The 72,089-nt window shown below is 30.8% G+C and overlaps 5 protein-coding genes across 5 annotated transcripts; 4 read left to right on the forward strand and 1 right to left on the reverse strand.

The window, feature by feature from the left end:
* Positions 1 to 5,987: 5,987 nt before the first annotated feature.
* On the forward strand, positions 5,988 to 18,305 carry LOC137918773 (uncharacterized). The gene is made up of 4 exons (XM_068761671.1): positions 5,988 to 6,095; positions 15,060 to 15,139; positions 16,046 to 16,163; positions 16,939 to 18,305. Exons 1-4 carry the CDS (start codon positions 6,035 to 6,037, stop codon positions 17,166 to 17,168), a joined length of 489 nt encoding a protein of 162 aa, XP_068617772.1. The 5' UTR covers positions 5,988 to 6,034; the 3' UTR covers positions 17,169 to 18,305.
* A 4,465-nt stretch (positions 18,306 to 22,770) lies between these two features.
* On the forward strand, positions 22,771 to 24,294 carry LOC137918706 (uncharacterized). The gene is made up of 3 exons (XM_068761584.1): positions 22,771 to 22,887; positions 23,492 to 23,791; positions 23,892 to 24,294. The coding sequence occupies exons 1-3, from the start codon at positions 22,815 to 22,817 to the stop codon at positions 24,119 to 24,121; spliced, it is 603 nt and encodes a 200-aa protein (XP_068617685.1). The 5' UTR covers positions 22,771 to 22,814; the 3' UTR covers positions 24,122 to 24,294.
* Positions 24,295 to 28,149: 3,855 nt separating this feature from the next.
* Positions 28,150 to 50,822, forward strand: LOC137918619 (UPAR/Ly6 domain-containing protein crok-like). The gene is made up of 3 exons (XM_068761447.1): positions 28,150 to 28,380; positions 47,015 to 47,197; positions 49,491 to 50,822. The coding sequence occupies exons 1-3, from the start codon at positions 28,323 to 28,325 to the stop codon at positions 49,697 to 49,699; spliced, it is 450 nt and encodes a 149-aa protein (XP_068617548.1). The 5' UTR covers positions 28,150 to 28,322; the 3' UTR covers positions 49,700 to 50,822.
* Positions 50,823 to 53,522: 2,700 nt separating this feature from the next.
* On the reverse strand, positions 53,523 to 55,020 carry crok (crooked). The gene is made up of 3 exons (XM_068761794.1): positions 54,889 to 55,020; positions 54,651 to 54,812; positions 53,523 to 54,291 (listed from the first exon to the last, which is right to left on the reverse strand). Exons 1-3 carry the CDS (start codon positions 54,947 to 54,949, stop codon positions 54,062 to 54,064), a joined length of 453 nt encoding a protein of 150 aa, XP_068617895.1. The 5' UTR covers positions 54,950 to 55,020; the 3' UTR covers positions 53,523 to 54,061.
* A 268-nt stretch (positions 55,021 to 55,288) lies between these two features.
* Positions 55,289 to 58,034, forward strand: LOC137918620 (uncharacterized). Its single transcript, XM_068761448.1, has 3 exons — positions 55,289 to 55,388; positions 55,460 to 55,636; positions 56,012 to 58,034. Exons 1-3 carry the CDS (start codon positions 55,343 to 55,345, stop codon positions 56,230 to 56,232), a joined length of 444 nt encoding a protein of 147 aa, XP_068617549.1. The 5' UTR covers positions 55,289 to 55,342; the 3' UTR covers positions 56,233 to 58,034.
* The last annotated feature ends 14,055 nt before the right edge of the window (positions 58,035 to 72,089 follow it).

Genomic DNA, 72,089 nt, shown 5'->3' on the forward strand with positions numbered 1-72,089 from the left:
GGTAGATGTTCAATGCAGGCCGCTTCTAATCAAACTTTTTGTAAAACTATGGATACCTCTGTCCAGCTGTGGACATCCTACGGCCGAAATCAGATCATCAACTGTCATCGTAAAAAGTGATTCCCGTCTTTTTGAGATCCTCTACCTCTCACCATAACTTGATCACATACAGTAAAGCTAAAAAAAGGCTACTTTTTACATGGCTGGCTCCAGACATAAGACTAGCGCGATGCAGCCGCTTCTTGAGTTCTAATAAAGCCATTGAGCCTGAAAAGAACAAGTGAACTGAGGATCAGGCATAAGCGTGCATTACAGTCCTACCTTCGGTGAAGTGGCAGTGAAACTATAGGCTTCTAGCACAAGTCCCATGATATAACTATGTTTATTTAGTAAAGCCAAGGATCAGATTTACTGTGAGGAGCAGAGAAGGCCACATGCTTGAGTCGCGGAAGGGAAAGTATGCGAAGGAATTTCCTCCATGGAGCAAGCGCAGTGTAGAATGTGCACCTATAAGGTGGACAGACAATGGGCCGATATTATTTAAAATCTATAAGGGAGGCCTACGACGCGAGTGTACTTTCTACGGTTGGAACGATGATGTCGATCATTTGGCCATTATATAAATAAAAACAAGATTTTGGAGACTATGTCTAAGTTTTAGGTAGATAAAAAAATAAAAGTTTTGGTAAATTAGCTTTAATATTGTATGTTTTGTAAGAAATCTACTTTATACTTTTAATATTGACACAGATGCAATTTTAATCTGACTCCAACTTGTATTATAAAATCCAATACAATCTGTTCTACAAAGTACGAAGCTGATCCGTTACACACGAAGTCTCGGAACTGACTCGAATCTAATTAACTGGCAACAGGACGCCGACCTAGATTCGACGTCGTTACAAATATACCGACCTCCTACGCTACGAAAAGTTGGATGAAAACAACCCTCTAACATAGCAGTGAAACTCGGTGATCTAAGAGTACTTATACTATTTATTACTTAATTATAACACGATACATATTGAATTTTTTTTAACCGTTTTATTTTTAACTTATACGAAGTTAAGTCATGTCCGTAATCAGCGGTAAAAAAGTAATAAGGCAGTAGTCGTCAGAAAAATCTGCGTGCCTGCTTCACTAGAACCCTGCCTGCTTTACATACAAAATACAATAACATAGTTACGTTTGAACTAGTTATTATGTAGCATCAGATGACATGTACCATGAACTAAATAATGACACTGGCTATTTACCTGAAGACTAAAACTTATAATAATTAGTAATATTTTATGATTTGGGGACAAATTTTTCTAAATATAGAGTGATTGGTTATTGGTATAAAAGTTTTCAAAACGTGAATTTAAGGAATTTATATTCTTATAAAGATCATTGCATTTTTTCTCTTTTAATTACTCTGATGTTTATTTTGTGTACATATTAAGGATATTTATTAATTGAAAACTGTCTTTTACATATTGCGATACTTACACAGGTGATTTATAGAGTAAGTATAGTTCATTTGTCAGCAAAAAGCTTTAAAAGTTCTTTAGTTATTTTCAGTCACACTGTATAAAGTGATAACTGTGAAATACAAATTAATTTATTTTTCTATTTGAATGCGTAAGAACAATAACTTCTGGCAATACAAAGTCTACAAGGATAGGTAGTAAACAATGATTAATATTAATGTTTACTTTTTAAAAAAAAATTAACGAAAGAATTATTTTAAATATGAATTTTGAAAAAAAAAAGATTACTATATTATCATTACATTATCTATTATTACTGAAACCATCGATTTTTAATTAGGGTAGACCATACATTAGTTGACGGCAAATGAGCTATACATTCACCTATTTAAAGGTTTTACACCTATAACAAATCAATCTATGTAAGATATTTAATTTTATACATAGGTGAGAACCACGTAGAGAGGCGTTGTCTGTACTTGTAAATACCTTCTCACTCATTTAAGACAAACTGAAAATCTTCGATACACGAAGATATATTTGTTTCTCGTCAATGTCCTATTTATTAATTCACACAAACGTAAAGTAGCGACTTAAAAGTACAACCGGTATTGGTTAACAAATGTTCTAAGTAACTGATGTCATAAAGGTTACGTCACTTAGATATGTTGATTATGATGGAAGGACTTATTACCGCGCTATGTAAAATCGGCATTTAATACCGATGTATTATGTATTATCATATGAACTAGCAGTAATAACTACTAGTTCTCGTTTATAATGTATAAGACAATATGTCAGTTTATATACCTTCTTTATAATAATGCAAAACGTTGCACGATGCGATTTCTAATTACGTACTGTAGTCAGCAAATATTGTTTATTAGAAATAATTAAATAAGTATAGTATGTATGTATCAATGTGATCAGCATCTATTGTTGTTAATTTAGTTCAAATTCAATAAATCTTTATACAAGTAGGCATTTACACGCACTTTAGAGCCGTCAGTTATTTTTAACATTATGAAAAGGTCAGTATAGCCAGTCCGCGAGTTAGCTACCACGGGCTCGTAATGCTGATTTGCAGAGAAGAACTGGCCAGAAACTTAATAGTTTCTAGTTTGAAATTAAATTAAATAATGTTATTGACATACATTATAATATCAATTTACATTTACACAAGTTATTACAGGTTCAATAGTAAACAAGTACTAACTCGGAGACTTTTTTATTACATGTTTTGAATAGGTATGTTGTAATATATTAGGGCAACCGGAAAGTAATGTCGCTTTCTTAGGTTAAATTTACACAACTAAATTATTAACAAGTTTTTATTTGAAATCAACAATATATACACCTCCTTTATCTACAACCTCTTGTTATCTAGTAAACACATTTTCAATGTCAGAGCGGTAAAAATCAGTCGGTTTTTCTCTAAAATATATCTACAGAAACGACATTACCTCCTTTTAAGCGTGTACAATAAATAATATTAACTAACCGATAAGTGCTTTACTAACACAAAATTTTTAATAAACAATTCAAAATTAAAAACGAAACGTTAATCTCTAAATGCTTTCTTAGTGAATACGAAAAATGTTGTTATTTGTTTTTTATTAATTAATATCTGTCGAAAATAGATAAAAGCAAGATATAACCAAAGAACCTGGACTTGCATACCAACATGCATGTTACGATATGGGATGCACGAAACGATTCTCGAGAGGGACGGGGAAATAACCTCTATATTGCAGAATGGAATGTAATTCTTTGTTGGAACTGTTGTTCCTTTGACTTTGTAAGGTTTCTGATTTTCACAGATAATATAAATAATGTTATTTGTAAGAGTTTGTATTTTAATAAACAAGTGAAACTCAAAAAATCGAATTATAATTTTTGAATTCTAATGACGCACCAATAATATAAACTCGAAATAAAAAAATTATCGAAAGTAAAAAAAAACTAACACAAATGATGTTTTTTATTTGTATTACATAAATAAGACATAAATTCCTAATAACAAGTATTTTAAAGAACTATGAGTATGTCCTCCTATAAAAAAATATTTTTATTTTACAAGATATTAAATAAAGGACACCTATTGTGTGTGCTATCGTTGTGAGCAATTTCCTCAAACAACACATTTGTAATCTAAGTGATTGACCTCTAAAAAGACTAATATCGTTTACCATTAGAGCTACTTTACTAAATGAAATACATCCTTTCAAGTACTGCCGGAAAAATAACAAGTTCGTTATTATTTGACATCCTGTGAGACGCACGATGTCATTCACAATTGGTAAATAAAGTAAAACAACTTTTGTGTACGTTTTTAACGACTAATTGGAATATACTTGTATAGATTTTTTTATTGTACCATCCAGATTTCTAGGTTGTTGATAGATGTCTATACCGCGACAGTCGTCGCTTATGCCAGCAGAATTTTTTAGAATTATTTTTATGGTTTTCAGCTAATAGACGCCATCTGCAAGGTTTAGATCTTACTCAAAGATAGCTACGATGACAATTAGTTGCGGGCTTAACCACGCCGCGTCTACCTACCTACTCGTAGTCAACACTCAATAACTTTTCAGCTCCAATGGCTATCGATTGAAAGAACGACCTCCGCTTTGTTTTTCTACGGATCTCCTGATTTATAATTCGATATCACAGCGAAAATCGGAGCGCAGATCTCTCCATTGCTCTATGGGAGACCTGGAGCGTTCTAATAAAGCCAACAGTAAGCGACTACGTCTTAGACCCGTAGGTCATTACCGGCAACATTGCGGTATTTTGGATGAGGTGAAGTTTCTGTGCATCTCAAACGCTGTCGAATTTCACTAACTAAATTAGTCTATTTGTCGCCTTCTATTTTAGTACAGAATTTTATCTTCAGTTTTCATTTGTGCTTTTTATTTGTAATTGTGTTTATGGTATTGCGGCGTGCAATGTTTATCATATATATACATATATATCAAGAAGATTAACAAAAGTGTTAATAAGCCTAAGAATGAATTGTTATATCAATATGTTCAAAAATATTAAATCAGTTCATTCAATTCTATACGATCTATTCTTTTCAGTGCTACCACTGGTCATACTAAGTTACATTTGAAACTTATTTATTTTTTTCTCTTTCATATTTCCTTTAGAAACTTTACTGCTTCAAACCAAAGATCCAGTGAGAAATATTAATTTAATATTTAAAGAGATAAACAAGGTCCCTGAATAAATGTTTTAAATTTCCATACTTTCGTCAAAGAGAGTCGAAATAAGTGAAAAGTAAACGAAATATTTTTCGCGAAAAAACGAGAAATGAGTGAAAAATATCTTAGCCCGTTCTTTTAAAGTAAAAAAAAACCTCGTGCGTCCGATTACGTAGGATATTTTATGCGCATGTTTTTCGGGATATAAAAGGGACATTAGTTTTACGACTCTAGACGGAAATATTTATTTTGTTGTAAACAAATTTATTAGGATATACTGGCGAATAGTAAATATATATTAAAACTGTCTAATAAGTAACATTTGTTGCGAATCGAAGGTAATGGAAGACTTCGTGTAGTTGAAGGTAACCGAATAACTAAAATCAAATAGACAAAGTTAAATGTAACTCTGCACGGACTCAAACTCAATTTGTTTTTATTGGTCTTGGTTGTCAAGATTACATCTATACGTACGTAATATCATTTGAAATTAGGTTACCGTTCTGACGTAAATTATTTTTCCAATATCTTTGTCAAATTAAAGCCATAATTCTGTTTGATCTTCCTACCTACGTCATAATTTCCTTCGCGTACAATTTCTATTTCCTTATACAAATAAAATATTTCTTTTTGTATATTAGAAAAAGATGCGTCACATGTACTGATAGACTATGAACATTTATAAATTAATCGTAAACAAACAAATTAAACTAATCTGAATATACATTAGTATAGCAATTTATTGATATTCTTTCATTAATACCTTATTACGTACATGAATTAGGAGATGCATATAAATATTTAAATAATTTTAATCAAAGATGTAGTTTTTTATGTTTTAGAGAACAATATTTCTTACTACCAGGCAGTGATAAGTTCGTTGGTTTAAACTCCTCATTTTCAATCAATCAGTGATGTGTCTGTTTATTTTGTAATGTATTTTCAATAATTATTTTCAGTTATTTCCCGTATGACCTTTATCAGAGAACTTAAAAATAAAAAAAGCTAATTTTAATTATAACGTGGTTTTGATGATTGCTTTGACAATTAATTTTTCGTGTGCTATTTAATGTTTTATTCTCTGAGTTCATTGTACTAATTTTTCTTTTAGGTTACTATACTTCTCTTATATTCTTTTCATGTTGGATAGACACAAGCAAAAACAGTTATTTAAAAAGATTCTTATGCAACAATATTAATTTGTTTGTCCACAAAATGTTTGGAGTGAATGACACCCTATTCAGCGTGTAAATGCGTTGGCCGGCGTCGCTGTGGCGGCGGGCGCGGCGTTTTCTCAGTCTAGCTTACCCATTGCGAGAGTTCGCTCGTTCACAACAATTCCTTTCAACCATTAACATGGCCCGTAGTGGACTTGCTGTTTTGAGTATTGCCGTCTTACTGACGGCATTTGAATTTGGTACGTTCCTTTTTACTTTGTTTCTTATTATTTTATGTCATTAACATTATTAAATATTATTGTTTTTTTTTTTATTCAGCTATGCCTATACGCATCATACACATAATTAAAAAGATTCTGGCAGTTTAGAAAGTTTGCGAGATTGCCCCTAACTTTCACTTATAATGTGTCCCTTTAAGTTTGTACAGTAGATTAAAAATTATGTAAAGGTTTGTCAAATTTACATTAGACGGTATAATATTTATTTTAATTATTTTTACAATGAAATAAGATCGATTATAGCAATAGTAAAAAAAATTACACCTGCACTGCCACTCACTACTTTTTTTCTGATTCTTTTATCATTGTTATAGAAAATAATACCATTTAAATGTACCGAAATATAAAAAAATTACTTTATAAAAAACATTTTTTTTATTTTATTCAAAATGAAAAAAAAATATTTAGGAGTAGTTAAATCTGAATGCAATTATCAGTGACATCACTCATCCAAAACGTTTGCGTTTGGTTTGGCAATTAGGGCAATTAAATTTGCCAACTTTGGTTTTCAATAGTGTCACTATTGTCCACTATATCATAGCGGTAGTGGTTATTAAAATATAAAATGGCGAGAACTTTAAAGAAATCTTTAATAATTTATTATTATTCTTACTATGGCGAATGAAAATTCGTTTAGATTAAAAATAATATAATTATTCGATAGTACACAACCTTAAGAGTAACTTTTTTTAAAGCTGTCACTTGTACAACGGGTTTCTTAGAACCATTCTCAACGATATATTTTCTAAATCTGAATCATGGAACTTTTCTCTGATCTGAACTTACGAGGAACAATATGTTTTCACGAGTTCATATGTTTAGCCTATAGTTTAAAATAATTAAATATTCTTAGAATAAAGACATCACGTGGTTAATTTTTTGCTAATATTTTTACGTAAGGATTTTTTGTCAAAGAACTCTATCATAAGAAGCCTGTTATATAACGTACAATCCCTATTCAAAAAATAAGGCAGACGTTACAGATTTACATGAAAAATTTCCCAGACCATCAGACGTGGTTTTCTTTCTAACCAATTCTTAGGTTTAAAAGGAGTACAATATTTCATTAAACATAAGCTTCTGTTACACATCATATAAATCTTTTATTCACTTATTTCACGAAGACAATTTTTTCCACAATTTGTAATAAAAGAAAAAAAGTTAACAATCATCTATTAAATTGTGGTTGTCCTACTAACATGTTTATATTTTGTTTAGACCGGTCGTTTGTTGGACACGATCCAGATTTTTACGACTGCGCATTACACAAAATCTGTGCGTAAGGAATATTCTGTGGACATCGACTAATACCAACTCTCGTCTATTCATTTTATGTTCTATAAGAAAGTGGGGTGTTTAAAGTGACTTCGGTACAAAGCGGTTTTTATTTCCTATTTAATAATTTATACTTTTGTAAGCCTTTTGAATTTGATACTAAAGTTTTTGAAGCTTTTTTTATATATTTGTAGACATCATTTTGTTTTAATATATGTTTAGTAATGTTCCGTATTAACCTTCACTGATTTTATAAACCCAGGTTTTCAAGATTCGAAATATAAGCGTTCAAATTAAACCCGTTTGATAATTTAATCGACTTACGGTTCATTTGGTATTTTACGTGGAGATGGATAAAAATGCCATTTATTAATCTAAGTTTAGGAATTAAAACTCTTATATTAAGATCTTAACAGGAAGACAATTTTTCAAAATCGCACCCTTAATCAAGTAAAAATTTTCTGAATCAGTAAATGAGTCATTGTACAAAAGTAATTGAGCTACAAAGAGAGCAATTGAATTAATATCAGTCACAAGTAGTATGATTCGCTTCTAAACGAATATGAATGACTTTAGATATTGGATTCGTCATAAAAGTAGCTAATTGAAAATGTTATCATGTCAATTGAAATCTTGAGCGCTAATTAAAATTTTGTCTGACGTAACAATAGTTTAAAATCTATTATTTGGAAGATAAGTAATTAATTTCGTTACGACTAAACCTGCAATTTAAAACATTGAGTTGCACATAATATTGTAAATGAATTGCTGTTTGATAAAATTATTTTTTAAACTAAATATGAAACACTGTAAATAAATCTTTAGCGTGCAAGCAAAAAGTCGTCACATAACGTAATATGTACCTTTAAATTGTTTACAACCTTAAAGAACAACTTTGTTTGGAGTCATGAGATTTTTTCTGATTTCGCTTAAAATAAAAACTAGGAATTTACCTAAAAAGATGCAGACTCTTTTACTTAATAGAAAGCTGCAAAGAGTGCAATATATGCAAATAGAATTCTCTTGTTCGGTTAGGCTATGTACTAATACTAATACTTTTGAAAGAAAATAGTTTCATTTCAAAATACTGTTTATTATAAATGCAAGCTAAGTCGCTTGGAGAGACACATAGTCACACAATCGTGAACCAAAGGCTACCAAATCTAAACTATACGTGCCGCCCGGCTAATGAAAATATACCGGAAAATTCCATTTCAATTTATCAGCTAAATTTAGAGAGTCGTGCCTATTTTAATTGAATAGGGGTATAAGATAAACGTACCATTAAAATTCGATAAAACTTAATCTTAATTTCTTGCATAATGCGAAGGTCAATACTGTTGTAACTACGCATTTTGTATCGATGACAACATTGTGAGATCATGCTTATATTTAATTGTATATATTTACCGGTGTTCGTTAAATGAAAAAGCTATTTTATTTATCAAATGTCAGAAGTTTAAAGGATTTATCAACATCGCATATTTAGTACAGTAAGATTTAATCTACTATGGTTGGTTATTTTTCCCCTGTTTTGTAGTCATGCAACAATTTGAATAAAAATGAGATTAATAATCTCATTTTTATTCAACTGTATAAGAAAAGAATTTACCGAAAATAATTTTTGGTTTTATCGATTATCATTGATAAAGTTTGAACAAACGTGGAATTTTAAATCATCGTAAAACAAAGATCTATAACTGGTGGACCTATATCCAGGCTTATGCCTTTCCACAGATTTCCAACAAAACTCGTTGGGAATTCACAAATTCGGAACAACAATTAATCCGTATTATTAAAAAAGCAAGTAATTTAAAATATTTCGTTGGGTTAGAGTCACGACTTGATAAGCAGCTAAGAACTTTCTTGTGAGAATGACGTCTTTAATAAAATTATTTAAAGAAAAACAAGGGAAATCTCAATGTTCAGCGCTAGAACAATCAATTTTTAATAGGATTTTAAATTACTTTACAGTGTTTGCGATTAGATGTAATCGTTTTAATGCCACAATGTGACCTTCAACTGCAGCAGTAATTTTAGTTCGTAGAGTACAATATAATAACTTCGCTACGTTTTTAATCCAAAGCTCTGATAACCATCGCCCGCTATCAACTGCGAAGTAAAAGTTTAAGTATTTGTTAAATATTTTAATCAAATGGATATTGTAAACTGGGCGTCCTTTAACTGGAACTTTAATCTTTTAATCAAAATCAAAACGCTTTACATGAAAAACATTCAACTTTTCAATATATTTTTAAGAGAACAGATATTAAAAACGATTCGCATGGTTTTCTTAAATCACGTGAAGGATTTTAAGTCAAAGCTACGATTGATTTCATAGTCTTTTTATTTATTTGATTGGTATAAACTACTAACACAAAAATAACCCAATTGTTTTAAATCGGATAGCGAGATTTCGTGAAATGGTACGATCAAGTAATTTAGTTTCTTATAAATCAATTGTTTAAAACCCCCTAGTTTGTTTCACCTGTGGCTTTCTGTTCCTGTTGGCATATGTAGTAACCAAAAGCCTAAATCTTAAATTATTTTTATTTTAAATAATGTTTATGTCACATAAATATTTAATTAAAATGCGGTAAGGTTAATATATTAAGGTTTTATAATGAAAAAAACGAATAAAAATTAAAACGAATAAAGATTTATAGACAACGGCAATTATATGAAGGTAAACAAAACAATCGTAGCGAGCACGAAGGCTATATGATTCATGGACACAGGAAAATAAAATTAACGCTGTCCACACAACTAACAATGGCTGTAACGACATAACTGACCTTCGATCGGTCAGTGCAAGGTACGTTAATGATTGACATCACTGGGATCACTTCTATGGAAAATTTTACTACTTAGCTTAGCGTCTATTATTTTAATGTATAGCTTTCCAAGAAGTAATGGAATGTATTTATAATTTTAATGTTAGAAGTGTTAGTTTATAATGAATTACATGTGTGTAGATATGTCAAAAAATCTAAAGCATGTACTTGAATATCTCTCAGAATAGGTGTTCCTTTATTCGAAAAAGTAAAAATGTTAAATTTCGGTTATTGATTATTTTACTGCCATCTATTCTCGTCATCATCATTTCCGCCACTGCTGTAGGGCGTTCCATTCTGAACATCGGCCTCCCCTACAGATTTTGAAGCAATAGTAGCTCAGCGGTAAGGAACTGTGACTAGTAACCGTAAGACGTGGGCTTGATTCCAGGGATGTAATCTCATATAATTCACACTTATGCATTAATTATATAGGATTGCCACTGTTCACAGTCAAGTTTTCATAGAATGGGCAGCAGCGTCTTCTGCGTATCATGATACCACACTATAATTGCCATCCCTCCTGCCAAGCGTGGTCATTATGGTATATCTCCCATAGATATCTTGGGCGTCCATGGGCTGAAACGACAACCGATTTCCAATTAGAACTATTGGAAGCATTTATTCTTATAATATTGATTATTTTAAAAAAACTGTGATATATATATATATATATAGATATATATTTACATATATAAACAAATACGCCGTACATAAAACAATTACGCTGGTTTTTACACTTGATTTGTAACGGATTTGCAATACCTACGCAGTAAATACCAGACCAGAGAGAATTTAAAGAATGCTGTATTTAAATACATAAGTACAGATATAAGAGCTATTCTATTTATATAAACATAAAATGTTTTTATTCTGTTATATCTCTAATATTCTCTTATATATTTTGTTTCTTAAACAAAACAATTAAATTTTTGTAAGTGACACGACAGAGCTTGAAATGCAATCTTACATTACGAAATCCCTAAAAAATGTATACAATTTTGATAATGATTCATTCAAAAAAATTCTATCTTTAATTATAATTTAGTTACGTATTTTATTAGAAATGAAGCTTCAAGGACTACAATATATTTCGTAGGTAATGTATTTCTGGAAGGATGCCAGGAAGCACGGAAAAAATAATACTCAGTAAATTGTTACCTCGTAATTTAAGCTTAATGGTGCTTTATGAGATTAAGCAAGGACGACAGCATAAATTCCATAACCGAAAATGTCGTTCACGAATGGTTTTGGTAAACATTTTTTTTTGTGGTAATAACGTATCTTTGTTTTTTTCTTGCGCGAGTTAATCATTCAGCCAGCTACTTAAATCAAACTCAATTTTTTTCTTTTTACACAATACTTATTGACTAAATCTAGGTGAAAAGGCTTTAAAAAGTTAAATGTATAGCTCATTTGTTACAAAAAATCTTTAAAGCTTTTACACCTCATTCCAATTACCCTGTATAAATTTTTTTTCTATTGGAATGCGACAAGTCTATAACTTCTGGCAGTAAAAACTCTTTAAGGACAGATTATAAACATTTATTTCAAAATAGAGTGTACTATACATTATTTGACAGCAAATGAGCTATACATTCAATCATTTAAAACCTTTACACGTAAAACCAATCAACCTGTACAGATAGATCAGTAGTATTTGAACGTAATGATATCAACAATAAATAAAAATATTGTTCGTTCTCTGTTTACTAATTATTCTACACCGTTAAATTTTACATTCTTATCCAAGTTTTGTTTGATTTTATTTTCTTATACGCATTTTAAATAATATAAAAATAAACTATAAATACAAAATGAAACATTGATGGAATTATTAAATTATTTTAGTTACTAATCACAATTCAACTTCTAAAAACGTCTATTTTGCAAGGTCAAGCCGGTTCAAACTGCTCTCTTCCCGTACGAACTTTGTTTAGTTAACCCGATATATTTGCGCTCAGCCGAAGTTCAGCAATTTGGTTCGCTCACCGTCTAAATATATAAGAGCTCGATGACATCATCGATCAACCAATTTCAGAGGTACCCAAACGTTAGCACTTGCCTGAGAATATCACTTGCGCTTCGTATGATACAATTTTGTGGGTAGAATATTGTTCAAGTTTTGTAGTATTTCAGATATATCTAAAATGTGTCAGAATTAAAATCTATCTAAACGGTTTAACGATTGCATTATACTGGGACTTGGAATCTTATTTCAGGGTTCAATTCCCGGGATAATGTTATAAAATTCACACTTTGTGCATCAATTATTTGAAATTGCTACAGCTCACAAAAGAGTTTCAAGAGGACGGACAGCATTGTCCTCTGCATACCATAATACCAAACTGCGATCGCCAACCCGCCTGCCAAGCATAAATGTCTTTGTGGGAAGCCTATGCCAATTGTCTAAAATTGACAATCATCTTTAAAAAAAGGAGTATATAAGAAGATTAGCAAAATGAATCATTTAAAAACCTAATCTTAAATATCATAAATACGGCACCGTATTGGCACAAATTACAATATTAAACAGGAAATATCTATTTCTATCTCCGCAGTATATTGTTAAAACATGTGAATAATTTTTTAAAGGACAGAATAAGACCAAAAACGCTAGGTGAACGAAATCGAACTATCCAAGAGAGTCCTCTAACCTCTAGACTGGATTTAACAAAACTTTATTACCAATGACTTGAATAAACGCACAGAAAGAAAGTTTCATTCATAGCAATAAAGCAAAAAGTAGAGGAAAATTATTGTAGTTAACCTATAATTTATAGATTACAAAGGTAGTGACAAAAGCTTGAAAACGATGTCAGTAGAACCAGGGCATCTTAAAACAATCCTAGAGATCTAGTCCGTGCGTAACGCAATACTCTTGTGACTACAATAAAGGTTAACTGGCACAAACCACATACCGCACTCACGAGTTCAGACGATGGGTGACATTACGTTAAGCTCTGATACCTTTATGATACTTAATTACATTCATTTATTCTAATTTACATTTAATTTAAATATAAAGTCAGAGTTCATATATCGATGCTATTCTTAAAATTTGTTAACTCATTGAAATACTATTTTGAACATTGAACTTCAAATATCCATTTTTAGGTGAGCATTAATTGTAGGGTTGTACTCTGCAATCCTTACCTCTTTTTTTATCGTAGTTCTAGCTAGATCATTTCCTTAGACGAATAAATTGTATCCACCGCATTTGCTCGTGGAAATTTTTACCTCGTCTCCACATAAAGTCTGAAAGTTTTGGATCCAGCAACAGGTTTACACGCAGTAGTGAGTTAAAATTATCTTAAATTGTATTAATAATCGTCAATTATTTCTAGATAAATAAAAATATTTATAGTAACGCAGATACCCGAATAGCTGTTGACGTCATGTAAAAGAAAATTTTATACGCTAATTCAAGGTAGTGAAACTGGTAGTTACTGTAAAATACGTGTTCAACATACAAAGCGAGGTATAATATAAGGTAACATATACATATATAGATGTATGAGTAATGAACTTCTTATAGCGCTGTAGAGGTTATATTATAATCTTGACATCGTTATAGTGGACGTGTCCACCTTGCGTAACGCGCATGACGTAATGTTTTGAAGCATTTTTGGTGTTTATATCAAACATTTGTTGTTTTTAAGCATCACGTGGCAAAATAGTGCTAATGATTTGAAATATTCGAGTAAATATTAACAAATTATGCTAGAAAACCTTTTTGACAACAAATATACAAAATCTATTTTAGAAATTTATATTTAGAAATCTGTAATAAACTGTAAAAGTCATATTAGAAACTTTAAGTTTTCCGTTACAAAATCACAATCTAAAATATTAATTATTTCCCAAAATTCCATACATCGTCCTTCCATACCTTGCTATAGATCACCAATATATACATTTGCTAAAAAGTCCGCAAAGGTTCTAAAAAAAATTAACATTGAGTTAACAAAAAAATCGGGATACAATAAAATACTCTATGTATTTGTGTTATGCTCTCTAGAGTTATAATTAACGAATAAAATAAATAAATATAACGTAAAAAAACTATGAAAGAAAAATGTCTCTGGGCCAAGAAACCTAGCTAAAAATTCAATGTCTGGTACCACGTGTTTGTTATTTTTGATTATTCTGTCAAAATGTTTTTATTGTAAATATGGAACGGCATTTTTATTTCCACTGAAAAAAAAATATTTATTATTGTAAATCGGGTGAATGAAAAGACAAAACTTCTCAGAAATACTTAATATTCTTCGATGCGATTAATGAATCTAGGAGTTCATATTCAAACAGGTGATCCACATCTATCGTATATTTAACAAGCGGATTATAGGTCTTTCAAAAGATTTATCAACGAATTAACAGATTCGTTGTTTGCATAGAGGATAAAAACCGGAGAAAAGGTTTTTGTTCCAAACGCAGAAACGCTTTAGTTACATCACACCAGAAATTGTACACAAATAATTTATCTTTTATATAGCTGCCTACTTTCTACGAACGATGTATCTAAAAGGTATATAAATTGGTTTAATTAGTGCTTAAAACGTTACTGTGTCTGATGGTGACTAATCCTTGTACTCTTACAATTAAATTCTAAGCAGCAATTTAGAAGCCGGCAACGAGAATTAGGCCGCTAATTGAAGAAATTTACTTCTGACCACTATGACACCAAGAAAATTATTTAATCATGCAATATACTCTTCCGCCACCATTAATTTTAAACACCAAATACGTCCTTAAGTATGAAACGTGATACAAAATTCTCGTGTTACTAATTTTATTTCTAATTTTGTTTCAGGATCATGTTTACGGTGTTACCAGTGTAACTCTCAATCTGATCCTACTTGCAAGGATCCCTTTGCGGGAAAAACTAAAGTTGTAAGTAATTTATTAAATATTCATGAAGATGAAATTTTTGATTGCTAAAAAAATGTTTCGACATTTTATTTAATTTATTTACGGTTACGTAAACATAATGTGCTAGTTGAACAGCTACAATACTGGACTATTTATTTATATTACGGGGACCGAAAAGTAAAGTTGTTTCTATGCTTGTCGATATTTAATTGTCATTTAGTAGCTCATTACGTACTTAGATGACGTTGTATACTAGATGGTAAAAGGTTATTGATACGAAAACATGTTTTTGATTATAAATAAAAACTTGTAAAAAATGTAGTCGTGTTAAATTAAGAAAGCGATATTACTTTCTGGTCACCCTAATATATTATGTTTTTATTCCAATGGTTCACTCTCTTAAAAGTATGTATGATGTAACTATTGATGGTTACTAATCGAAATACGTTATTGTATACGTAATACTAATATGATAACAACACTCGAAAGATCTGAGATTGAGCTTTGGCAAGCCCCTTCGAATTGGAATGCAAAACCTCAAGAATGACTGCTCGAGCTCTGTTCCTCTCTTCATAGCTCGTCACTCCCAGAAGCGTCCGCCTAAGTGGTTATAAAGCTTAGCATAAACTATGCGGTGAAATAAACAATGTAACGTACCGTTAACGAGTACTCTGGCTCTACAATCGGTGAAAAAATTGTACAACCTTTTTTGTCGGAATATTAAATATTTTACTGTATTGTGGTTCTTTGTCTAATCCATTGTTCTTTTCTCTTTCCTTCCGGATGAGGAATACTTATGAACTTATATTTTAGCATATGATAGTTGTTATATATATATATATATATATATATATATATAATTACTACGTTTTATTAAAAATAACATTACTTAATTTTATGGCTTAACAGTACAACTTTGTTTTCCAGGAATGTTCTACTCAGGACTCCGTGAACTACAATCGTGCTTATCTTCGCGGTGTCCTGCCAAATGAACTGGTTGACGCGATCGCTGGGGCACCAAGATATTGCCACAAGATTGTTATGCGTTAGTATTTATAGTATAGTCAATAGCATGAATAGGTTCAAAACATTGTGTAGTATAATTCAAGTATTGGTTTGAATTCTTTTACCAGGTATTGCTCACGTTTACTAACTTAAGAATTACCCTGATTTAGCGCAACTAGGAATATACATACATGGAAAATTTATTTAGTTAAAAAAACATGAATAGAATACTTACTGTATTCAATTTGAGAGGTCAGATTTGATACATTAATTACACGTGTTTATTATATTTCAAATATTATAAGAAAAACATGTATTTTATATTTATGATTTTTGTATCATATTATAAGCCGCTCCTTGCAGTTCAATAGATTTAAATAAATAAAAAAATTAAATTTTATTTAAGATAAGATAATACATAATAAGTTTTATATTTCCTACACTGCAACTAATAGTAATGCGATTGACCAAAGACAATCCTGATTTATCTTTTTTTTGCACGAGGTCAAATGTTTGAAAACTTCTAGCAGATGTTTTGATTTACTCTGACTTCTAAGATAAAAGTGTTGTTTTTATTGGATGTCTCTCTTTCTTCTCTCAGTTATTTATTAATTTCTGGAGTTCGTGCCCGTCGAGGAACGAGCTCTTTCTTATTTCTTCTCTTCATTTTTCTAAAACCAACCCTTGTCAAAAATTAAAAAAAAAATCTCAACTTCGTCCCGAGTTTTACAACCAGCAACCCTTTTAGCTATTTATTTGTATATATATAACAGCTTTGACATTAATATAAGATTCGCTTAACTGTCTTATTACAGAGAACGGCGCTACTATCAGGACCTGTCTTGATGCTAATCCCACCGACCTGAATCAGACTTGCCGCCTTTTGGACAACACAGCGAAATTGTTCCCTCTTGACCCCGCCAAGCAAATCAAGCACTGCAGCGTGTGCGACAAAGAGGATTGTAACGGAGCCGGTTCTATCGTCGCCTCTTTACCTCTAGCCGTTTTGGCACTCGCTGCTTCGTACCTCTTCTATAAACATTAATACTAAACAAAGAACAAAGCAACAATGTCATTGGTAAGCTTCAAGCACAAAGCATACGCTTCCAGTATCGCCTCAGTCTGCTATAAGTCTTTGGAGTGCCAAAATCGATTAACGAACGCAGCTGTTTTAATGAATTAGTAAAACCGTCCAATACCTTTGTTATTTTTGCTTTGTCTTGTTAGCAGATAATGTATATTTAAGATATTTAATAGTCACAAGAGAACACAAATTTATTCTCTAAATTTATTCGTCTTTAATACAGACATCCTTACCAAAAGATATTAAATGTTGATATTAATTTAAGGTACCTTTTTACTTACACTGAGAAAATGCCCCGCATGCCAGTTCACACAAAAGGCTTTATTGCAAACTTGGGTGAATAATAGTACGATGTTTCAACTTCGATCGTTAACAGTGGGACTGTGAGAAAACTATTCCCCCTAAGGAGATGAAAATAAACTCTCACGTCAGTAGCTTCGATGAACCCGGGTAATGGCCGACGATGACAGGCAACCGACTTTACATCTGCGGTACTATTCCGTTTATCCGCCTAAAGCAAGACACTCTTCTAATCTCGACTCCATGACTGAGAAGAGAGGAAGCGATTTTCATAGTACCACTGTACTCTGCAACTCTTCCGTACGAAATAGAAGCAACGAAGAGGAACCTATATGACTGGCCATAAAGTTACCTCCATTCTTTATCGGACCCACACTGCGCAACTGTGTCAGGGAAAAACTAAGGTACCTTTCTTAAAGTTAAGTTCTGTTACATATATACATCTCTTATTTGTTTGTTATACTTGTACGTTGAATGAAATAATTACTTATACGTGTTAATAAAATGTCAGGAAAATAAATTATAAAACTAAGAACTCATTTGAGTGAGTAATTATTGGAAATTATGTAACGGTATTTGCTTTGCTTTCAGAAATTATGTCTTGATTTTTAGGCATTATAAATGTTGGATATGAAAAATTATAAAAAAATCTATAAAGCATTTATGTATATAAGTAGTAATGACCGTCCTTTTAAGATGAACGTATTTTTAATAAAAATGTTTAATAACGGGCTTGTTACGTTTTATTTTTACAAGAACAGTTTTTATCTTCGTTGTATACGCTTACAGCCACTACCTTATTTACTTTCCAATTCATTTAAATTTAAAGTAATAATACAAAAGTTGTTGTAATTTATAATTTTTAATCTTTATAATCAATAATCAATGTTTCAAAAAATATTACAAAATAAATACATAAAATTATTGAAAAACATTATTTGACCTATTTCCTTTATAATGAAATAACTTTTAAGTTTTTAACAGTAACAGGCAGAAACAGGGAGTAACAGGTGCCTGTCTTTTCCTTAAATATAAACGGAAAGATTAAGAGAACCTTTGTTGGCAAGTAATACGTTCTGACGATAAGAAAATATATATACCGGCGGCGCAAGAACGGAAATTGAGTTGATCTTTGGAGCAGGCTTGGCTTATGCTTTGCAGTAGGCATCTATCGGTGGAGATAATGATATAATATCCAACTGTTTGAAATGCACGTTCCGTCGCAGCCTTACATTTCTGCGTCGCATAAAATTGTATCTGTCTTATAATCTTATTACCTAAGACACACCTTTGTACAAAACACCATGGTGCTAACGTATTAATGTTTAGTGATAATATGTAAAATGGTGGTTATTAAAACGTGTGTTTTCGAATATATCCTTTAAAATGTTGTTAGATAAAATAGACTATGATCTTGCACAAAGTGAATAGATGACCTTTATAAAGTCGTCGAAAGATGCTGGATACAAGCCGCTTCCACCCGGTTCAATTGTCAATTTATAAAGGAAATCTATGTACAACAGCCTTTCATTTATAGTGATGATATAGTAGACATGTTTATTTATCTGTTACATCTATTTATAATACATTTAGTTGTACTAATATTGAATAAGTTTATATGACGACTTTACACTTTCATTGCATCTTCAATTGTGGATGACACATGACCAAACTATATCTTAAATAGAGCTTAAATTAATAATCATGAATAAAAATTTGTGCATAAGTGTTAAAACCTGTAATAAGTCTGAAAAATATGTAAGTTCAGTCGAGCCAGCAAGTAATAGTAATAATTGAAGACCAAAGATACATCTTAAATGAAACTTTTATCTTGTAGTGAAAATAACAAAAGTGAACAAGTTTTACCGGACGAATACTAAGAATTAGGGGAGACAAAAGTATCTAAAACCCAGACGATTGGCAAGTTGATATATCAATAGGTAGGCCGTATAGCTCTTGGAACAGATGACCCTTGGGACCTCAAATTTCTGGACCTGGCCAAGGACTGGTAAGGTGTGACAAGCGAACAGACATAACAGTTAACCTAACGAAAGTTTCACTTGAGCTTTGCACTTTATGTGATAGATTTACACTTGATGAATAGTTTTTATTACTAATAATTTTAATTTTGACTTGGTCCCTTAAAATAAAAGCCTACAAAAGAACGAAAGTCCAATGTGTCACTGGTGATGATTTACGGCTCCAAGACCAAGTCTCTCACTCAGCGCCTCTTTAGTTCACAATAGTTAAATGAGTCGCTGAGAGGGTTATGCTCTGGATTTTTCTATGAGACGATATCAAGAAGTAGAAGATTCGTATATGAATGAAAGTAGGCGGTATAGAACAGGTTAGCAAGTTGACGTGGTAGTAAGTAGGTCATATAGTAAGCAGAACTGATGGCCACTTGAGCCTTAAAGGTTCTAGAAAGGAAACCACGACCGACAAACGCATCGTAAGCTTGAAGTCAAGAAAAGAAAAGTCTATTCCATTTTCATTTCATTTCAAAAGTCTATTCTTTTAAAAGAAAAGTCTGTTATAGAAGAAAAGTCTATTCCAATAAATGAGTTATAATCCGACAAAAGTAAATGATCATCAAGATTGAATTATCTCGACTACCCACGAAACAGTCCAACGACTGATTTAGACTTAGTACCCTTGCAGGGGTCTTTGAGCCCTGTCAATCCATGGAACATCGACCTAATCAACCTTAAATCGTGACGGCCTCCTAAGATGGTTAAATTAATAAAGTAACAGCTCAATTAATTACCGCAGAGGTATAATTTAAACATTTTCGACACTAATATTTATAACGATTAAAAGAGATAAATGGCAACGGAGAAGCAGTATGACAAAATAACTTTCGAGTGTCTACCTCTTACATAAAGTATTTAATAAGAAATAGAAAATATCAATTCAATGAAAGCCAGTGCTTTTCTTAATTCTATAACGATACAGTTTCGTAACCTAAGGTACGCATGATAATCTACCACACAATCTGTACTAGATCACACTTAACTATTGAATTATTTGTCATGAGATAAGCTTATTTTTTTAAAAAATTTTCCTTTAACGGCACCGTTGTTTATCATTATATTATTTATCTATAAATCACACATCGCTCGTGCAACCGTTGGCCATTTTTTAGGGGCCCTCGTTCTCGGTAACCTCTCGGACTCACTATCTCGTTGTAGGACATGGTTAGTTATTTTTAAATCATTTTCTCACTTTCTTTTCCTTTAATTTCTGAACTCTTCTGTTATTCTTCGTATGGTCGTTCTTTCTTCTTCTTTCATTCTACGATTTTCTGTTATTCTTGTTCATACTTTTTCCCGTTCATTCATCGTTTCACTTTCTTCGCCTCGTTCTTCAAATATCACAGATGATATTACTCGGTAATATCACATTTCTTTACCTTAATTTATATCTATTTTGACCTGTATCAGTATTATTTCTTTTTATTCAATCCTCCACTATCTTCCTGCAGCATTTCAGGAACGCTGTCCTGTCATTGTCATCTATCATCAGTGAACCGTTGGGCTAAAACATTCTCGAATGGCGACTTGAAACCTCGACTTTTGGACCTCGCGTAGGTGGACGCGGCGCGGTTGGGCCCCACACTTGGTGAATCAACGAAATAGTTAAGTCGCTGTATGCGGGCAGCGCTAGACTGGTTATCGCGGCGTTCTCCGGGGGAGGCCCAGGCCTTGCAGTGGGCGTCCATAGGCTGAGAAAAAGAAAATTAGAATAAATTAACTCTTTTTATATCCAGCCTTGTATTTTCTAGCAGTTAAATTGGAGCATAGGTAAAAAGTAAGCAGGTGTGTAAATGTGATAAAAAGGAAATACAAGACAAAGTCTTATATAATTAGTACACTACTTCTTCTACTTGTAAGCTACTTTTACTAATGAACACATTAAAAAAGGAGGATATAATAATATATATATAAAAAACGTATACCAAATATTAGTCGATTCTTCCGTTAATAGGTCTCGAACCTTGTTTTAAATATATAACAGTTTGCTGACTTTCTAATATCGTATAGGAATTTATTCCAACCTTGTGGATAGAAAAAGAAATATTATTATATAATTCATTAAGTGTCTAGTTTCATAAGTCTATAACCAAAACCGCGCTGTTTGACCATAAGCACAAATCCTTAACCACAAGTTATTAAAAATGACACCACTGTATCATTTACAAAACCGATGTATTCTAAAATCGTTTCACTAATCATTAATTTTGTAAATGTATAAGTATACGATTATCAAATTTCAAAAATTGAGATCTAGATTCGACATCAAAAGTTAAACTCTAGTCAGAGTGGAAGGGAAGACAACTATCTTACACACACAAAATGTTAATTTCATCTTACTTTAATTGATTTATTGTATATACGGCACTTGCAATAAATATTTTTTATGTATAGAACGCAGTCCAGTTACAATTTACTACGAAAATTCGGTTACTAATAAATGAAAAGGTTATAGTTCCAAATTTAAAAATGTTACAAAAATTATCGGGAACTTCAAGTCCTGCTTGAAACCTAGATGATGAGTCGTTTAATTAACTTAAATAAGTTTTTAATAGGCCGAACTTTGACAGTAAAAAGTCCGCAGTAGCAATTAGTAAACAATAATTAATTTAAATATGTAGTATTCTGAATTTTGATTATGAATTTTCATATTATATTACCATAAGGTGATTTATGTAACCATCAATTTTAGGATACTGTGTACTATACGTTAATTGACAGCAAATGACCTATACATTCACCAGTTTTTGCACCTATAAACAATCACTTTGTGTAATATAAAGACCTCAATAATATTTCAGAATTAAAACATAATTCTGAATTGTGTATATTAATATGAAAACATCAAATATGTAGCGTTCTTCCTGTTTTTACACTTCTAACCAATAAAGAAATACTATAAAGAATGTTAAAAACTTTCTCCGAAGTAACAGTTACGACCCGGTGATAAATGTAGATGTAAAAAAATATTACACTTACAATATTTGTGTGATAAATCTATATAAGGATGTATAGCATAAACAAATATATAGAACATGCATAAAAAGGGCACCTAATTAAACCATAATTCATTATCTTCCGCTCATATCATTTAGACCACTTGCTAGACGTTTACGGACCACAGAAATCGTTGATTTGCTCTGACGAGTGCGTGCATTTAGGGTTGTCCAAGCGTGCAGTATTTATTGATTGTAAAGATAGCCGGCTCATATAAAGTATTCGTGCTAAGGTTAAACTGGCGTAGATAGTAATGACTTTTGTATAGACTGGTACTATGAGTAAGCTTACGTTAATTATTTTCGCTGTGATCACCTCGGTGGCGTTTTTTAGAAACGCCGGAACCTCAGGTAAATATTTATTTCATTATTCTTTATTTGAGTATTGAATGTTTATTTCTTTATTTAAAAATAACTTCAATATTTTAATACGATTAATAAATAAATTATAGGTAATAATTTTTTTCTTTTATGTTTTATTTTTGGACACAAAATCTTAGTGAGATATAATATATAGCTTTGGGCGTCCCAAACTTTTTATTTTCTATAAACTACAATAAATAAAGTAGGTGATGTTAGTATACTGAATATAATTTTAAATCGGAATTCTTGATTTTTTGTTCTTTTTGTCAGATTTATTAACGGTAAATTTTAATTTCCATGTTAGTATCAAAAATAAAAAAATACCCCAAAAGTTGTAATAATAAATAAAATGTGAGAGTTTTTTTTTCCATTATTAAGGTAATTGTAATACATAATTGATGATTATTAAAAAGATCATTTTTTTTTCACATATATACTGTTTTATAAATATAATCTCAAATTTGTTCCTTTCTATTCTTTAAAAGTAATGGTTATTCCCCGAATTAACAGAACGAAAAAGTCTAAGAATTTATTAATAATTATCATTTGTAATATAAAACGAGAATTGTTAACAACGCGTATTTTACTGCAGACCCAACACAACACAAAGTCGGAATACCCGATGACACTGAAGAGGAAGGCGTGGCCGTGGATAAGACAAGTGTGGTCGTACAAGGAGACGTGCTAGTTTATGACACTAACAGACCAAAGCCCCAACTTCAAGCTCCAAATCCACCGACGCAAAGGCCTGGTCCTTTAGTAGATGTAGTCGAATGCATCGTTTGTGTCGATTGTCCTAAAGTGGATGAAAATACTACTTCTAAACTATGTCCGCATACATTAGATGTTACGAGACAAAACAGATGTGTTGCGTATGCTGAGCAGTATAAACGTAAGTTCAAATTTTTTTTTTACGTCAAGTAGAGTATGCAATGGAAATTTATAGTTTTATTGTTGTCTAAAACTGATGTCGTGTAATCTAATGATTTTAGATATGAAGAGATCTTGGCACATACGTGGCTGCGCTTCAGAACGAGGTTCATGTGAAGACATAAGGAAAGCTCATTCGGCTCATTCTGATATCGTCGAATTAATGTACTGTTACGAATGCGATGGGGACAAATGCAACACAAGTAGTGGTTTCCGTTCCCTCTCAGACATGACTCTAGCCTTAGTTGCTATGATTGTTGCTCCGGTCGTTACAAAATATACTCTCTCTTAATATGATATGAAAATAACATACGTCACCGGACAAGGAAAATTTAAGCCAAAGAAATCGACGGATAAAAATAACGGATTGCAAAGCTATTTGAATATAATTCACTCAGCAAGTCTCATTAGTTAATAGTTTACTTTAGAATGTTATTTTATATTAAAGCGATTTGTACAATGAAATGGTTATGTTTGTTTTAAAAGAAATCATATCCCCGAAATGTAACTACTGTTTATTTTATTACGCAAATTATTTAAAAAAACGACAGACATATCTTTAATTATTTCGCAATAGAATCATTGCTCTAGAATTTCCGATAATCTTTTTCTTATGCTACGTATAATATAATGTCTAATATGTATCAAAATATCATAAGCTAATAAATATAGGATGTTTGGTTACAGGTGATTACAGGTATTAAAGCTTTTATACTTATTTCCATCCACCCTCTACTAAATCAATTAGAATATGATAGGCCAATTACTTCAGTCTGTAAAAAGTCTGCTGGGACAAATGGTAAACAATAATTAATTTTAATGTGTAATAATCCGAATTTTAAAAATTCTTTTTCTTATTATGATATCATGACGATATTTATTAATTCTGAAATCATTGATTTCGGATAAAATGTACAATACATTAATTACAGCAAATGAAATATACATTGGCCCATATAACGATGTTACACCTGTAGCCATCACTCTATATAAAAGATATCAGTTATAACGATCTTAAAATTTAGATTTCTAAGAACTGAGTATTAATTCTAACAAAATTTGTAATAAATTTTGAAATAATTCCAATTTATTCGAAAGCAGATGTTTTAGAACAGCAAATCGGTTTATCGCATACATTTCTAAACGCGTGCCAACTCACGCCACCTGGTTTTATTCACCGACAAACTAAGTGATATAATATAACATTAAAATACTTTTAAAATATTTATTTATTTAAATTATTGAGGCCATTTATTACTTTACTCAAAAAAAAAACTATTACATGAAGCAACAATAAAACAAAACGTCATTCCAGAAATTAGACATAGACATTTAAAAACTGAAAAGTGTAATTTTATTGAAGAGATCGATTGGTTCATTTTAATACGCTTAAAATGTTATTGACCCCGGTGTCCGAAATACTTTATAAGTTTTGTGTCAGACAAAACCGGAATGTTACTTTCTATTTCTTACTGTATGACACCATAAAGGCAGTACTTACAATTTAGGTACTTGATGACTATTTATTTATAACAAGCCTTCAAAACCACGAAATAGCAGAATATAATGTCGTCAAATTCTGATCTCATGAACAACATGGCTGAAGAAACCATGGAGAGTACTATGTTCAGGTTTTACCTATGAGATCAAATTAGGAGTGAGACGGTGCATAGACGAACGTGAATAACTGATATAGCACAGTCGATTGCACAGAACAGCTGGTACTTAAAGGTTTTGGATAGAAGATATCAGACCTACAAGCGCTGCTGCATAGGACGTCCATCCACAAAGTGGACAGACGACCTTGTTAAGATCGGCGGAAGACACTGGAGGTCCTATTGGAGATCTGTGGGAAACTATGTCCAGCAGTGGTCGTCGGACATAAATGACCAGGACATCACGAGAAATACTAACATAAAACTAGTCAATTCCTTGGTCTTCTTCATATTCAGCTCGGTTCAGAAAAATGAACCTTGAAGAAAGTCGATCGAGACCGTGTTGTTGTTTTCGAAGTGTTATGTCAGCATTAGCACGCTACAGTGAAAAATGCAGCAAATTCCGTGGATGTATTCTGACCCAAAGAGTACATTTTACGCAATCTCATAATAAAAATCAGGCTTTATGCGTCTTCGTCTGCCTGCGAGTACAGGAATTTTACAGACACACAGCCACTAAAGATAGGATAAACATCATGCTGCGACGCCATCGGTAAGAACAGATAGTGCAGGATAAGAATAGTTTTTAGAAGAAGAATGAGAAGGAGTATGAAGATTACTCCGTATCAAACATCGCAATATCATAAAGCGACCTGTTTTATTTTAAAATACTACAGTCAACATAAACAACTTATCGTGCGGCTTGTGACATCAATTTGTAGGAATAAAAAAAAACACCGCGCTTGTTTACTTGATTGCCTTGAAGCTGATTCATCATCCATGAAGGTTCTCGCATTATGTAACGCAATTCTTATTATTATCACCATATTCTAAACGCATTCAGTCATTCTATTAGACTGTGTTAAAAACTTGAATAAGAAATCAAGATCATTCTTTTTTCTTTTATGTATTTAGCTTAACATTAACTACTGGGTGTATGCGTGTGATGTTGAAACTGTATACTTTTTGAGCTTTTCCATCGAATTTATTTATATATACATCGTATTAGTTATTTTTGTTCAAAAAGCTTTTTTATATGTATAAAAAACCGAATATATCGATTAATTATTTAGATAATTCGTTTTAAAAATTCGTGCCAAATTAATTTGCGATATTAAAAGGCAATGTAGAATTAAAAACAGGATATCATTGCAAAGTAACACACTGTTGATATAACAACCAAAAATATCGACAATGAATTCAAAACACGTGTTCTTAACGGACCACCTTTTCAACCGTAACTTGTTCTAGAAAACTCTTGTTTTGTAGTTGTACGATAATTTATATGAATACTGGTATGTGAAAACTAAGTATTCATTAACCTGTTGAAAAGATTAATATATATTAAAATACATATTTATTAAAATATAAATTTTTTTAATAAATATGAAGTTGGAAATATATCCGAAATGTACGGTGGTTTACCGTACATTTCGGCAGCATCGATTTGACAAATTATGCTTTATTACTTCTTATATATTGTAGCTTTGTGATTAAAACAAGAAAGCATTCGACACGTAAACGTAATATTTGAAATAGAAAGATGGAACTTCGAACCACATGTTACAGTCACAATTTAGTTCGCCAGTAAATACCGTTAAACTCTCGTACTATCACTAGAAACACTTTATTCTTATCACTCAAGCAATGTATTGGATATATAATTATCGTGTTAAAGTAGGTGTAACCACCGGATGTTACGATGTCGCTAATTAAAAATTATTTTTATAATACCAGTTATGTTCATAAACATTTTATAAAACATATTATTACAACTTTAACAAGCAATATATAAACCAAAAAGGTTACATCGCCATAAAATTATCTTACTTTATATGTATATGGTTAAAAGAGCAAATTAATCTAATTTTTTTTTAAAAGTTGAGAAATTATCGAAAATAAATACATTTTGGTCTAGTTTAGCTAGTACCTTCTTTTAATTTAATTAGCGTTACTTAGTCTCTTTGCTTTATAATTATTATTGGATGAATCGAGAATTTCTCTTCGAAAAGTTGCATCCAAAGTAATCGAAGTTTCGTAACGTGTGAAGACGTAATCGGTCATGGCAAAGAATAAATACAGATTAAAATTCGTGTAAATGGTTGAAACTTAAAAGTTGTTTCTATTGAAGTAATGTCCTCTATTCATTTTAACTGTAAGAGTAACTAGTTCAATAGTTCGATAATTACAGGTTTTATTGTCAGTTTGCTACATGAATATGTATATGTGGATGAATGTAACATGAAAATTAACCTTGTAAATAATAGAAGTGTTTTGTGACAATGAAATCTAATAAGTGTGGCACAAGACTTAGAGACTTAAAATTTGGTAGAAATACTCCTTTAGTCGAGTAAAGACCAACTAAGATTTTGCTAAGTTCTGTTTATAAGGAAATGAAGAAGAAAGCAGCGTTCGTTGAAAAATAAACATTAAAATTTCAGGTTTTATAGTCATAGTTTAATTATAAAAAATATCAATAATAGTTTTGAAGAAATTACAACAGCAAAAGATAGCGGATGGGGGATGTTATGAAAAAAAATAATAAATTGCCAAATAGTTTGTTTATGCCAAAATGTTTATCTGAAAGTAAATTAAGAGACTTATTCTATGATACACCAGTTGGGTGCCCAAACACACGTAATATGGGCTGTACCGCTTTCGCGTACTACGCCCTGCCTGCTCGCGTCCACAGATTAGTAATATTCCCGCGCGCTACTTCGCTCTGCCGTTCCATTCCATTCACTCGCCGTTTGGCATTCGTTTGCGGAGCCTGTTTTAGAGCGTTTGTTATCCGTCCAAATTTTTGTTTACGTTCATCGCGGGTGAATTGTTGTAACAATGGCAAAGTTTACTTTGATTGTACCTGTGGTTCTATTAGCATTTTTCTTTCAAGACGGTAAGTCAAATAAATTTTTCATATTATTCTTCACAAAAACATACTTTACATAATGTCACCATAACCAGACTGAAAAGTATTGCTAACTACTTGAGTAAAGATTTGAAAGTTTAACAAATACAATTTTAGTATTTTTTTTTCAAAGTTCATGTTACACAAAATTTAATAAAATCCTCAAAGGGTTTTCTTTGTTTATTATTTATATGAACCTTTTAGTTACTGGTTAGAGTACACGCTGTAGTAAAACTGCTCTTTTTGTGTACTTTTAATAGGTTTATGTCAACGTACAAACGCATTTGCGGCCAAGGCGAAACTGACTCATTACGAAACCGATACAACCTGTTTAGTAATCCAAAACATCGCACACGCGTTTGCATATTTTTTAATAGGTTTAAAGGCGTACGTCAGGCGGTAACATTTAAATACATTTAAAATACAATTTTACTCACATCCTATTATACATGCATAGCCAGAGGCTATTTCTTTAGAGCGGTAAATGAATGCGATATGGTTCAATAAATTTAATATACCTTATCATGTTATTTTTCCCTTTATTTTCGAACTTACAATTTTGTAAATCTAAGCTTTTTATTTAGCGTTCATTTCAGTTAATAATTAATAATTTAGTTCTATTAATTGTACTTTGTTGAATACTTTTATATTAGCTATCGTATTAAATGATTTAAAAAAACCTACATCATACAATAATAGGAGATACAAAAGACAAAAGAAGATTTATTTTTTATACCATTACTGACAATTACGTTCGTCTGGAGTTATTCAATTATTACGAACAATAAATCTCTTATTGACCCATGAAAAGAAAGTTTATAAACGCATTCTTATCTAAAGAAATTAAGATAAACATAACTATCATTGCTTTAATATCTATAAAGGTATAATATAGATATAATGTACCAATGACTAGATCATTGAGTCTGATGATGGACGCAAAAGAATTACCTTGAAGAGGAAAAAAAAGAAAATATGACTGAGAAAAAAAAAGATTTATCTTCTCATTACAGCTGAGCTCTATGATTTATATGTATCTGTTGTTTTATGATATTTCGAAGACGCGATTGTTACTGGAACGAAATAAAAAATAATCCGTGATAATAAATAGTAATCAAATAATTTGTGTAATTACTTCTAATTTTCTTTCAAATTATATTTGTAATATTATGTAATGTTAGTACACTATATAATATTACACAGTTAATTTGAAAGATGCTTTGCTATTTGAAATATGCTAGTGCATATTTATTTTAAAAAAAAATTTAAGATCAAATGATGAAGGTTATGACAAAGCAAAACTAGAATAAATGTAGTCTTATTATAATTTATAAGCACGAAAAAAATATTAAAAACATATTCCACATTTGTGGAAACTTAATCTAGATTATCATAGTCCTTGTTATGGTTTATGATTACACAGCTGTCCCTGACGTATTTATAATAAAGGTATCCTTATATTGAAACTTAACGTTCGGAAAAACTGGTTGTAGAAACTTAATAGTTATTTCCATTCAAGATTATAGAGGCCAAATTGATGGATACAGAATCTAGTGTAGACACAATCAGTAAAACTATTTAAATTAGGCATACAGCAAGTAATCCTATGTACATTGATATTTTTAGATTAATAAGAAAGCGGATTGTCTCAATATTAAATCGAGTTTCTGAAAGCCATCAACAAAGATTATTATTCTTCTTCTTCAAGCCGATAGATGCTCACTACAAGGCTTAGGCCTTCACCAAACCTCAACTGTGTCGTCGACACTAAATGGTGGGTCTACCCACCCGCGTCTACAGGCTTGTGGTCGCTATTCGAAAACCTTTCGCCTCAACGGCCATCAGGTGCACAATTATTACCTGGTAGTTAAAAATTTTACTTAAGTATTGATTTATGCGTGATAGGGAACAAAGAAAATTAAAACTAAAATTAGTATTTCTTTAATAGTGTCAGTACATTTTAAAAAAAGCTTTTAATCTTCGACTTTTAGGGGACGTACTCTATAGCACCTTAACTTACAAAATTCACATGGACGGTATCTATATAAATTATAATATGTAAATATGTACTGTCTATGTCAGTACATAGGCAGTATGTATACATATATAGTATACATATAGTACTTATCACGATATCTCTGGAACCATAAGGCTTAGGATTTGAAAATTAATCAGAAAAATCCATTACATATGGAGAGGGTTCTTAAAAAATGCACATTTTTAAACTATAGCTTCTATAGGTATATGACTTGACCAGATTTTTTTCAGACTTTTGGTATCCAAAAAATTCTGATAAAGCAGCAAATCTTTCCAGTTTATTTCTCTAAATTATTAGAATCCTTAAGAAATTCGCAAGTTTTGGTATTTATATACAAGTGTACTGGAATAGTTATGGATGGTTTCAAGCTATGCAGTGCATTCATAAAAGACCGGTCTTTTTAGAAAGAAGATAAATATTTCGTTACCAACTTCAAAGCCAACGTTTCTGCATTGACGATAAATTATAAAAAATTACTAACTAAAGCCACAGATTAAAATCACACAAAAATAGGGTAGCAAATCAGGTAATAGCCAATAATTTAAATTGCTATTTTGCTGAAAAAATGTGAGCCAATATTCTTTAAAAAATAATCGATACAAACAAAGATGATGCTTGTGACGGACCTGTGTTTTATATATACAAAGGCAGCGACATAATTAGAAATACCGTTTTATCTTTAGATCACGGAAATGTTATCTCGTTTAAAAATTTCAAGCGAGTCGCTCCCATTTCTTATACCAAAATACACGACTTTTACCTCAGACATTTTTAATTTCTTTTATGTGCATAGGTAGAAAACGAAAAGTGAAGCAAGACAAAAGAATTATTGGTTAGAATAAATAAGTTGGGGATAATTTTGGAAATAACATGACTAATAACCTATATCTACTTCAAAAATTGTTATCGTGTCTTCTCTGCACGTATTAAATCCATTATCGTATTTCACATTTAAAAACAAAAATTCTATTCTTTAATCATTGCAGTTTTTATTCAGCTTCGTAATGTCTTAGGTTAGATTATCTATTAACCGATTTCTTCATTGTCAGCTTTAAATAAATTTACTGGGTTTCAACATCGTCAGCACATTATCACCAACGGAAACAGACACCTACTGTATTCACGTAAATCTGTGTTACTCCTCGTTAAAAGGCTGTAAAATAGCTATGGCACATTTTAAATATAACGCAAGGTTGTCAATTTTTAAACATGATATGATATCATCGTGTTTTGCAAAGAAAACATAACATCAGCACAATAATTATATTAATAACAGTTTAAAAATATTTAAATTATTATTGGCCACAAACGATCCTTCGTAAAACGTGTGGTTAAAACTAAAAAAAAAAGTAAAAATGTTTCCCGCCATTTCTTAATTTTTTTAATAAGTTTGTAAAACTATCCGGATAGTAAAATTGGATGTATTCAAAATAGCAAATTTTACAAAGGTCGAGCGACTTGAAAAAAAAAAAAAACAAATTTGAATTGTATGATTATTTTTTAATAACATACCAGAGCTAATTTAATCAGTGGTAATTAAAAGTGCAACGTCTCTAACTAGATTAGCGTGAGATTAAAATAACACGTGGACACCGGCCAAAAGATTTTACAAGGGATATTGAATCATCGCAGCTTCTGCAACATAACCTATAATAACTTAAACGGTTCCCAGTGGCCACGTATGTGATAATTTTAAATATACCACGATGCGTGTTTATAAAATAAAAATAAATATGTTTTTATACGCTTTTCTTGCGGTTTAATATACTCATAATAAACCCGAACAGTTTATCTTAATTAGCTTAACTTTTAAGTGTGAGATAACTATATCATAATTCACTCAACACAAACAAAACTTAACGGTCACAGTAATACTAATTATACACATTATAAAGAATGATTGCATCTGAACTGTTTATATATAACACAATTACAAAGTTTTGATACAAAAGATATAATTTTATATTGTGTTTTTTGATTTATTTCTAAAACCCCAAATTAAAAATATAAATATTTTTTATGTTATCCATATCTGTTTTAAGATTTCCACCTTCAAACTAACTCATCGTGATATCTCTGGAACCATAAAACTTACAGACTTTAAATTTAGTAGAAACATTCCTTTTATCGAGAAGAGTATAATTAAGAGTTGGGTTTTACGAAATTCTATCCGCAAGGGGATAGGGCGTTCATTGAGTTCACAAAACGGGCAAAGGACACCTTGTCAAAAATATATGTATACGTTTATCACATATCTTAATTGATCTATTCAAAAAAAATGTAATTTACTTGATAAAATAATAATAGACAGTTTAAGTGAAAATTAATCATGGTACGGATAACGATATCAATTCTATGTAAAACCCACATGGGTCCACCGTATCCAATAAAGAAGCCGGCTTACCGCACAGTAGGAATCAATTGTATAAGTTGCAGCAAATCACACTGTTGAATGAAATTATTAAGCGCTATTGTGAAATGTGTCCAGATATATTGATTATTATTACTATAATCTGCATTGATAATTTTTAGATAAAATTTACATCATTGTTAAATTTATTGGTTATTTTCATGAGAATTATCGATATTTTGAATTTACAACGTGCGGGTATATCTTCATCATTATCATATCAGCCGATAAACGCCAGCTGTAATTCAAAGGCCTCCCTAATAGATTTTTATGATGATCCGTCTTGCTGCAAGCATCTAGCAAATTCCCGCGACTGTGACCATATATATGGTCGGTTTACATAGGTAGGCCCCCACAATGTCGTACTACAGTCAACAGCGCCATATTACATTCATTAATTTTTCACTATTTATATCTTTCTTACATTAAAATCATTTAAGTCGTACAACGTCCATTGCTTGAAATTGGCTGCCCCCTCTAGACATCGAGCGTCTTCCGACCACTTACCAAGGTCGCCAGTCCCTATCCGTCGTCATGTGGGTGGACGTACCGCTAAATTCACAATTATACATTATCATATATACTAAAAATGTAGTGACATTATATCATAATCATCATTTCAGCTGTATAACGTCCACTACTGGACTCACGCCTCTACATAGATTTGTCTTTGTTACATTATATATACTTTTATAGAACGCGTGTTATTTTAAAGTTTAACACATGTGGGACTCCGTTGTTTAAGGGACTAATGTGGGTGTTGCTAAGGGCGTAGGGAAAGTGGCCATGTACCTGGCTGCAGTCGATTGCCAGTATGACTGGGCCCGCGTACTGCGATCATTACCTAATGTAACTACGTCGCAGTTTCGTTTGTGTACATTCTTAAAAAGGGAACACAATATGCCTAAAATATCTTAGATTGTCGCCTGTGTAGTTTTATTCGTAAAAATCCATCGTTTTAAAATTTTATCAAAAATAAACACAGCGTTCTTTTTTTATTGTCAATAATAAATTTTTAATCAGTACAATCACATAAAAAAATATTTTAACTGCATACGTCGTATCTATTTGTCAATCCTGATGATAATATGAAGTAGGTTGCATTATTAAGTTCAGAGACCGTGACCTTAATTCCACACGAGATATGAGGTCAAAGTTCATGTACTGCTAATTCTAAGTACATTAAAATAGTACCTCACTAGACGGAACATGTTAATTGTATTAGTTTAGTGATGTGAAAAAAAACTGGTCCGACCTAAGACACCGACCTACAAACAAAGACATTTTTTAAATAACACACATTTATGATTTAAAAAATAATTAAATATATACATAGACGTATTTCAATAAATTAATATAATTTGGAATTTCTATGGACATATTTATGTATATTTGTAAATAAAAAATGAAACATATAAAAAAATTCACCATTTTTTTTAAATATTTGCGAATTTGATTAACTTTACTACCTAACTCATTATTTCTGTACAAATAATTAAACAGTAAAAATAGACTCATCATTCTCGTTTCAGCAAATATTAATCTACGTGTAAAAGTTCGGCAAATATCAAAAATAGAAATAAATTTTTTACAATAGATACTGAAGTATCTAAATAAATCTTATGCTATTAATTAAAGAATGCTCTTTATAAAAAGAAGGTAATAAAATTCTTAAGTAAGAGGGTCTATAGACAACGGAAGAGAACAAATTGCCTCTTCGATAGTAAGTCTTAATCGAATTAACGATATTAAATCGAAGGACAGACCCCTCAGTAAACATTACGACGTTACATTGCAACGAAGTTGGTTGGAGACTTATTTATGTTTTTTTATCACTGACAGCCATTGCTGTTATACGATAATGGACTTTTTTTCTTAAGTTATAAAGCATAAAATATATCCACACGGTTAAAAGATTACATAGCAATCTTTTGCAATACGTGTACAAAGATAAGACGCGGCAGAAATACATGTGCTAAAAATAGTTGCATACTTTAAAACTTGGGTAAAAAGGATTTTGCATTGCTTTTATTTTGCTTTCTATTGTAAATACTTTGGACTACAAAGCTATCAAAGAAATGTGCAGCGCCTGACTAATTTTATATAAATGAATTAATGACTTCGAAATAATATAATTAAGTTTAAATATGTAAAAGGCTAAACAAAAAGGGAGGAAAACTTCCTTATAAATATTATTTTAAAGCAATTTCCGCTTTACTAAATTTGCTTAAATGTTAAAATAAATCTATTATGAAATTCGTTTATCTTTATATGATATAATTATAACCCACCTCCACCAATGACATTATGTTTTTATTTAAATTTTACAATCAGCAGAACTTATTAAAAATATATACATAGTAACAAAAGAACATTGAAACATCATTTAAGAAACATTAATGTCATTGTTATTAATTGTTCAATTCACATCTCCGAAATCGAAGTTTTTGCCCATTGTTCTTAACCAAATTAATGATAATTATAATAAAACGTTTTTCTTCACATATAAAAACAAGTTTCACACGAGTGAATGAATGGAATTGGAAAAAAACTTCATTGTTACATTGGGAATCTTCTTATTCACATTCTTATAAACTTTTTTATTATCATCACCATTATCGTGTCAGCCGATTGACCACTGCAAGGCAATGGCCTCCCCCTAAGATTGTCAATATTACCGATATTGCGATTATTGTGTCCTTCACCATGTCGTCGTTTCACCTTACAAGGTGTCTGCCCACGCCGTATCTACGGGCTCTAAGTCGCTACTCGAGAACCTTCTGACTCCTAAAGCCATTATCGGTTCCACGAGCGATGTGCCTCGTGCATTACCACTTCAGAAGAGCAATTCTTCTATCTGTCAGTGACTTTGGTTCTTCTACGGTCCTGTTTATTTCTGATTTGATCTAGCAGAGCTCTCCCCATTGCTCTTTGGGTAACCTGTTTTTCATAATATTACAAATATCTACAACTTTCGACACATCAATTTAAAATATGTTTAGAATCATTACGTAAAAAAAAATATTTAGTATTCCACCAAAAATAATACTTGCACGACTTCTAAAACGTTAATCTCAAGCTATGGTCAACAATAGTTGTTGGAATTGGTGAACCAATTGGAACAATTAGAAATAATGTAACTAATTACTTTTTACGCGGTCACACAAAAATAGGCTCACTAAAAAGTGCTACAACAAACAAACATATCATTGCGCATTTTATACGGTTATCCAGTGTTCAAATTTAAAAAAAATATTTTAACACCTTGTAATTTCTTCATTGCCATTACATTTAATCTGAGATCTGATATTTAGATGCGTATTAAAAAGTTATTTAACTAAGGAATTATGAAAACGGCTTTAATGGTTTGTTAAAAAAAGAAACGATTTTTCTGCTTTTCCGCAAATAAACTTCGAAAGTCTAGTAGGAAATTTTTGACATAGATCATGTTTGTCTATGAATTCTTTTTGTCGATAAATATGGATCTAAATTTAAAAATCATTTATTCACAATACAATAGATTTCATCTAATCTTTACGTCTAGTTGAATCTATCAGAGTCTACTAGTTAAGTCTTGTCTGCAGTACAAAAAATCATGTTTATTGAATCAGCATTACTGCACAGTGGTGTGCCATGAGACATAATACTGTGAAAGCAGCTGAAATAAACTACGCCAGCTCTTTCAAAATCCGCGACTGATGTTACCTTTTTACTGCAAACCGTGCCGAGTCGAGTCTTTTCGTCACCCCATCTATATAATACTCTATATAATACTCCCTCTATAATTTAGAGTATATTTTCATGCTCAGAAACTAAGTCGTAGTTAGTATTCCATCGCTTCTAGAATTTCAGTAAAACCAATTAAGTCTTCGAGTAAACGCGCAAAAATATTATGAAATACAGTTTATGTGTCTCATGTTAATATTACTAACTGGATATATCGTTGTAAAGTGATATAGCCGTTTCCCATTAAATGATAAAAATACTCTGATATGTTCAATTGAGTTTTTATAACAACACATAATGCCAAGAATACTAAACAGCTATTTTCTGGTAATGCGTAGTTATCTATCGGCTTAGTTGGCTGGTTTTAGTTATAAAAGTTATTATTATATATTTATTTATTATAAATTATATCTATTACATTGTTCGTGATTCGACGGGATAAAAGGAAAATAAATGGAAAAATAAATTATGATATATTGCAAAGAAATAATTTAAATTGATTTCTTAAATAGTAGTAATACTTAGAACGTGAATTTATCAAGGTCATCTTCCACTTTGATAATTGGGATTTTTTTCCTACACAGCCATGATGTCATCAGACTTTTATTAATGTTTGTATGCTAAATACGTATGAAAATTATTTAAACCTAACATAGCTTACAATTATAGCCATGACCTTAACAAAAGATACCTTACCTCTAACAACCATTAATCAAAGAGACCCATTCAAAACCAAAGTACAATCGGTACCGCGAAGTGCCGCTCTTGCTACTAATACTAGCTTTAGCTTACACTAGCGAAATAAACTTCTATTCTAACAAAATACATTTTAACAGCTTGATGATAAATGCAAAAGTATTATATAATCCCCAATGAAAAGTTTCAATCTTTTGCTTAATCGTTTTTGAAACAAAAAATAAATAATTTTGATATTTACCATGTTCTCTTATCTTCATTGAAACAATTTCTTTTAGAACATATTGATTATTCGCCATTAATATGTCAGTAAAAACATTTAATGTATATAAAATTATTCTATCATACCCTATTTATACTTTTTCAATGAGCATCACGTTCAGAAATATGATTATGAAATGATTATGTATCAAGAAAATGTGATAATAACAATGAAATTTATCGATTTTATATTAAAATGCACATATCTATTTCAACAAAATTTAAATGCAAGCAATAAAAACCAGCATATAAATCTGACCGAAAACATTTTACGTACAATATTTCGATGTTCAGACATTAAATGAAAGAAAACTGAACTGAATGTATATTCATATTGATCTTTATTTGGCCACGAACCAAGATGTTGTGAATTGTATAGAGAGACTGCCATGAGTGTTTCCAAATAATTTGTTGACGTTGATAATGTTCCACTTTCACTTGACTGAAATGAATTTAATATTTTAGTCGTACAAGTTTTAGTTTAAAAGTTGTTAAAGTAATCAAAACATTTTTTTCGTTTTAAATACAAACCCGTTCTTTAATAGTTTGTACGGCTAGGGTATTAGTTCGTTGAAATAAAATTTTAAAGTATTTCCATATTCCATGAATCATCGGAAAACAATTGCGTCACCTCTTTTCCTTTGTTTACAAAAGCGTGTTTACACGTATGTGCTTGTCACCTTATAACGAAATGGTTTTTGAAACCTCTACCTTTTTTTAATTCCTCCTCGAGAAAGAATATACTGCAGAATCTTTTGATGAGCTGGCCCGATGCATTTTTTTAAACCTCAAGGCATTTAACGGTCTTGGGCGACTTCAAATAAATATATAAAAAACGTAATGTAGAATGAATGTATAATTTAATAATAGTCATAAATTATATTACGTCTAAATTTTTATCGTATTTTCCTATAAAAATTGTATATAAGAAAAATGTTGCCGTGACTTGCAACTGGGAGAAGAAAGATCCGTATTAAATAGCGGCCATCCAACTACCAGCTGCCTGCGCTGAGTTAAAACGAAAAAAACACACTGTAAGCAAAACACCCTGTAGATTAAAAATTCAATTAATAAAAAAAAAATTTCCCGCTCACTATTTAAATATTTTGTAGAAGTGTACGCTATTGTAATCGACCCACACAAATTATAACATAATAACAAATAACACAGCATAACTATAAATGTTTTTTTAATTATTAAAAATTTATGAATAGCTTATATTTATTTTTTCTTTGTATTATTTAATCTAGCAGAAAGTATTCTAAAAATCATAAATAAAAATATAATTAATTAAAAGTAATGTCCAATGATAATTTTAATCATCCAATATATACGACTGGATCTAATGAAATGTTGATTTTGTTTCTTATTTTACAATCATATTCTATATAAGTATATATAGATACTTAAAAGAAACACAATAGCAGCCGTCGTGTTGTGAATACGAAAAGCAAACAGTTAACAATATATTGTTATATGACTAAGCAACAACCTACACATATTATATTATTTACTTCAGTCATATACACCTGTGATATTTATCAAACGAAGCAATTAACGTGACATCGCCTAGAACTCCAAGGACACAAAAATTTTTCCCTGTATAATAATTGTAGTTATTAAAATAAATCACGTGTTACGTTGAACGATATTATTATAATATCTTGTGAGAACTAGCTCCTCAGATTTACAAAGCAATTTTTATGTAATGGTTTCGGATTTGAGTGGGCAATTATTGCCCTGTGTACAATTCATTGTGTACTTAGCTATTGGTTTATTCAGGACCCATTAGTAAGTTCATAGTAGCTTAAAGAGACCTGTAAGGCTAGAGAAATCAGAATGTCATTTTTTCGACGAAATCTAATTAGAAATGAGGATATCCATAAACGATTGGCAAGTTTAAGTGACAGTGGGCAGACCACAAAGAGTGCATAGATCGGTGGCATCTTAATGTTCTGGAGTAGAATCTCCGGATCGGCAAGCGCAGCTTTAGGCGGTCAACACATAAAGTGACGTCTCGGAACGATTTATGCAAGCCGCTTCCAACCGATCTGATAAGTAATCTTTTGAGAAACCTATGTAGTGGACATCCTATGGCTGAAACGATGGAGCTATTTATTAGTAATCTTTTGTAACTTGTATTTAGACCAGTTTTCCCGGCGTGATGCCCACCTCTCGCAGGGGGACAATTCGAAAATAAACTCGACACTAGTCCAACCTTTTCGCTTTAATATAAAAATTTTGTGTGTCAAGCATTGTACATGATAGGTAAGAAAACTCTGATCTAGATAAATCGGTTAAAAAATAACTTATAAATGATAACTTTTTCCACGTGGGACCATCGAAACACAAAAGTTTCCACTTATAATAAAGCATTCATTGCCAAATATTGAAGGGCTTTTATCACCTATTTCGTATTATCTAATCGGATACACCACATCACTTCAATAACCTTTTATGAGAATTTCTATATTAATATTAAGTACCAAGCAAATGGTACAGCAATGTAAAATAAATTAAGTATACTTTTTATTAGTGCGAATATTTTATTATCATTCACCAAATTTATTTTATGGATTACATTATCATCAGCTATGTGACGTACTGTGCTAGATACTGTGCTCCCTATAGATTTACAATAAAACTGGTTGGAAGCAGCCTGCATCCAACGTGGTCCGACGATTAAAACAAAGTCGTCAGTTCTCCTTCTGGGTTTACATACTACAATATATAGAACCAATATTCCAAAATTTCTATAAATTATAATATAATATTATTGATTCTGTATGTACTCGACCGTCGCGACATGGGTTACGGGATTTGTCTGGATGCGGACAGTGCAAAACATGTCTTCGTGGAAATCTTTGCTGGAGGCCTATACTTACAGGAACAGGCAGTAGGAATCTATAATCCGACATGACAACAGTGATGAATTGATACTGTAGTCATCGATAGTTTTCTTGACGTTAAAAATCTTCAGTAAGTACTTCCTAAACGTCTATTCAAATAGTTATAACTAAATATAGAATATAAAGTGTTGTATAAAACTATAATATACGCCACTGTTTTAATAAGATACTTTGATATTTAAAAATTTTGAACATATCAAACAAAAAATAATCGCTTTGTTTATATTCGCATGTCAATTATTGGTTAACCACACAAGTGCCGCAACGCAATAAAATTTTCACACGTCCTTGAAAATAATGTAGACAAAATTTGCCCAAAGGCAAAATTAAAATAAACAAATATACATTGGGAAGCTAAAGGGCTTGTTAATTCATATGGGATTAAATTATTATCGAGTTGATATTATGTTAGAAGTTCATCGATGAATTCTATAAAACATGAATATGTTTTATAATTTTAATAAAAACTATTATGAAAGGCCAGTACTTTATATTTGTTAAAAGTAAGTCCAATCATTTATAACACTTAACCTAAGTGTCACTTGAACTTTACTCTTTGTCATAGATCAGTTTTGTTAATTTAATTAATTTAAAATGTGTCTTGGTGTATACTGCCAATGTGTGTTAATGGTAATAACTTACTGCACTGAAACGCAGTCTATCACTCGGCGCTTCTTTATTGAGTTTACAGTCGTTCAACGAGCCACTGAGTGGGCAATTTTCGACGACATTAAATCACGAACTAAGAGATTCATAACGAAAATATTCGACACAATCTAGAAGGTTAGCAAGGTGAAGCAGAACTGACAGCCACTGCAACCTTAAGGTTCTGGAGAGGAAACAACGGAGAGGCAAGTGCAGCGCAAGACGTCCGCCTTAAAAAACGGACGACCTTATTGAGGTCGTTGAAAGATGATGAATGCTGGCACTTTGTCCACCTGTAAATATCCTATGGCTGAAACGAAAATGATGAAATAATTTAAGAACTAATGAACTAAATTTCAGCTTAACGGCACGCCTAAAAAGTATTATGTAATAACCTGTTATTGAATTATGTAATGTCTATAAAAGTAACATCGTAACCAATTTCCATCCCATAAATTTTGAGGTATTAGCAGGTTCGTGTTTTCTAAATAAAGCGGATTAATAGCGTTACTACACGATATCTATTTAGGCTAATTAAAATTGATCTGTTAAAATGCATTATAAACGCTAACTAATTAGATTTTTTTTTATATACCTTTACTGATAATTTAAACCTTGATTAATTTTGCTCTACAGGTTTTTAATGGCGCTTATTATCTTTTAACTTTATTTTCTTCGCGTCAGATTGTTTACAAATTTAAATTAACAATATTTATTAAGAAGTCTGTACAAATTTTCAATTTTTTTCATAATAACCAATAAATGATTTTAATTAATCGAGACAAAATATGTTCCATTTATTTATTTTATTTTAAATCTTCGCTGTTCATCAAGATAATAGATACATAATATTAAATAATTAAAGTGATAATAATAAAACTTGATTTTTTTAAGTTTTGTATTGTGTAATAAATAATTGACTTGGGTACATCTGTTATCAAGTTAAAATATACATTCGGGCATCATAATTAATAATTCTTACTGGAGTGTTAAGTATAATGTAATCATATTGACAAAATTGACGGAGAATTTCGTTTCGTCCGTTACGCAATATATTTTTGTCAGCGGTTGGTTTGCTAATCATGTAGTTAACCATCTGATCAAATATTCATGACCCTTTGACCTATTTTTTGGTTTTGTTACGTTCGTTTCATCTGTACCATTTACAGTAAATGCATGTTTTTGCTATAGTTAGTAACTTTCACTTAATGTAGTTGTGACGAGACTCTTAGATTTTCTTTTTAGAGTTCTCTATTCATCCGTAGCTATATTTTACGAGACTTGTAGTTAGTTTCAATATTGTATAAATAAATTAACCTTATGAGCATATACAAAATGTATATTTAATTTGAAAAAGAATAATCAAAGTCTGCTCAATGTGCACGCATTGGGAATAAATTAATAAAAATTTAATTATGATCATCACGAATTTTATTTTTTTATTTATCTTTTTCTACTACTACTTTCTACTAGCACTTTTATCGATTAACTTGATACAGTCTGGTTTTTACGCCGTGGGATCGTTGATATTAAACTTAACGCGCAATACGGTTTTGCAAATAATAAACATATATATACATATATAGATATGCCAAAAGGCAGTTACTTCGGATGCCGACAGTAGATGGCGCTAGTACTAGGCTTTGACTTTGAGAAGTCGAGAATATTATATAATTTGTACTTGATGCTAATGATAAACTTCATCGATACTGAATTCGCGGACAGAATAATACCTCAAGTTACGTTAATTTCACTAGCTCGCCTGTACGCCATTTGATCGGTAAAATATACGCCTATAAGTGTATACTTTGTATAGTGTATATATCGATGAAGCTGCAAAAATCCTTCAAGCTAAAGCTTGAACATAGACCGAAACATTGATAATGATAAACTTTTACTTCGCGTAAATATTTCTTCGTTAAAAAATTTACTGACTTTGTTTTGTCGGCATGTTTTTTCACGCCAAGTAAATCAGTCGCCAAGAAAATTTTCTAGCAATAACCCATAACGTAACAAAGATAAAACGACCTTGTTTTTAACTGTGTGTAGGTGTCGATTAGCGACTTAAATTGTGTAAAATACACGGCGTACTCGTAAATTGCAGCAAGTGTGAACTCGAGAATAATTGTAAAGTTTTACTGGTCACTCCTTTTTCTACATAATCTCATAAATACATTTACGCCATGCTTGAATTATAAACTATTGTAAGACTTCACATCATCAGAAGTAGAAACAAAAAATATTTAATTTAGAAAACTTCACAAATAATTTTATATACAAAAACCAATGTTAATATTTGACGTTTTATTGTATTATCATGTAGATAATAGAGGGAATTCTTCGAACAAATTAAGGCTTACAAATTATTCATAACCATAATAATAGCTTTGTAAGGTAGACTTGATATATGAAGATGACTGAACTTTATTTTTTCTTAACATTTGCACAAGTATAAAGAATAAGAAAAAACTTAACGAAAATATTTTCTTTCATTTTTTTCTTTTGAACTTAATAAGTTATTATCTCTATATATAACAATGAATCCATATTTCCCTTGATCACGCCATAACTTGAGAAACGCTTGTCCGATTTTATAATTTGATTACTACTTTATAGAAGTTTTTATTGAAAGAAAATTATTAAGATTGTGCAGAAAGTTGAAAAATTTCAGAAAACATGATGACTATTGAAATTTTGAGTGTTTGACAGTTAGCTATGAACTTCGGCATTTAACAGTTCTCTTTGAATATCACTCATTTGCCAGTTCTTTTCCGCCGATAGATGCCCAATGAAATAAACAGGCCTCCCCCAAAATTTGCCAAATGAGTGTCTTGCACTGTCCAAATCCAGCGACTTCCGGCGTCCTTACCCACTAGTGGCCAACCTTTCGTCCCCGACGGTTAGCGGTTGCACGAGCGATGAGCCCCTGTCACTGCCATTTCATCCCAGTAATTATTCGAGCCACGTTGGTGACGTTGGCTCTTCTGCGGATCATCTCATTTCTGATTCGATCTCGTAGCGAAACTCCGGGCGTAGCTCACTTCTTCGCTCTCTGGGTGACCTTGAGCGTTCTCATCCCGTACCTTGTAATCACCATGTTTCGGATCCATATTTTATTACTGACAACACACATGGGTCCAAGGGCTTAATCTTCAGATATTGAGGTATTTTGGACGATTTTTTTCGTTTTCATTTCGTTACTGTTCAGGTTCGATTCAGTAAATTAACACTTTCTCGAATTTGGACCTGCCAAGGTGGACGGATTGTCCCAGATATACATCGTCTACACCTTGGACAACTACTTAAGCAGACACGAAATGGACTTTAAACATCAACACTTTCGTCTTGACCATATTTATTCTAAGGCTTGCTTAACAGTTCACGTACTGCAAATTGCATCAAAGTTCATGTGTTACGAATATAATTTATTTATTTTTTACTTGCGACATAGTTAATTTACCTAAGCTGTTTAAGTTTTTTATCATTGTTACCTAAATGGAGATATAATGGCATTACATGATAACGAAGTGATATATTCATTGCAAAAACTAACCATAAACGATTACCGATAATATGCACAACTAATTCAAGTGTGCAGAGTAATAGTGGTTAATAAATAACACGCATCGACCTAGAAATATTGATGGTCTTTCGTAATTGCTATAAAACCATCTGTTTATATTATTTCTCTTATCAAAATCTAGAGCAAAAATCTTCATCAGCTAAATATAATAATCAAGATGTCGAAACAGTTGGAAATTTTCGTATTTTAATGTTATTAGAATATCAAGCAATTTTATCGATATTATAAACGTTTGAAACATAAATATATATGTCAAGAACATCGTAACTCGTGTGTAAATATTTACAAAAACGTAAGACTATTTTATTGTAACAAAGCATCTTAATGCAAACGGAATAAGGCAATAAAACTACGTTTTTATGTTATACGCATAAGAAAATATGCGAAAAAACGAGCAAATGATACTTTGTATTATATTTGATCATCGTACCGTATCTACCCTAAGAACGACGCGTTGTTACGTTCCAAGGACATTGTAAATAAAAAATTACTTACTTTCGTATAAACTTAAATATAAATGGTATTTTTTTAAATTGTTTATTATGTTTATAGGCCATAATAATCGCTACACAGGGTGAAATGTGACCAAAACATAGCTATATAAAAATGATCGGCAAGTAATGTCGTTTCTGTAGACATATTTTATAGAAAAACCGATTGATTTTTACCGCCCCGGCTTTGAAAATTTTAATGCTGCATGCCAAAATGCTGGATGTTCATGAGGAAGGGGAATATATTGTTGATAAGGAATAAAAACTTGTTAGAAATGTAGACGTGTGAATTTAACTTCAGAAAGCGAAATTAATTTCTGGTCCCCTATTATTTTTATATGAAAAAGGCCATCAAACCAGTTTTTCTTTCACGATATTTAACATCTATAAACTAAAATAATAACGAGCTTATAATGCGCAGAATGTCATATTATGTAATCCCAAAAAAACATATAGATTTTCTATTAAACACGGTACTTGTAATGCTGTTTGAAGGTTGTTATGCGTAGAAAACCATACGGTGTTAATGCAAAATATTGCAATCAGAACTAGTAGTGATTTTATTACAGTATTGTGAATGCGCAATACACAGATGGTTATCGTTTGTACGCACCAAACGTACAGAAGCGAAAAATTTATGCTGCAAATCCTACAAATTACTAAACTTCTTTGACAAAAACACTCCCTAATTTAAAACCAAAATTTTTATATTAGCTAAAATAAATCACCAAATTTGTTGCTAAATCTGCATGTTTTTTACGTTGTTTATTATTAAAATATTAAATCAATTAATAAAATCAATACACTGATATACGTTTGCGTTGTTAATTTCTTCTGCCTGTCACAATCCAATTTTTAACAGTGCTAGTCTATCGCTTCTAAAAGTCTATCAACTCTAGTAGAAATCGCTTCGCACTGTTATAAGTTAGATTAGGTTGGAGCAGCTTATAATAAATATTTAACACAAAATTAATACAACTGTCGATTATAAGGAATCATTTAAATAATGTTTTTTTTACTTTGTTTAAAACTAGACGAAACTTTTAAAGAATTTTAGTAGCTAAAACTAAATGCAAATATTTTAATAACATCATTTCAATATGTATATATGAATATTATTTACATTTTTATGTTGAATTCCTACGGCGAAAAATTTCGAAATAATTTAAAATATACAGTTCTGAACATTCGTACGTGGCAAAAAGTTGTATTTTTTATAAACATATTTCCGAGGGAATACATGAAGACATCTCGTATATATCTTCTTATTACATAAAATATAGTTATAATTTTATATTTCTCCGACTGTTTGTAATTTACTGTAAAATTATATCTATTTTTACTTCCAAGTATCAAACCTAAAACGTGCCCGCGGCTATGCGTGACATTGTCCTTGAACAATCTTGATCTACAAGGTTATTGGTTATCGGCAAAACTAAGAGATGAATTTTTATAGCTCATTTGGCACCAAAAAGGCTTAAATCTTTTACTCATATTTTCAAACATCCTGAATGAAATAAACACTCACCATTGGAAAAACATTACATTTTTTTTAAAACGGAATACGACAGGCGAGTAACTTTGATCAGTACAAAGTCTTGAACGGACAATAAACAATAATTAAATTTTGTATGTAGGAATCCGAATTTTGAAAATGCTTTTTCTTACTGTATTATCATTACTTTATTTATTATTTCTGGAACCATTGATTTTTGGATAGAATGTACCATATCAGCACATTAATTGACAACAAATTAGCTATACATATACTTCTTTAAAGCTTTCACACCTATGACAAATCACTCTGTGACGGGAGTGAATGATTAAATTTTCATATTAATAATAAACGTCATTAATTTCCAGGTGAAGCCGTTCGTTGCTGGACTTGTTCGTCGGATTTGAATCCCCTGTGCAACGATCCGTTCCTGGCTGGCCAATCGGAAAATTCGTACCTGTTCCGTCTTGAAAACTGTGATGCTACCTCAGCAGTCTCCTACCCTTACTTAACATCATCAGTGTCTGCTTGCAAGAAGCAAAAAAAATTCGGTAAGTTATTCTTGTTAGTAGACAACGTATCTATTAAGGTAAAGAAATAATTCTTTACATATATAAATATAAAATAAAGGACTAAACATGCTGTATGTTGGTACTTCTTAACGATCCTGCTAAACGACGCACGAGGTCGTCGTTTCAGCCCATAAACTTCTACAAGGCATGGTCCATCCCCGAAGATATCTAAAGATATCCCGGGAATTTAACCCGCGATCTACGATCGCAATTCTCTGAAGCTGGGCTATCACTGCTCGATTTGCTACCCACAAATAACTTAAAGTATAATTATTTGGGGATAGAATGTCGAGTCGTAACTCTATGTACTATTAATAACCTTGCAATGTAAGAAAATCTATTATATACAAAAAAAATTATGATACAAACAATGTTGCAAATTGTATTTTGTTAATTACAATAAAAGAATCTATTACATACTTTATGAATTGCCATGTCATTCTAACAACGTGATCAACAAAATACATACGACTCAGTAAATTCACAAGCATACAATGCAAATCACTTCAATGCATTTATAAAAAAACAATGGAGATTTTTCCTCTACTAACAGAGTAGTCTCGAGAGAGAATAGAGCTTCACATAAATACTATCTACACGTACGTGCTAACAGATAATTTAAACCTGTAATTTGTGAGCCACTTACATAATTAGGTAGCGAGTAAACACAGCAGACAATTGAGGCTAGATACGAGTACCTAATGATATAATATTATTGAGTCAATGTGACGTAATCGTCATTGACAAAATAGTCTTCTGTGGCACATATTATTTTAAAGCATGAGTGCTAATGAAAAATGTATACATTTTTTAATTATGTGACTAAGCAAAAACAGTAGTAACCCGGCGGTAGATTGCCGGTTTGTTTCAATCCCGTAAGGATTACAATTTTATGTGATTGACACTTTGCGCATTAATTATATGGGATTGCCACCAATCCCCAACAGCACCGTCCTCCGCGTAATATATACCACACTACGATTTCCAACCCGCCTGCCAAGCGTGGCGATTATGGTATATCCTCTTAAAGATATCTTTTGGGGATTCCTAAGTCTTGCAGTGGGCGTCTACGGGTAGAAATGACTACTAAGTAAAAACATGCTAATGTATATATGCTAGATGATAGAGTTACGCAACTAAATTGTATATGTTAATAGGCAATGATAGTAAGATTTTTTTTTTATTTATCAATGAAATATTGAAAGGTAAAAACTTTGATTGAGTTGACTAGTCATACGTTTTATTAATCCTGCTCAAAATTTACCTACAACATGAACGAAAAATATTTATAATTATGCCATGCATGTGAAGAGCGTATGAAGTTTCCTCTGAATGATATTGTGTGAAGAAATTTTCTAGAAATCAATAAAGCAACCAACAGTGCCTATTTTTTTCTACGTCGCAGACAATGCGTATAATTATTTCTCAATGACGTGTAGTAGGGAGTTAGTTTTTTTTTTTTGTGAATAAGAGACGTAATATGTTAAGCGCGTTCTTCATTAGCATATAATTAATCTACATGACTTATTGACTTTGAACACACGAAACAAATCAAAAGCGAACTGCAAATTATTAATTTCGGCTACGTATTGTATTTCGTGTTAAAGCTTCTACTTTTTGAAAATTGTGCTGGTTATTAATTTTAAATTGCGACTTATATATTAACAGTATTTAAACTATCAAGTAACTAAGTAATAAAGAACATAAAGATTTTGTCATCATTATATATTGCTATACCTACGCATAAACCTGATATTAACTCAATGTGGGCGGCTGAGATTGGTATATCATGTAACCAGAATCTTAACCAGCGAACATGCGTTTTTACGGACAATCCGAACAAAGTTCTGGAGAACCTTGGGCTTAGTCCCAGAGTGAAATATATTTCATATTAAGCAAACGCAGCGCAGGGTGTCCATACATAAAGTCGACACACGATCTTCCTTAAGTAGTCAGACGACACTGGATAAAGGCTGCTTCAAACTAGTCGTATTGGAAATCCGATGCGAGAAGCCCATGTCTTGTGAACGTCTTACGGCTGAATTTACGATGATGATGGTTTTAGTATTAGTGGGTCGTATCGTGTTATAACAGTCATTTTATAGTAATAACACATGCTTCGTTAATATCTTATGATAATATGATATATAATAGGTTATGTAACAGCATTGTTTTTTTATTTAATATAATTATATAATTTTGGTGGTTTAAAGATAAGTTTCTAGCCATTATTTTGTTTTAATAATAACAACGCTTTTCGTTCTCGTTTCAGTTCACGGAGACTTAGTAATCTCTCGCGGTTGCACATGGAAGCGTAAAGATGACTACACGAGCACTTGCCCGAGCACATCAACCTCGTCCTCCAACGAAGTGACTTCTTTCTGTGAAACCTGTGACTACGATGGCTGCAACGGTGCCTCTGCTATTACAATGACCCTCGCTATGCTAATGGCCCCTCTCGGTCTTTTACTTTTTAAGTAACTATTAATAAGTGCAAATTGTATATTAATTAGCTATGAGGGACCAGGTGAAGAGTACCATTTTAATAATAATGCACCCACCGCGTTCTCTAAACCTCAAAAAATAATTAAAAGTCAAAATGTTTTATAGTCACATTAAAATTAGCTTTGATTGAAAAACACATATGTTGATAAAAAAAATTATTAGAAACCTGTAATGGAACTTCTTAAAACAATACAGCCATGTTTTAAAATTACATTATTCCATGTCTCTTACGTAATTTTAAAATACCGTATGTATTTAATGGATTCAGGCGTTACATTGCGGAAGTCCATCCCAAATAAGAAAGGACCAATATCTAGCCACCTCCGCACATGCAGTGGTTGTCGTGCATGAAAGTGCACCGCCCGCCAGCCCGCCCGTAAATGCGCATGCGACAGACAATGCCAACTACACAACCGCCACCGTAAATTCACTCGACACGTGTTTCACCCCTCCACGGGGCATCTTTAGGAGTTGTTACACAGATTAGTGCTAAACACTCACTCGGTGTTTAGCACTAATCCTTTCTTATTTTAATACCGTATGTATCCCAAAGTACCTTCACTATCCAGATACATAAAAAATTATTTTAGAAGTGCATAATTTGTATACCAATAAATGACGTAAATGTTACCATTTAATACTGCACCAATAAAAAGTAAATGCTTATTGTGGTGAATTTTATTTAGCTATGCAAGGGCCTATAAATGTTTTAAATTTTAGGTCTTAAATTGCTAGATGATAACAAACTATGTAAGTGTTTTTGGAAGCGGTTTTTTAAGGTTATTTTTATCATAACGAATGAGGCAACAATGACTCCTCACAGTTCTCTCCTTTGTAGACGTAAGCAACCCTTCTAGAAGTTTAACATGTCTTCTTGGATAAGGATAATTCATACAAGTGTGCTAGATATATGTTAATTAATTGTAAATATAACGTTGCATGAAGTTTTCAGTTCATATTTTGTATCGTCATTGTTGTTAAATATTAAAATGTAATATTTCTTTCCATTTCTTAACAATAACCTGTAATAACTATTATAAAAACTAAAACGCGTAACTGGTTTTAATTGTCTCGAGTACAAAGTTAAGTTTAAATTTGTTCATAATAAATTGATTAACGAAAACGGTATTTTATTATAAATTCATATTTTTATTCTTATCAATTACCTCTAATTCGCAAAATTTTTTTGACAGCGCAAACAAACTACATCAGGTTGCTAGTCCCTTAAGTGTCTTGAAGATGATGGGAATTATGTTACTTGCCAGGTCTAAGATAGAATGCGAATAGCGTAATTTTATTTATAAAAAAAATGCCTATTCAAAACAAAAACAATATTAAAAATATTCCTTTAAATGTAGTCACGTAATACTCTTTTATGTTAATAGTATGTGTAGTATATGTATACTACGAGACAAATATATTATCCGCCAAATATTTTCTTTTCTCTTTTGTCCAGCAGTGTTGTGTGTGGTGGATATACCATGTTGCAATGCGCAAAGAAAATTAATTAAGGGACTCTAAGTTAAACAACTACTTCATTATATCGAAATTTCCGTACAAAGATTTACAATAAAAAGTTTGGTAAATAAAATATCCGTTGACGTGAAATGAATAAAATTAAAAGATTAATAAAATAATTATAATATAATCTTATTGATATTATTTTTGTCGAACTCATGATTTTATAACTGAATTAATTTGTACATGTAATTTTCTCAAAACAGATCATAGTAATTCAAAGAGATAAAAAGAAAAGTGACATCTGTTCAATAACTTTGGAAACTATCTAATGAAAGAAAGTTCATGTCATGTGATTACAATATTATCATTACTTTCAAGAGCAGTTAATTTCTTGATTGCTCTTAATTTATGAATAAAACTCAAAACAGTAGTAAATTAAATTTGTACTATCACTTTCATTACACATTTTTAAAGTACTCGGTTTGAAAAAGGTTTTGAAAATTGAAAGATCGATGCTTTTTTAAAATCGTATCTAAAATAATCAATTCTGTTTATTTAAAGCACATTTTGACATAATAATATTTTTTAATATAACATTTTCGTTGTATTGATGATTTATAATAATACATGTAAGTTTTTTTATATTCATAGTAAAATAGAAATGAATGTAAAATACACCGATATTCAAGAGTGCCCAGTGGTAGTAAAAGATTTTTAAAATATTTTTTTGGGTTATGTAAGAGTGTTTCTACTAATTTTTAGTTTTTAATTAGTAAATTTAAATTAAAAAATTAAATAGTAAATTTTAGTTTGTTTAATAATTAATTGGGAACTTGTAATTTTGAAATAACGCTAGTATCTAAACGTCAAAATAAATTTGTGACTCAATTTTTATTATATTTATTATAAAACCTTATAAAAAAGAATACATTTCCAAGAAAAACATTAATTAAATTGAATACCAACAATTACAAAAATTTTATAACCCGATTAACAAGAACAATTAAAAGACCCGTATCTGCCATATATATATCAAACAGACAACGATGTTATTGAACAGACAACTTTAAGTTGGCTTAAAATCAAAATTTAATTATTTACCTTCCGTGATAGTAAAATACTGTTATATCATGGCCTGTAAGATAAGCACTAAGTATTCTGTATCCATCATCCACAACCTTATGGCTATTGGCATATAATTAACATTAAGTGAACACACAACAAGGCTCAAGGTCGCAATAAAGAATGCTGCGATATCGAAACAGAAATGAGAAGATCCGCAAAAGAATTAAGGTAACTGACATAGGTCATAGAATTGCTCATCTGATGTGGAGGGGGGTGGGGAACATCTTTCATCTGAAATGTTCTCGAATGGCGACAATGAGCCGATAGACAAGGCATGGGAATGGTCCTCATAAGGTGGATTGACGACTTAGTTAAGGACTCAAGAAGTAGCTGGATGCGGTCAGCACAAGACCGGTCATCAGAGCAATCTTTAAGGAAGGTCTTGCAGTGAGCGTCCATCGACTAATATGATAAACACTATCGTTTTATAACTGTATGAATATGAGTTACATTTTTCAAACACCAAATTACTATTAATAAACAATTTATATTTTTTATTACTTGTTACAGAAATTACCATTATTTAATTAGGTCCTATTATGTTATTAATAGGTTATATAAAAACAATATGAAATATGTTTAACTACAGACAAAACTAAGGAAAAGCACTGGACTTGTGTAAACCAAAAGATCAGGCTTAATGTCACCCCAGACAAAACAGTAAATAATACAACTATGTGTTAAGCTCATTTTATTTAATAAAATACTTTACCACATATAAAAATGGACGGCATTTATCAGTCTTAGCTATATATATTTTGATTTAACTCTTTATTATACATCAAGACAGAAAAAAACATAAAATGGGCAAAATAAGAGGTACAAACGGTGGTCTTATATATTTATACATATATCAAATGATCATACTAAAAATTAGTTCATTTTTATTAAAACAGTCACTAATAGTGTACGTTTGCATTTCTAGCCATAGCTATTATATAACTCCTCACTATTAATTTTTAAAGTATATTTCTTATAAATAATTGCACAAAACTGTCCTAATATAAATATATTGAAAGTATGTACCTTAACATTCCTAAAATCATTAGGCAATGCTATTTTTTCTCCATCTTTTTTGTATGATATCATTCATATTGAAAAACTGTAGGCTTTTATAATTTGTAGGCTTTATATAATTCATGTTAAAATTACATAAGTGTATAATTAACAAAAAAAACATTTTCATTTTCAAAACTTTGTCAATATGTATATGTATTTTTGAGAAACTATGATGTTGTCTATCATGATTATTTAACAACCTGTCTTAATTTTTATAGATTGCTAAGTGTAAATACTATATTGCAGATTCTTGTTTCACAATAATTGTATATTAAACAAGTTATACAAATATATTCCTTAATTTTTCATCAAAACGTTTTCTAAATATTTATTTTCTTTGTGACTTAAAAATGAGAAAAAATTCCTAAACCCATGATTAAAAAAGATTTCAATCATAAGTTTACCAAAAAAAATGTCTAATGAAAATTTGTGTGAACAAATTGAACACATTATATAGTGGTGTCAAAAATATTGAAAAAAATTGTAATAACCTTATGCAGTAATAATTGCTAAAATAAAAACATTAAAAAATATTCAATGCTTATTCTATATAGTCAGATCTACATTAGAGATTTTACTGTTACATGTATATTTGCTGTGTACATAAGATAGATTGTGCCCCTGAATCGGTCTATTTTTAAAATCATTAATTCACCTTACTGTCATTTTCATCATAACATAACTAAAATTGGATCATATAACTAAGCTGAGAGTAAATCTTAATAAACCTATGATAGTAAATATGAGAAGAGGCATAGGACTGAACACAGATGAGGAATTGCAACCATCTTTACTATTACATGTACAGTATTCAATGAAAATATTATATGTTCCTGTTCTCATTAAACAAAACCTTTCATCACCTTGAATACCAACTTCTCCTAAGTATGCACAATCTCTAAAGTACCGCCATTCACCATTGACTGTAAAAATATAAATAAAATTCAATACATAAAAATAATTTGCAAGTTATTCCAAAAACATTTTCTATGTATTTGTGTTTGTATGATATGGTTTAATAGAAAACCAAACCTAATAATCATATTAATTAAATATTTACTTAAATTTGTATACGGGAAGTACAACTTTATTCATTCTTTACATGACTGTTACGAAAGCAAGATTCTTAGTTAATAACTTCCAATTTAAAACTATATACCAAGAATTTAGTATTGATTTCGTATTTGCCTTATATTATAACTAAATTGTCAACTAATACGACGGATAATACTAGAATTAGAGGCATAATAACATAATTATAAACAACACAAAACTATCAAACCTTTTTGGCGTATTTTTCGGCACATGGCAGACTTAAGGCCAGGTAAATGAGGAAGTCCTTTCTCCGCTTTGCAGTCTGATATCGGCACAGTGCTGTTATCGAAAGGGTCAGCGCATTTTGGATCATTATTAGACCGGCAATTCCAACATTTTATGCAAAAACCTAGACAGACATTATTTGAATTTAGTAACGAGTTATTGGGCGTGACTGAAATTGTGGATAAACTTAAATTTCTTACCGTTGTGAACTAACAGAAACACTAATGTTAAAGAAACGAACCATTTTGATAACTGAGACATTTTATGTAAACAAAAGATTATAAAAACTGTATAAAAACCTATAGAAAACACTGAAACGAAATTATCTTTACTGCTAGCTTATTGCTTAGAGTTGCCAAAAACTTAATCCTATATAAAGAAAACACAATATGACTCAGTAAGTAATAAAATATGAATTGCATTTTATTTCTCAGTAGTAAAAAACAGTGTAACAATTTAGTCTTAAGTATTAAGTGTTAATTTTTAAGTATCTCAATTTCTTTTTCTATGAACATAATTTTAGACTTTTCTAGTATATTTAAGTTTAACACCAAATGGTAACATTTTGCTGGGCGTGTTACTGGAAAACTGTCATTTTATTGTTGATGTTTTCATATCCTCACAATTTAAACTAAACTGTTATATTTTATTATTATGTCTTACTTATATTTATTGTTATTTATTTGTTCATTACGAACAGGTATTGGCATATAATTATATCAGTTCTTATTGAAATATTGAAAACATTTTTTTAATTCATATTTTTTTTAGTGTTCTCTGTGAGATGCTACCAGTGCGCTTCGTCACAAAGTAAAGAAGATACTTGTGGCGCGTACAAAAAATTTGATATTGAAAGCCACATAGCAGTGGAATGCAATAGTGATGAATCACATATGCCTGGATCTTTTTGTATGAAGCTGACTCAACAAGGACCAAAGGGATTTATTTGTGAGTTCTTATTGGTACATAACCCTTTATTTAATCCTCGATCATTAAACCAGCGAACTAGCTAAAGTTTTATTTGTGTATTTTAACTAATAAATTATTGAACCCTAATACCTTCAGAAATAGAGGTGTCTATGCCAAACTTGTAGGATTGACAAATTTAAACGTTAGTCATATTGATTCATTAATATACGTGGTCTTCGTGAGTGAATTTATGAATTCTAGCCAATATTCTTCCAAAAAGGTTTATTAAAGGAACTTAAATTATAGAACTGTATTTATACTTGAAATATGATGACAAAAATTGTTTTGTAGATGTTAAGTTGCTGTCAAACATTTGATTATGGTGCATAAAACATCTATAATATCTTATTTCAGGGGATGGACGATGGCGCCAGGTAATAAGAAGATGTGCTTCAGTTGCTGAAACAGGCGTAACAGGTGTCTGCAATTGGGGAGTATATCCAAATGGTGTTTACTGGGAGGAATGTTACTGTTCAGCAGATGAGTGCAATAGTTCTACAATTATAAATGCCTCAATCACAATTATGTTTAGTATGGTAGGTATTTTGTCTTACATAAACAAAGTATTGTTTTGATTATGTATACCTTGAGTTAGTCTTACTGATTTCATAAAAAATAAAACATTCTGATAAAGCCTTATAAAATTCAAAACTTACAAGGGAAACATTTCATGAAAAACTATATTAATATACTAATGTCTGTAATGAAACACAATTGAATAATTGTCAGTCTAGAACATCACATATTTATAAATAATTATTACTTTTACAAATGTTAATTCATGTATGTACATATGTTTTGCATTTGAAATATATTTACAATATTAAAGTAAGGAAAATTTAAACAATTTATGTATTAAATAGACTTACGTCAAATAATAAGTGAATTGTCTTAAGTTCAGGTTACTGTTATATAGTATTGAGGCCTTTTTTAAACGCTTATTAGAACTGACAATAAATTGTGCAACTTTTCATAAATAAAATAACTGCAATTTTATGTAATATAAAATGGGTACTTACAAAAGTATGATAAGTGAGAAAATGAGGAATAAGGTTACAATTGTAACAGTTTGTATAGCAATTGCCACTTAGTGCCTTAGATATTGTCTTAAATGTCTACAGAGCTTAAGATTTTGACAAATCCATCCATGAATGATCTGATATTTTTAAAATAAGTTAGTATTAAGGCAAACACAATTTACCAATTAAATAATATTTTGTAAATCTTGCACAGCAATTTTATTTGCATTAATAATAGGTTTATTTGTAATTGCTTCTTGAGTAATTGATCACTTCTTTTTTTTTACTTTTTATGTTAAGCTACAAAACAACAAAAAATTATTATGTCTCTTAATGTACCAAATTTATCACATTTTCATCCTTTTAATTCAAAAGATGTACACTCCAAGGCATAGGTCTCCCAAAATATTGCATGCTTATATTAATCTGGCTTAACTAAAAGAAATTGTTTTCACAACTTGTGTTGACTTTTCAATAGTTGACTGATAATATTATCATTGAGATTTAACATCTTAGAATACCTTGGTTTCACCATGCGGGTGCCAAGTCCGTTGCTTTGTTGGTAGAAGGACTTGTAACAGTGCATGGGTCATTCCAAATGACAAATGCAAAAGTCATTCCAAATAATATGAGACAAACTTGTTAAGGATTTTTGTATTTAAACATACGATGAAATATAGTTTGCAACACTAACAGAATCCTGTCTATACATAACTAAATTTTGATATATGAAACAGAACAGTTGCCTATTAAGCAATATGTATACATAATATAGCATTTGCAGTATATGTATATTGATATAAGATAAGAGTCACAATAAAATCAGACAGGTTGTTGTGAAGTAATAATATTTTAATGACCTAAAAGATAAAGAGAAAGGTACAGATTACATAAAAGTATTTTACTTGACTACTGCCACAAAGGAATATGTTTTAAGGATAATATGACTGAAATAATTATTGTTTATTATCTTTTCCAAATGTTATTTGTAACTTGTTCATTCCATAAGAAAACAATTCCAAGGTTGTACAAATTATAGGTGAACTTTGTTTATTTTATACACTGTATGCTTGCTTTCTTTATTTTCGATGCATTTAACATTGATTTAAATTTAACAAAATATTGCAACTTAATTCTTATTTGTTTAGGGGATAAGCCTACAATGTCAACAATGTAACTTTTTATCAGTAATTTCGAATTATTGATTATGATATTTACCATAATTAGTTGTGTGTATACTACTTTCACCATACAATTGAATAGAAATAAATTTTATACAGATAAGTATAGTAATGATAATTTTAATTCCGTCCAAAAATATTTACATTTAAATAACTTCGTTTATGCTTACATTTAATTTATTTAATAACCGTTTTTAATATGTACTGTTCATATTTATAGTAATGAAAACGTTTTCACTTATATTTTATAAAAAAGTAATTTTTTTTATAAATTTACATGTTTTTAAATAAGAAGTATGACTATATTTACTATATTTAAATATTTCATGATATAGTATGGTTTATAAACCTGCCATTGAATGAATTTATGTATTTCTATTTACGTTATTCAAAAAAAATTTATTAATATTTCCATTAAATTAATATAATAATGTGCTCTTATTCCTTATACAAGCAATACATTCTTTGCACTTTAATTTGTTTCTAATATGTCAATGCTACATATTTTTCCAAACTTTAAAAATAAACATTTATATACGATATTGAATTTGTTTTTATTTTACTTTCATAATATTTTCCCTATAAAAAAATAGCGAGTGATTGCGGTATGTGATTAATAATCTTAACTATGTTCAAACTCTGGTAGTTGGGCAAACAAATATATGTTTCATTACCAATATTTACAAACGGCAAAAGATCACACGGAACAGTGTGATTTAGTCTACTCGTATTGCCAAATTCGACCTAAGTTAAAGAATTTCAAATTTAATTTCGCAATCCAATCTCGAAAGTCTGTTATCATTATTGCAACCCTAGGTCTTCCACTGCTCGACATAGGCCTTCCAAACAAATTTTCAACAAGATCGGTTGGAAGCATTTAGCGTTTTTTGACGACCTTAACAAAGGCTGTCCAAATAGCAGTTATATTTTGTAGCACAACAAACAACGTTGGAGTTATCTTAAAAAGGCGTTTAAAAGCATTTCATGCAAGTACTCGTCGGAAGAAGCTGCTTATGTTGTATGTTAACGCGTCCCATTTCAAGACAACAGGGAGCCAGAGATGCGATTACCTTGTTTATTTTCAAGTATACTTTAAAGTTTACATAGTTCTTATTTCTTCGTACAAATGATAAATCGTTTAAAATGGACTAGCTCTCCCTCTCATGTAGTATTAGTAGCGAATTTTGACTTCGAATGTTAACAGACTCGCTCGGCTGTTATAAAAAAATTAACAGTCGATGTTTTGTTCAGGGCCGTCCTTGATCAGCGATTGCCGCGAATTCAGAGCTCTTGCTTGTTAAAATTATTTGAGTTTTAGTGATTTCTACGGACAAATCATGTTTCAGTAATTAATATTTACTTACACATATTCTTAACATGTACTGTAATTAGAAAATAGTCTGAATGGACTCACAAATCATTTTATGTTTTTGTAGAAAATAAAAGAAGTTTTAGGTAAGCCATATTATTTCTCATAGACTATTTCCATTTATTGTAATAATGAATATTATTGAATTTCTACAAAATTCTAATTTTTTCAGAAAGAACCCTTGTTCTAAACCTAGGTTTCAAAAAGTAGAACCCAAACCCATATCTGGGGAATGTTCTTCAAAGGGATTCAGATTTAGAACAATTGTAATGTGAAAAATAAAATGGCCTCTCCATTCTGTGATGATAAAGAGAACCGAATCGCTGTGATTGCATCACATAAAGTAAATATGGTGCCAAATATATTTTTTTAAATCCTCGGCTTGCTTGGTGTTAGTAAATGTTTGTGTACTGTTGATACAATGAAACGTCCTTGGTTTGTGACAGAAAAAGGTCTGAACGTCTACCAATTAGTACCACCAGTAGGGTTTAGTTAGGTCAAGAATTCGAAGAATCCTTCGAATCCTATCCGAAAGCAAAAGATATTATCTCGGGACGTGAAGATAGCATCTAGAACTGCGTATTTAAAATATGACTATAAGAGATGTACTGGTCATTTCTTAAGAGAAAATTTTAAAAAGAATAGGGTTGTAAAAATCAAAACTACTGCTGAAGCGGTACGCAAAGGAGGTCGTTAAGTTTAGTCAACGGATGTGAAAATTTTTACAATTGAATAATATTTATCAAACAGAATGACCGTATTTACACTAAAAGTTCTAAAGAAGCTTCTTAATTAGTCAACAGATTACAACGTGGAGATAGTTCATTTTCATTGATGATTTGACGGGGTGTTAGCTATGAAAACTAGAGTGACCAAATTAGCCATATTTTTGTGAAAAAAGGTATCAAAACATCGGTACAAGTGTATCACGATATCATTCTTTTACGTAAATAAGACTCGACTCCACATTCTAAAACCAAGAATAAACCTTTCAGTAAAACTCGTCCCCGGATCATAAAGTTCAATCCACCCAATATTTTAGAAGCGAACGTTCCGGACTTCGTCAGAGCTGAAGACTGGCTGTCATCTATTAGGGGGACCCGGAAAGTAATGTCGCTTTCTTAAGTTAAATTCACACGACTACATTTTTAACAAGTTTTATTTCTAGTCAACAATATATTTACCTTAGTTAAGAATAGCCTTTTCGCATGTAGCATACAAATTTTCAATGATGGTGCGGTAAAAATCAATTTTTTGTAAAATATGTCGACAGAAACGACAATACTTTCCGGTCCAGCTATGAGTTCTGGTCTTAATCCACTGGATTACGATTCATGGACAGTTTTAGATAGTAGGGCTTACTCTAAATGCCATGATAATTTGGAGTCCCTTAAACAATTCATGTATGAAGAATTTTCGAATAGACACTTTTCATAATTGGGCTCAAGGTTTAAAAGATTATATTGCAGCCAATGGGGACCACTTCCAACGAGCGTTATATTTATAATGGTTTTATGTCAATGTATTAACACACACTGTAATAGTAATAAATGTTATTTATTAAAACAAAATCGTTATTCTTTGTATCTATGTATGGCGCGACTAAGTATATGTAAATCTGGTATTATCAGTATTCCCTACGGAACAGTCGTAATGTTTACCACACACAGTAATGTTTCATTTCAGTTTAGATATAATATATCTCTACTTCTTAAAAAACGTAATTGCGATGGTCGTGATTATCACTATTTTATTATAGCTATCTCCCTCAACATTAATTTTTTGTTAACATATTCTTGCGAGGATGCTTGCATAAAGTTATCGTCGATTCAGCCCATAACACCCACTGCTGGTCTTAGGCCTCTCCCAAAGGACACGTATGGGGTAATATATTTTATTTGCCATGCTTGGCAAGCAGGTTGGCAATCTCAGATATCGTATTATAGTGCGCAGAGTACGCTGTTGTCCTCTGGACTTATTTATGAGCAGTGGCAATCCTGTATATTTCATGTACAAAATATGAATTATTGTATATGTGTAACGACCTACGTTTGCAAGTTTCAGTCCTCTACCGCTGGGCTACCTATGCTTAATAAAATTTAAAATAGTAATAAAATTCTCAATTTACAATAACATGTTAGTTCTTTTGTAAAAATAATAATTATCTTTCAATCATACATACACAAATTTATCATAATGAATACTTTCAAGACGTAAATATTTTTCGTATATTATTGTCCACAAATCATTTATAATAAAAACTTGTGTAGATCATGAGGAATGCTGTTAGAGCACAATTTTATAGAAATTAGAATCTGAGTGAACTAAATTCAACTTAATGTTTAAATTTCCGAACGCGCCCAGATCTGAGAAAAGCCAACAACAAACTCGCACGGGTTTTTTGTGGTCACTTTTTCAATGTCTTCAATACAGTAGAAATTTTCCTCATTTTTCTTAGAAAATTCCTTCCCAAGCCTCATTACCACTTAAAATTCTTTACAATATAGTATATTTTTTTATACAAGTTTTGGTTTAATAAATTTCTTGCATTCATTTCGTCATAATTCAGAGACATTACATGAGACATTATTGTAATACCGTGTATAAATTTTTCTTGTATGTTTACGAGTCAACAGTTTTATGTTAGCGCTAACAATAAGAGTGAATAAAAGCACAAGTTTTAATTAAATTTTGCCTTTAACGTTGTTAGGGAAATCAGATAAGCTGTTTGAACGTATTAAGCATCTTAACAGAGAATGTTTCTCCATAAATTGTGTACTCGCAATTTTGTTTGATGTTTAAACTTTATATGTCAAATTGATATATATATTATTTATTATGCTTATTTATGTAAGTATATAATATGTAAGTATACATTTATGTTCATGTTAAGTATGTAATTATGGTCAAAAGTCGTATCTATTGTAAATATTTCAATTTAATTATTGTGCACGTTGTGTCTGCCTTACTTTTTATGAATCTCCTTCCGTAGGCCTACTGGAAGAAATTTCTGGTTAGAAATAAGTAGTGCCTGTTGTGTCAGTTATATTTGTATTGTTACTTTAGTGTTTTTATTGTGTACAATAAACTGTTAAATAAATAAATTGACATCAGATTTTTTAAATTCAATTCAAGTTAATTTAAACCTCTATACAACATACGATGAATTACATCTGTTAGCGACTGAGTGGTCACTTAAAACCTCTTTATATTTTCATTTGTTTTTTATTCTTTCTAGTTTGATAGTCTGTATTGCTATGCAGTTTTGCTTGTTTCGTTTGTCAGTCTATTTTTACGTACTATTTTACTGTTACCTAGTTTTGTAAAAGTATATTAAATTACCACCATCATTTAAATTTATTAAATCCGTTTATACAGTCCACACGTTCGCTGACAACATGTCTTATTGACGTCACCTGGTCAGATATTAAATGCCACAAACCTGTAAATAACAGGCAAAAGTAAGTTGCGATACTATTTATTTTTTTATTAAAAGAAAATAAAATTACATATCCATAGAAATAGTTTGGAGGCGAACACATTATTCCACAGTGTGTTATCTTCTATGAAGTAATTAACAGCGTAAAATAATCCTTACCCCTTAAAAAGTAGAAGACTGAAATGGCCAGTCCACTACTTTATAGACACTTGGAAGCAGCATAATAAAGATAAAAAGCAGACTTATAGATGGTGGTCTCTTGACCGTAAAATATGTAGTTGCAGGGTCATTGTGGACACGCTTGGCTACGCGACTGCACGTTGCGCTACATAAAACAAAATCAATATAAAACTTCGTTAACTTGAAAACAATATTTACCAATAAATGCAAATTAATAAATAACCTTCTGCATAAAAACGTTTGATCGCCCAAAAGAGTATTTTGTATCTCGATTCTCACGATATTTTTTGACTGGACTTACACTGCTGCTCAAGTATTATTTGCAGATCCTGCGAGTTCGAGATGGTAGGACGTAGAAGGCGTTTAGCCTAAGCCCTCTTTTAAGGTAATGAAGCTCGAGGGCTCGAAGGTGCCTCTCGGCTTGGCCCGCTACGTACTACTATATCATCAGATTGAGATTCTTGTAAGGTATACAAAATTGGTTTTGTCTTCTGGTATTTATATTGTGCATACCAGTCCACATGTATTTACCAGCAACAGTCAATATCTTCAATTCTTCAAACTCTTCTCATAAAGACCTTTTATTAATAACAATAATACTTATAAATAGCACGTATATCTCTTTTTGTTATAAAGTTTCGATTAATGCTTAACTATTGATTAAAACTAGTTTATTTATTAAAGTTATTTCTATAGGAATCCGTGTTATTTAATATTTTATTCAAAGGTAGATACTGTAGATTTTATAATTATTTACACCGCATATTACCAGGAGGGGTAGTTAGGAGCACACCGTCGACTTTACTTTAAAGAAGCCTTGAAATTATATTCGTGATGTTATGATAAACGTGGGCATAAACAAAGACGATACCGTATTCATCGAAATTCTAGGCAATTGAGGCACCTTCAAAGAAGACTAATTTCTAAAAAGCTAATTTAGTTTTCTTATAAAACGGAAGATAAAATACATACAAGGTTATGCGAGTAAGTACAACCAGTGCAAAAATCGACTCTTAACATAAAATGTAAGTACATGTGGCTATAAATATTGTTACAATAAAAATACTATTGTTCTCTTTTACATAATATATTAATACTTTAATATGCTTAATGTATATTAATATAATAACTTTAAAAACATGAAGTTCGTTTAATAATGTTAAGGACTTTGAGGTCAGTTACGGGTTCGTAATAGAGCAACAAACTTCATAGAAAAATTCTTCTCTGCATTGGTAGACCAATAATCCTTTCCCATTAAGCAAACTTATATTGCATGATTTGATGACAGGTACATTATGCGAGTAACATAGAAAGACAAAAGAATAATCCTAAAAATGAATTTGAACTTTAAATTTTAATAAGATTATTATTTTAATCGTAAGTCGCTTCGAACAACATTTCCGCCGAAAATAACTATTATGTTCTAGTACTAGTGAAATTCTTGAGCCAATTATTCATAGAATATAAAAATGTCGTAATTACTAACGCAATCCTTTCGTTTGAAACAATCCATTATTAATATTACGGATAGTTTTAGGGACCTCTGAAACAATTCATAACCTATAATCCAACAATTAAGATCGGAACTAGATGATTGAAAATCTTCATTTATAATGAAGTCTGAAACGTTCGTTTTCAAACACGCTTGAGTGGATCAAGCTTTATGCCGATGCTGAGTTTTGCTGAAAGGAGATTTCTTAGTTATGAAATAAGATGTTGTTAAGAGATTTAACCACCTTCTCAACAACCGTATATCGATGTACATCTGCCTATGACACTTTTTTCATAAAAAATATGGTCTTTATACCCGAAGTTTTTTTTAATGTTTTTAAAATGTGCGTCGTCAGCATATTAATGAATTTATTGATTACAACAAATTTCCAATGCAACACCTTGCGGGGTATCTTTCTTTCCCACTTCTTTCTTCCTTACTACTAAAAGCGTAACGACGTCTTAAGAGATTGAATTGTTGTATTGTTGAATGTTTCGACGGTGTAAACCACTTCTGTACCGTTAGCTCGTGGTTATTTACTCAGCAAGAAGATTTACTTAATTCTTCTGGTCTCGATAATAACTTTATAACAATCAAACTGATATGTAATTCTGAAATATATACATATTTATACAGTATGTATATATATAATTGAATAAAATCTTTAAAAGTTTTAAACATACTTCCATTTAATCTGTACGAAATGATCACTCCGAAATGTTTTTTTTTTAATTGGAATGTGACAGATCAATTGCTTCCGGTAGTAAAAAATCTATAGGGACAATAATAAACGTAGTATAAAAGTTAATAATAATAAAAATTAATTAGAGGTAATGTGAGTTTCTAAACAAGGTTTTTTTACTATATTATCTTAACGTTGTTTATTAATTCTTTTTTGGTTTTTGAATAAGGTGTGTTATAAATTAACTAACAGCAAATAAGCATTCAAACTTATTAAGATTTTACATTGATAAATTTTCAGGATTACTCTTTAAAACACAAATAAATATGTTACATTTTATTACTTTAATTGTGTAATTTATAACTGTAAATTCAACGACGGCGTTCATCGATGGTAAATGATATAAGCAGCCTATAAAAGCGAAATAATACAATTTTTTTTTCTCAGAATATTTTTGGAACGATGCCTGCAACGATATACGGTTTTTTTGAACCTTAACACAATAAATAATAATCATTTCAACATTTCTGTTACTTTTTTCTGTGAAAACTAGCCTATCCGTGTAAAATAAACCTACAGAAAGGAATTAATAAATTATTACAATAATAGAAAAATATAAAGTAATTGAAGCAAATTTTGAAAGAAAAAATTGTTAAGAATTCCGTGAAGAAACCTATTGTTTGTTCAGCTATCAACATCATTCAACAGGGTGGGCGGAGCTGTACACTCATAAATGACACGCGAATGTATTTTTGCAATAAAAAAAATGCACAAAAAGATATTCCCTTAAAACTGAGCTTTCGACGGATGTCGTCACAGTTCGCCCTAATTCGGGGCAGATCGGGAGCGGTCGTGAACTGTGACGTCTTTAGTTCCTAACATTTAACTTTGTCTTACTCACCGAATGCGTCATATGTTAGAGCGGGTTAGTCACTACAACATTGTTGCTCCCGTTGTGTCTACTTTTATGCGAATTCCCGGCCGAGGCTTGATATTTTCCCGTAGGCTTCAGCTATAGCCTTCAGTCGGCTGAATGCTGTGCTAGTGGATCCGGATTTCACTCCTTTTCACTCGTCTTTAAATGGAGTGATTAAGTAACCACTAGACGAGCGATCGTACGAATGAGTGTTATTATAAATCTCTAATGTGGGTGCTACGTTAATGTGTTTCGAATACCAGTGAAAGTTTAAAATTTATTAAGTGGAACTTTAAATTTATTTGTCATATTCTGAAAAAAACTTGTATCAATTTTGGCGCTGTAAGTATTTTTTTTTTTCATTAATAACGTAATATCGATTGATGTTTGAATTATATTCTTGAAGGACGTATCTAAGATAAAGGTTGTGACCCTCGTAGTCCCGCTTGGAAGAGACCGCCTAACGTTACCTAACAGTCTCAAGAATAAATTACTCTAAAAACCGCTTCGTATTCCTTAGGCTTACTCTTTTTAAACTGACACTTAAATTTATAATAAAAATAGTTATTAATCGTTTATCCTCTATTGATTAGCGGTATAAATGGATACTATTTACCTCATTTAGAATTTGAATACAAGGAAACCCGCGAGAAACTCATCGATGTTACTAAATGTTGTATATTGAATTAGTATTGATATAACGATATTTTGTAATGAAATTATAATTACAGTTAAACTTTTAATTAAAAGATCAAATAATATTAATTTGATATTCAGTGTAATTTTTTAAGTTACATTAAACATTTACACAATAATAATTCCATTAAAATTTTTAGTAGTTATTTTTACTTTTTTTAAACAGACCTGTTTTGTATATTTTGTTAAAAGTAAATTCTTTATAACCTTTAACTTATTTATTATAATCTCATTAATTACTTAACATGCGTTAAATTCTATCAAAGAATCTATGACGTAAATGGTTTTTTTTATTTTCTAAGGAAAGCGGTGGAAATTATTCATCTGCGACACTTCAGACATCATCTGCGTTTGAAAAGGTACATACACAAATACGGAATAACTATTTATAATTATTGTGACTTAATATGAGTTACAGAAATTTTTTAAGGATTATTTCGTCGTTTTAAATTTAAATATTACCTTCATCATTCCAACTGTTGCACCTTCATAGCTTGAAATAGGTATACCCCATAAATTTCTAATAGCCAGCCTATTCTGATGATCTTAACAAACTGCTATGTCCACTTTGTGGGTGAGCGTCCTCCACTGCACTTGTCGGTCGGTCTACAACATAATTTTAAGACCTCAGCGGCCATCTGTTAAGCTCCTGCCCACTGTCACTTTCATCCGCTAGACTGTGCCGGTTATTTCGTATGTCTACGGATCTCCTCATTCCTTATTCACGATTTTATTAACCAATATGTATATGTTTATTGCGTTATATTATAAAATTGCACTAGAGTAAATAGTACTAGAATATGTGAGCGTTCTTTGCGATGGATAGATCAGGTGAGGATTTTCATGAAATTCGATCTGAATACCCGTGCAAAGAGCTTCGTAATTGTAAAGGAAATTGTTTGAAGAGCCGTGCTACAACCATGATTACAACTGCTCTGCATAGAGTCTATAACTAAGAACTAAAATTGTTACGGTGAAGTAAATAATGTAATGTCTGAGCCGAAGCTCTCTAGGTAACCTTTGACTTTAGTTATTCTATAGAGGTCTATGCTAAAGGACTTCAAAGCTCTGCCCCCTTAAAGTCTTTATAGATATATATAAAGGCCAAACAGCGTTTCTAAATCACGAAACGGTATCTTTTTGGAATTTGTTTTAGTACCAACATGGTGCCTATATTACATAAGCTAACGATAATGAGAATTTAATAATCCCATAGTGACTAAGCGAGTAGGATTATGAGTTTGAAAGCTATCAAATACATATCGATATCAAATAACGCAGTGTTATTATAATCATTTAACATCAAGTGCAAGCGACGTATTTTAATTTTATAGTTCAACAAGTTGTACACATAGTTCCAGTATTATAATTTTGTATCCTCCTGGATATTTGTTTTGTATTAATTTAATTGTTACAGTGACATACACAATGAAAAATATCTCCGTGAAGGGATAATCACATGTGACGACTTCTTAATTTAATATTTTTGTGGATTGTGGTGAAATAATTACATTTCATGTTATAATTTCCTTAAACTTTGAGAGACTGACTGACTAGACCATTAAGTAGATGATTTTGATTTTGCATTTACAATTTTCTTTTTTTTAAATCAACTAATAAAATTTTGCATACGTCATGCTTAAATCAAATATAAAATCGCATACCATCTATTTTCTTGAAATCGTTAAATAATATATATCAACCCATATTTATAAATGTATTTTCGCGGTGATACAAATCTACACATGTTTTTGTCGCGGAAACATATTTATGTAGGGAGTAATGATTTAAATTTAAAACATATAATATATTGTGAAATATATTAAAAATATTAATCAATTAAGAGTAAAAAACAACGAAAACGATACGATTAATAAATTGTGGAAACCATCATAGTACATCTGAGATAAATTAAATCATTTTTTTATTAAAGCCATCTAATGAATTGTCAAGATCATTTCAATTGAAAACATTGAATGGGTCATCAACAATTAGCGTTCATAGAAGAAAATGGATTGAGTCTATAGGGCACTTCATAAATGCGCATATAAACTTCAGTTCATGTATGTATATGATTGGCTATAGATGTAAAACCTTTAAAGGGGTGAATGAATAGCTTTTTTGTTCTTAATCAATGCACGGTACACACATATATATAAATATTTCAAAAAAAGGTATTTCAATATATCAAATTAATTATAGTTTACTACAAGTCTCTGCATATTTTGCACAGCCAGAAGTTCTTAAACGATTGTATTTCAATAGAAAAAATTAAATATGTAACAAATAATGAATGATATATACATAATTTATATATGCATGGTGATTAGAAATATAAATAAAAATATGAATATAAGGTTTAAAGGCTTTTGCTTACTAATGAGATAGACCTTCACGCATATCAAAACTTCAAAGCAGATTTTTAAAAAGAATAAAGTTTAAAAACTTTAAACTTTTTATGTTAATTATATTATTTTATCGGTATTTTAATGTACTGTTAATTAGCATAAAACTAACACGATAGAAACGAATAGATACGAACGTTTGTTACTCTGATATATGTGATCATAAATATCCGACCTAGAGACACATATATCAATAATGATAGATAATTATAGTCCGTGTTTTAACACCTAATCTGCAATATTTTATAGTGAGGTAAAATCTTTTATTATATAAGTAAAATATCCAGATGGCATGATATTATAAAAATTAATTCAGAATGTTTTTTATTAACCAATCGATTTCTGTATACGTGATGGTCGAGAATTATTCTACATTATTTTGAAAATTTTTTTTTTAATTGCCGTATATTCTATCTTTCAAATACAATTATACAAAAACATAAAATTTTCATATTCATTATGTAATATATTATTATTCTCATATGGTGAGAAGAGCCTAAAATAAACTCAGACGAGTATTTTTGTAGTCACTTTAAAAATATCCATAATACAGTACCAGATCAATTTATTTTCAGGCTTTTTTATTGCTCACAAAATCTTTCGTATTGTAATAGGATTCTTTAACAAGTTTTTGTTTTATAAACTTCTTAAATTTATTACATAGTAATTCAGAGACGCGGAAAGCATTATAATACGTTTGTCAGTTTCCCCCAAAACAATTACTAACTTTATAAATCTAAGAGACAGGTATCTTCATTTCGCTTATCTTCACTTTTATTGTTAACCTTATGTACATAACTATTTTTCTTATGTGACATAGACCTGATTATTAAATGCGTTACGACTACGTGTTGTCATATTTTTTTCAAAAATATTTTCTCTCAGAGAATTTAGCTTTAGATCGACCGTATAGCTCTCTTTGGTGGTAAAAAAACGGTAACGAAACCTTTACTTTTGTGCTCCATAAATATGCAATATGAACTACGATTTTTCCTACAACCGTTTGTTTTTCCGACTCATCTTTGTTGCTTTGAGTTATTGGCAAAGACCGTATATCTACAACTTAGCATAAATTTAAAATAAAACCGATGATTTTGAACCTAAAATCTTATACAAAAATAGTAAAATGTTGTTTATTGCCGATATATTTACCAATTCATATTGAGATATATTTCAGTACGCTAGTAAATAACATGCCTATACCACGTTTCAATCATAGAACAAAGTAAAACTACTTAGTAAGTTTGCAAGACATCGTGGCTTCAGTTAAGTTAAAACATGAGTTTGAAACTCTGCTACAAAGTCGTATTTGTAGACAAGAAAGGGTAATAATCTTAAATTTGACTTTATCATTGTTTCCTTACTAACACACATCTTTAATTACTGTTATGTATTACATCTTTAATTACTGTTATGTATGCAAATTATAATTTACTTAAGATGTCTTGCCAGGCAATCAGAAAAGTTTTAATAATATTCTTATCTTATTAACAAACAATATAATATATTATTATTACTAAGTGTAGCTTCTTCTTCACCAGACCGCATTTAAGTGTTTGTATGGACAGCAGATATAAAGAATCAACAAGGGAAAGATTTTTTATTTCCTAACCTAACCTAACCTTTATCCCATGGTAATGAAGGGCGTATTAATGTTGCTAAAGACTTTGTATTTTAAGAAAACAAATATTATGTACGGTTATGTAAATGTAATACACACTTTGGTAATATATGTAAATAAAAAGTTATTGGTAAATGTGTTAGTAAGTGCAATTAGGGAACCGCTTTACTTTTTCAGTTATATTTTATATTTAAGGCACGAAGTAGCTTTTTATGGAGAGAAAAAAAAAGATAAAAAGATGCGTGGAAGTAAAAACATTTCTTCTTCCATAAGATAAAAATACAGCAAATTAGAATATTTGTCCTACTGTCAAACATTTGACGACTATCAAAACCAATAAAAAGCGTGTTATAAATAAACAAAAAAAATATCACGTACTATAAAGCATTACAATTAATGTATAATAAAATTATTAGTATTGCAACGTATGAAATAGAAAAATGTATTATTGTTAGCAGTCCTTATTTGTTATGAAGTGATTAATTTGAAATTCGGTTTTTTTTTCTTATTTTTGTCTGCGGCAGACCAATTATTTTGATAGCTCGGAGTCATTCGAAGCAGTAAGTTCACTTTTTCATAGTTGCTACATCGTTCACTTCTTCAGTGAAAACCTTTTTTTATATTGATGTTAACTAGCTGCAACCGGGACGAGCAGTCTGTTTTAATGAAATGGAAAACAGAAAAAGATTTCAGTGCACACTTCGAAATTCTGACGTAACATTTTCCATTCGCGAATGCTATTTACATTTTGATACACGTACTTAAATTTTTCATAGACATATAAATATTTTTATATAAATATATAATAGTTTAAATACACGTTTTATCTTTATTTTATCAAACCTTTTGTAATGGAATTACATATTTATAATACAAACTTAAAACATAAATATCACGTAATGATATTCTGCATAAAATTTTAAGATAGAAGCAAATATAGAAACAATTACATTCATAGCATTATTACATATTCCTAACTTACTACTAACATAAAAAAAATATTAATTTTGCTAGAATGGCATATTAGGTATTCAAATTACTATACATATAATCTCGCCTTAAATTGTTAAACAAAACTTGGATTAGTTTACAATTCTATGTTACCAAATAATTTATAATATTGCAATATACCCCATTGAAGATCAATTATATTAGCATTAAGTGAACACACTTAGTTCAAAGGACAAAGTTAGTTTTGTACCAATAACTTTATTGAAGAATAATCTCAAGTTTTATTATGTTCGGGTGCAATAAATTAATATTGGTAAAGATAAAATTTAAATAAACCGTCATTTTTAAAATGTACTACTAAAAAAGTAACAGGTAATACTTTTAAATTTGTGTAAAGTTAATAAAACTGTGAACAAAAAACCCGTCCACATTTTCTGTTGAGATTCAATGTAATACGATTTAGTAATCTATTATTATGAGG

This window comes from Battus philenor, unplaced genomic scaffold (assembly GCF_028537555.1).
Source record: "Battus philenor isolate CCGP_79_NKW_IND1 unplaced genomic scaffold, ilBatPhil1.0.hap1 SCAF_15, whole genome shotgun sequence".
Lineage (NCBI taxonomy): Eukaryota > Metazoa > Arthropoda > Insecta > Lepidoptera > Papilionidae > Battus > Battus philenor.

Bases quoted from the DNA above. Each gene is read 5' to 3' on its own strand.
- crok (XM_068761794.1), bottom strand. From the start codon at position 54,949: ATGTCTCAGTTATCAAAATGGTTCGTTTCTTTAACATTAGTGTTTCTG. The intron at 54,813-54,888 runs GTAAGAAATTTA...ATGTCTGTCTAG, and splicing joins GTTTCTGTTAGTTCACAACG to GTTTTTGCATAAAATGTTGG. The intron at 54,292-54,650 runs GTTTGATAGTTT...ATATTTTTACAG, and splicing joins CCGAAAAATACGCCAAAAAG to TCAATGGTGAATGGCGGTAC.
- LOC137918620 (XM_068761448.1), top strand. From the start codon at position 55,343: ATGTCTTACTTATATTTATTGTTATTTATTTGTTCATTACGAACAG. The intron at 55,389-55,459 runs GTATTGGCATAT...TATTTTTTTTAG, and splicing joins TATTTGTTCATTACGAACAG to TGTTCTCTGTGAGATGCTAC. The intron at 55,637-56,011 runs GTGAGTTCTTAT...ATCTTATTTCAG, and splicing joins AGGACCAAAGGGATTTATTT to GGGATGGACGATGGCGCCAG.
- LOC137918619 (XM_068761447.1), top strand. From the start codon at position 28,323: ATGGCAAAGTTTACTTTGATTGTACCTGTGGTTCTATTAGCATTTTTC. The intron at 28,381-47,014 runs GTAAGTCAAATA...ATTAATTTCCAG, and splicing joins AGCATTTTTCTTTCAAGACG to GTGAAGCCGTTCGTTGCTGG. The intron at 47,198-49,490 runs GTAAGTTATTCT...TTCTCGTTTCAG, and splicing joins CAAGAAGCAAAAAAAATTCG to TTCACGGAGACTTAGTAATC.
- LOC137918706 (XM_068761584.1), top strand. From the start codon at position 22,815: ATGAGTAAGCTTACGTTAATTATTTTCGCTGTGATCACCTCGGTGGCG. The intron at 22,888-23,491 runs GTAAATATTTAT...ATTTTACTGCAG, and splicing joins TAGAAACGCCGGAACCTCAG to ACCCAACACAACACAAAGTC. The intron at 23,792-23,891 runs GTAAGTTCAAAT...TAATGATTTTAG, and splicing joins GTATGCTGAGCAGTATAAAC to ATATGAAGAGATCTTGGCAC.
- LOC137918773 (XM_068761671.1), top strand. From the start codon at position 6,035: ATGGCCCGTAGTGGACTTGCTGTTTTGAGTATTGCCGTCTTACTGACG. The intron at 6,096-15,059 runs GTACGTTCCTTT...ATTTTGTTTCAG, and splicing joins ACTGACGGCATTTGAATTTG to GATCATGTTTACGGTGTTAC. The intron at 16,164-16,938 runs GTTAGTATTTAT...GTCTTATTACAG, and splicing joins TTGCCACAAGATTGTTATGC to AGAACGGCGCTACTATCAGG.